Raw genomic sequence first — 71,699 nt, 5'->3', positions numbered from 1 at the left:
TGTTGACACAGTCTGGGGGCACAGGGAAGGTGGAGAGAAAGAAAATTAGAAATGGTAGAAACAATGGCCTTGGTTTAGCGAGAATATTAAAAATTTAAAAAGAGGGGGAAAATAACCAATCCAACAAAAACTACCAAATCTCACTTTTATTACAAGAGATATGCAGAAATTGGCAATCAGTTTAATGTTTTCTAAATTTTCCAGTCATCAGTCTCCACACTGCAGCCTTGAGCTCCTGGTTCCTCAGGCTGTAGATGAGGGGGTTCAGGGCTGGAGGCACCACCGAGTACAGAAGTGACACTGCCAGATCCAGGGATGGGGAGGAGATGGAGGGCGGCTTCAGGTAGGAAAATGTGCCAGTGTTGAGGAACAGGGAGACCACGGCCAGGTGAGGCAGGCAGGTGGAAAAGGCTTTGTGCCGTCCCTGCTCAGAGGGGATCCTCAGCACAGCCCGGAAGATCTGCACATAGGAGAAAACCATGAACACAAAACAGCCAAAAGCTAAAGAGGCACCAAGCAATGAAATCCAAATTTTTCTGAAGGTGGAGTGTGAGCAGGAGAGCTTGAGTATCTGGGGAACCTCACAGAAGAACTGGCCCAGGGCATTGCCGTGGCACAGGGGCAGGGAAAATGTATTGGCTGTTTGCAGCAGAGCATTGAGAAAGGCACTGTCCCAGGCAGCTGCTGCCATGTGGGCACAAGCTCTGCTGCCCAGGAGGATCCCGTAGTGCAGGGGTTTGCAGATGGACACGTAGCAGTCGTAGCACATGACGGTCAGGAGGGAAAGCTCTGCTGAGATGAAGAAGAGAAAGAAAAAGAGCTGTGCAGCACATCCTTTGTAGAAGATGTCCCTGGTGTCCCAGAGGGAATTGTGCATGGCTTTGGGGACAGTGGTGCAGATGGAGCCCAGGTCGCTGAGGGCCAGGTTGAGCAGGAAGAAGAACATGGGCGTGTGCAGGTGGTGGCCGCAGACTACAGCGCTGATGATGAGGCCGTTGCCCAGGAGGGCAGCCAGGGAGATGCCCAGCAAGAGGCAGAAGTGCAGGAGCTGCAGCTGCCGCGTGTCTGCCAATGCCAGCAGGAGGAAGTGCCTGATGGAGCTGCTGTTGGACATTTGCTGTGTCTGCACATTTCAATGTACAGAAGGAGGAAAGACAGGGCAATGGAGGGGAAATTTTTCACAGAAAAATCAAAACTCTTTGTCGTAGCCTCTTTCTTTCCACTAAGCACCTCCCCCCTATGTATGTCTAGGAGATCTTCCTTCACCATTGTTGCTGGAGCCCTGATTGCTGCTGGCCAATGTTGTGTGAGGAGCTGGACCTTGGCCTGCAGGACACCTGCTAGTCAGCCCTGACCCCCAGTCAGTGCAGGGGAACAGTGAGGACAGGGCCCAGTCCTGGTGTTCAGGCTTGGATAAAGAATCTTCCTGTAAGGCTGCAGAACTGCCTGGGTGAAGGGATGGGGATAACAGAAGGCAGAGCGAGGGATTCTGCTGCACCTGGGGAGAACAGAGAGTCCAGGGAGGCAGGAGGGTTGTCTGAGGCTTAGTGCAGACTGAGGGGAGCTGCTCTGTCCCTCTCTCCTGTTCCAGCTGCCCTGCCCTTGCACCTTTCTGAAATCCCCTCCTGTGTTACCCTGGACAGCCAGGAGACACTGCTGAGAGCAGAGGATCCCTGGCACACAAAGTGGCTCCTGCCTTTCCCAGAGTCAGGACAGTGGGCTCAGTGCCAGCCTCCCAGGCTGCCCTGCCCAGAGCTGCCCGGGCACAGGGAGCTGGGACACCCCATTGCTGTGCTCAGCCTGCACAGGAGGAGCCCAAGGGCTGGGCCTGGCCCTGCAGCTGGAACTGCCATTGCAGAGAGCCCCTCAGCAATGCCAGCAGCACCTGGGCAAGGCAAGGAGAGAGAGAGAGCCGGGCCTGAGGAAAAGCCTTTCCCTGGCCAGCCCTGCCCAGCCCCTGCCAGGCAGCAGCAGGGCAGGACAGTGGCCCTCAGGCCCTGGTCAGCAGGGAATGGGCACATGGCTGCAGAGATGCCCTTCATCTCTGGGGCTGCTCTGCCGGCCCAGGAGGGACTGAGGCCCCCGAGCCCCCGGGCTGAGGGCTGTGCTGGCTGCGAGGGGACACAAGAGCTGTGCTGCTCAGGGCAGTGTCTGCCCTGCAGGGCAGGCCCGGCAGGTGCCACATCTGCCCTGCAGCAGGGCTTCCCTCAGCACTGCCTCCCTCCCTGCCTGCCCACGGCTCTGCTGCTGGAGCTGTCCCAGCCCCAGCTGCTCCTGTGGCCCCGGGCTCCTTCCCTGCCAGAGCTGCCAGAGCCCAGCCCAGCCCCTGGGCCAGCCCTGCCCTGCAGCTGCTGGGCCCTGCCGGGATTAAAGAACAGCTCCCCCAGCCTGGGCACCATGGAAAGGTGATGCTGCATGGATCTGGAGGCTGGGCAGGTGCAGGCACTTGCTGAGGTGCCCAGGAATCCTCAGAGTGATGGTTTAAGTGTCTCAGCCCCTGCTCTACCCTGCACAGTTAATTTTCTATTGCCACCAAGCTGAGCTAGGGAAAAGTGGGAGCACAGATTCAGAAAAGCAGAGACCCAAGCATGAAACTCCTGCCCTGAATGAGCTCATGAAAAGTCACCTTGGGCATGAGCTGGAGCTCTGGGCAGCCCTGGCTGCAGCCCCAGCTTCACCCCCTGCAGCCGTCCCTGGCAGCTGGAGCCGTCCTGCCCTGTCCCTCTGACAGTGCCCAGGGCAGCCCCGCTCTGCAGCACATCCTCCAGAGCAGAAAGAGCAGCAGAGCATCCTTACAGTCACATCAGTCCTGTCCTGGGTCATCTTCAGGAGATCCCCCCAGGAGCACATGGGACATTGCCCTGCACCCACACACTCACCATGCACAGGGCTGTGAAGATCTTTCCCCAAGTGAAGTCTCAGCTCAATGTCTTCCCAATCCTGACTGCCTTCAGCCTGTCTCTGCCTGGCTCCTGTCCCCTGAGTGCCTGCAGGCAGAGCCCTCAGCCCGGCTGGGCTGGGAGAGGAGCTGGTCCTGGGAAGAGCTGTTCCTTTAAAGCTCAGCAGCACAGAGACAGCACAAGGATTTTAATGAGCCCCTCAGGGATTTGGTGTTGTTTACATCAGACTCAGTCCCTGAGAGAGTGCTCAAAAAACTACTCAAGAACTCAATTTTAAAATGAAACTGAAATTTCTTGAAGCTTTAATGAGTCCCACTGATGGACACGACTGAGAAAGTGTCCCCAGGTTCCAGTTAGAGCAGAACACTGGAGGCAGTGATGACAGCTGGGGACAAACAAGGCCAAGGTGTCTCTGGTGCTGAGCAAAGCTGGGTGTGTTTGAGGAATGCCAAGGGCCAAGGCCTGAGCCCCAGCCCCTGGCCAGGCAGATGCTGTCCCTCCCTCCTTGCTCAGGGCTCTTGCCGGGATGGGCACTGGCATGTGGGGATGTGCAATGGCAAGGGCAGGAGCATGGGGCGGCCCCTGCCAGGCTGCTGAGCAGGGACAAGGAGGCAATGAGGCCCCATGCCTGCAAGGGTCACTTGTCTCCTGCTCCTGCCTCAGGCCCAGGCCCAGCAGCCGTGGCCAAAGTGCTGCCCAAGTTGGCTCTGGCAGGGCTGTCTTGCAGCTGCTGCACACGCCTCTGCCCTGTGCAGCCCAGGCTGTCCCACGGTGTCCCTGCCCTGCGCCTCTGTCCCTGCAGGCTGTCGGCATCCCCCGGCTGCCCCACCTGGCTGGCCCCTTCCTTTGCTGACAGCTCTGCCTCCTGCCTGCCTCTGCCTGCCCACACAAAGCCTGGGGCTGATACCAAAAGGGTTCATTCCATGTTTACCCTGCCTGTGAACTTTGAGACCAGGAACAAGGCATGCAGGGGCTGCTTTCCCAGCAAGGATGGTTGGAAGAGAAGAAGAAGACATCTGGCTCAAGGGTGCAGGGATAGAGAAAACAAGGAGTGAATCTGGGAACTTGGGGTGGGTTTTATGGAAGTGGGTACGTTGTAATTCTCATTTTGCATCTGTGTATATGCAACTCACTGGTATAATTACATGTCCACATAAGGTTAGGAGTTATCCCATGTAGGACCTTAGGCCTGGATAAATGACACCCTCTGAAATACCAAATTAGATTTCAGGAGCCTTATTCTGATATTTCAGAGATTTGGTGACAGTGGTTCCTCACAGAACCAAGGAGTCATCTGTGACACTGTGCAAACTTATGGAACCAAGGGTCCATGGTGACACTGCAGAACCAAGGAGACTGCTGCTGGCAGTGTGAGAGCTCATGGAATCACAAGTCCATTGTGACACAGCAAGGCCTGATGGAACCAAGGGTCCCTTTTTAAACTCTGTGGCCTCATGGAACCATGAGCCATTGTGATACAGTAGAGTGTCATGGAACCATGGAGGCCATTTTTACACTTGGTGGCCTTGAGAAACCAAAGGGCCATTGTGGCGCTTGAGAGCCTTGTGGAGCCAAGGGGACCATAGTGACACTGTGGGGCTGCATGAAACCAATGGTCTGTTATGACACTGCAAGGCCTTCTGGGATCATGGAGACCATTGTGACACTACAAGACCTTATGGAAACAAGCAACCATTGTGACACTCTGCAGTCCTGGCAGGCCAAGGGGCAGTTGTGACCCTGTGTTGCACCATGGAACCAAGGAGACCATTGTGACACTACAGGGCACCATGGAGCTAAGAAACCATGGAACAGTGCAGGACCCCATGGAACCAAAAGTCCATTGTGACACTGTGGGGGCTCATGGAATTCTGGAGGCCATGATGACACTTGGAGGCCTCATTAAATCAAGGGGCTCTGCAGGGCCTGATGGAACCAAGGAGACTCTTCTGACACTGTGAGTCCCCATGGAACCAAGGGTCCATAGTGACACTGCAGCCCCAAGGAGACCCCTGTGACACTGCAAGGCCTCATGGAAGCCAGGGACCATTGTGACACTGGAGCCTCATGGAAACAAGAAGCCAGTGTGACACATCTGGGCCTCATGGAACCAAGGATCCAATATGACACCACCACTGTGACACTGCAGGGCCCCATGGAAACAAGAAAATAGGGAACAGGTCTGGTTGGCTTGGCCTGACTGGTGCAACTGCCCTTGGCATCTCGAGGGTCTCTTCTCGTGTACCCCTGTAACACTGGGGCTCTGGGCTTTCCTTCAAATGGAAAAGAACTGCTCTTCTCAGTCAAGCATCCGTGGCCAAAATGGGATTCCCCCTCCAAAATTCCCAATATCCAGGGATTTCTCCCACATAAAAGCTGCCATTACAACCCGTCTGGCTGACCTTGTCTTCTTGAGAGCTGGGTCTCACCTGCCTTCAGACACTGTGGCTCTGTGCTTTCCTTCCTGTGGAAAAAAAGAAACATCCCTCCTGCACAGGCATCCATGGCCAAAACCTGTACTTGTCCTCCAAAATTCCTGCATTCAAGGGTTTTTTCTCCCAGACAAGGTCTCCCAGTACAGATAGGTCTGGCTGGCCTTGGCTTCTGGTGGTTGCCTGAATTCTGCCCTGAAACACTGGGGCTCTGTCCTTTCCATCCTAAAGGAAAAGAACCATCCTTCACCAGGTGCCCATTGTTGAAATTGTGTTTCTACCACCAGAAGTCTGATATCCAATTATTGCCCCTACACAAAAGCTGCCATTACAGACAGGTCTGGCTGGCCTTGGTCTCTGCTGCCTGCAGTTCATCAGCCCCTGAAGCACTGGGGTTCTGTACTTTCCTTCCTTTGGAAAAGAATCTTCTTATTCCTCCATGGCCAAAATTGCTACTCCTCCTAAAATATTCACTACATGAAGGGTTTCTCCCAGACAAAACCTGCCAGCTCTCGCTGGCATTGTGGGCTCTGATGGCCACCTGTCATCTACCCCTGAAACACTGGGGCTCTCTGCCTTCCTTCCCATGGAAATAGAACAGTCACCTCGTCCAGGAGCCGTGGCCAAATTTGAGATTTGGTCCCTAAATTTCATATATACAAGGATAGCTCCCAAGCAAAAGCTGCCAGGAGAGACGAGTTTGGCTGCCTTGGCCTCCCAGGGACTGCTTCTCATCTACCATCAAACCCTGGGGCTCTCTGCTTTCCTCCAAATGGAAAAGAAACAGCCTTTTCATCAAGGGACCAGTGGCCAAAACTTGTATTCTACATCCCAAATTATGTGTATCCAAGGATTTCTCTCAGGCACAAGCTGCAATTCCAGAAAGGTCTGGCTCACCTTGGCCCTTGGTGGCTGCTGCTCATCTGCCCCTGAAACACTGGGCCTCTGTTTTCCTTCCAATGGAAGAGAATAGTTGTTCACAACAAAGTGCCCATGGGCAAAACTGAAATTCGGCCTAAAATATTCCATTATTCCAGGATTGCTGCAAGGCAAAAGTAGCCAGGAGACACAGGTCTGACTGGTCTTGTCCTGAGGTGATTTTCTTAGACTATGAGCAGAATGTTTTCATTAGCCAATACCTTGGAGAGGGCTGAGAGATCTCCCAAGAAGGGGTTTGGAGGCCTTAAGCACATGAGCACAATGTAGGGACAGTGGGGCTCTGTGCTCAGTGGGGTGGAGACTGAGGACAGCAGAGAAGAATCCTCGGAGGGACTGAACAGTGGTTTCAGAGATGGTGGCTCCTTTTGACATAGTAGAGAACACACAGAGAAAGAATTAATGCAAAGGGCAGGTAGGGAGGGCCAGACAGGACCCAAAGAGAAAGGAATTTCCCTCCCAGGGCAGGGCTGGGGTGCAACATGGCCTCCAGAAGGAGCCTGGGTAAGCCCCAGGCTTTGTGTGGGCAGGCAGAGGCAGGCAGGAGGCAGAGCTGTCAGCAAAGGAAGGGCCCAGCCAGGTGGGGCAGCCGGGGGATGCCGACAGCCTGCAGGGACAGAGGCGCAGGGCAGGGACACCGTGGGACACCCTGGGCTGCACAGGGCACAGGGATGGGCAGCAGCTGCAAGACAGCCCTGCCAGAGCCAACTTGGGCAGCACTTTGGCCATGGCTGCTGGGCCTGGGCCTGAGGCAGGAGCAGGAGACAAGTGACCCTTGCAGGCCTGGGGCCTCATTGCCTCCTTGTCCCTGCTCAGCAGCCTGGCAGGGGCCGCCCCATGCTCCTGCCCTTGCTATTGCACATCCCCACATGCCAGTGCCCATCCCGGCAAGAGCCCTGAGCAAGGAGGGAGGGACAGCATCTGCCTGGCCAGGGGCTGGGGCTCAGGCCTTGGCCCTTTGCATTCCTCAAACATACCCAGTTTTGCTCAGAATCAGAGACACCTTGGCCTTGTTTGTCCCCAGCTGTGATCCCTGCCTCCAGTGTTCTGCTCTAACTGGAACCTGGGGACACTTGCTCAGTTGTGTCCCTCAGTGGGACCCATAAAAACTTCAAGAAACTTCACACGTTCAATTTAAGTTTGAGTTCTTGAGAAGTTTTTTGAAGACTCTCTCAGGGACTGAGTCTGATGTAAACAACACCAAAGCCCCAGAGGCTCATTAATGTCCTTGTGCTGTGTCTGTGCTGCTGAGTTGGGCTGAGTTCCTGGCACAGAGGCAGCTCCTGGCAAACCAAGAAGAGCTTCAAAAAGACATTTCTCCTGAGGAGCAGCTCCTCTCCCAGCCTAGCAGGGCTGGGGCACTGCCTGCAGCCACCCTGGGCACTGCACAGAGGCACAGAGAGCTTCAATCAGTCAGGACTGGGAAGGTGCTGAGAAGTGCTGAGGCACAATCACTGCCAGCCCTTGGCACATGAACCTCTGGCTGCAGGACAATGCAGCTGCAGCTCCTGGAGCCATCTCCTAAAGCTGGAACATCCCAATGCCTCCAGACTCTGTGAGTAAATCTCTGAATATTTCTGGGGCTGGGGAGGTGATATGCTCATGAAGCTTTGACATGCTGAGGAATGCTGGTCAGTCATAAAATATTTCCAATACAAGGATTTCATTGAAAATAAAGACATTTCCAAAGACTTTGTATTCCGTTTCCTAATATTGGAGAATGGCAGAGAGCAGGGGGATTAGTATTAAAGATTGGTTCTGAATTATTATTTATGAAATTTTAAAAGTTCCTGAGACATTAGAACTTTTATTTTAGTGTTCCATAGATTCACAGGAGTTCCCTAATGTGCTTGCAGCCACTCTGCCCATGGACAGAGTGCACCAGCATCCCCTTTGCTGGAGCCATCAGGCTCAGTCTGAGCTGTCCTTTGTCCCATCTGCAAACAGAACCTGCCCCAGCCAGTGCCCTGCAAACAGGCAGGGTTCTGTAGGGCCAAGGAGAGGGCACAGAGATTTGGGTGTGTGAGTGGTGGCACAGAGAGATCAGGCACAGGGAAACACCTGCAGGAGGGAAATCTCCAGGAAGCAGAGAGAAGATTGGGCAATGAGAGAAAACAAAACCCAGCAATGCTGTGGCAGGGAGAGTTTAGAGATGCCCACAGGATCCCCTCCAGTGCAGCCCCTCCCTCTGAACAAGCCCCCTCCCTCCTGTGCCCCAGCCCAGCCTCTGCCCTCAGGGCCGGGGCTCCAAGGCGTGCAGCCCCTCCTGTGCAGGCAGAGCTGCAGCAGAGCCGTGGGGCAGCTCTGCAGACCCGGGCCCAGTTCCCCCTGCAGAGCACAGTGCTGGGAGCAGCTGCCTGGCCCTGGGGGCTCTGGAGGGGGCACAGCTGGCTCCGGGTGACGCTGTCCCCAGTGTCCAGCTCTGGGCAATGCTGTCAGGGCAGCCAGGGAAGGAGCTGCATCTCCCTCAATCCAATGCCATCAGAAGGACACTTGGAAGTCTCTGAGATTTCAGTCCAAGCTGGAAGTTCCAATCCAGGATGCAAACCTGTCCTAGAGCATCTCTGAGTTATAAGATTGATGGGGAGAGGCAGAGGTGTTGTGACACTGAAAATGCTGCTGGGTTGGTGAAATAAGCAATGTGAGTCCTTGGCTACAAATGTGGAGCTGGGCTGTGGAGCATCCATCTCTTCTCAGCAGTACCTGGTGACATTTAAGGGAAAACATGGGAAGATGATCACTGTCCACATGAGAAAGGTTAAAGCCCAGAGAAACTGAATAGGTCAGAATGAGAGACAATCTGCCCTCACTCTCCTCTCATTACTTTGTCTCACAGAACTTGCTCTGGTCTCCCTGAGTGCAGAAACAATGTAGAGGGTTTCTGATATCCAAGAATACCAGGACACAAATGGGAAGAGCTCAATCAGAAAACCTCAGAACTCATAAACACAGAATTAATTGACAATTAAAATAATCCATGTGTGTTACAGAGGAGGGTGTACGGGAAATGGCTTTGATTTTGGTTACAAATATCTCCTCTAACACTTCACTGTCCTTTTTTCCATGAACAGGTCCTCATGGCCATCCACAGCAAATGTCCAACAGCAGCTCCATCAGGCACTTCCTCCTGCTGGCATTGGCAGACACGCGGCAGCTGCAGCTCCTGCACTTCTGCCTCTTGCTGGGCATCTCCCTGGCTGCCCTCCTGGGCAACGGCCTCATCATCAGCGCCATAGCCTGCGGCCACAACCTGCACACGCTCATGTTCTTCTTCCTGCTCAACCTGGCCCTCAGCGACCTGGGCTCCATCTGCACCACTGTCCCCAAAGCCATGCACAATTCCCTCTGGGACACCAGCACCATCTCCTACTCAGGATGTGCTGTTCAGCTATTTATGCTTGTCTTCTTCATTGGGACAGAGGTTTCCCTCCTGACCGTCATGTGCTACGACTGCTACGTGTCCATCTGCAAACCCCTGCACTACGGGACCCTCCTGGGCAGCAGAGCTTGTGCCCACATGGCAGCAGCTGCCTGGGCCAGTGCCTTTCTCATTGCTCTGCTGCACACAGCGAATACATTTTCCCTGCCCCTGTGCTATGACAATGTCCTGGGCCAGTTCTTCTGTGAGGTGCCCCAGATCCTCAAGCTCTCCTGCTCACACTCCACCTTCAGAAAAATTTGGATTTCATTGCTTGGTGTCTGTTTAGTTTTTGGTTGTTTTGTGTTCATTGTTTTCTCCTATGTGCAGATCTTCAGGGCTGTGCTGAGGATCCCCTCTGAGCAGGGACGGCACAAAGCCTTTTCCACCTGCCTCCCTCACCTGGCCGTGGTGTTCCTCTTTGTCACCACTGGCACATTTTCCTACCTGAAGCCCCCCTCTATTTCTTCCCTATCCCTGGATCTCGCCCTGTCAGATCTGTACTCAGTGGTGCCTCCAGCCCTGAACCCCCTCATCTACAGCCTGAGGAACCAGGAGCTCAAGGCTGCAGTGGGGAGACTGATGACTGGAAAATTTAGAAAACATTAAACTGATTGCCAATTTCTGCATATCTCATGTAATAAAAGTGAGATTTGGTAGTTTTTGTTGGATTGGTTATTTTCCCTCTCTGTTTTTATATTTAATATTCTCCCTAAACCAAGGCCATTGTTTCTACCATTTCTAATTTTCTTTCTCTCCACCTTCCCTGTGCCCCCAGACTGTGTCAACATGAGCTATGTTCTCAGTGGCTTTAAATGAAATAAAGGATCTCTCAGCAGAATTTTCACCAGAGATGCCCCTTTTGTTCCCTTCTCTGTAGCTGCAGCAGCAATGTCTGTGTGCAGAGCTGGGGCAGATCAGGGCTGGCACAGCAGCTGTGCCCAGCAGCAGCAGCACTTGGTGTTGCCAGTGCTGCTGCCGTGGCCCTGCCCCACTGCCCTGGTGGCCCTGGTGTTGCTGCAGGGCCTGAGTGCTCTCGGGGCCGGGCACAGCCCTGGGGGTGGCAGTGCCGGGGCTGCAGCAGGGACAGGCCATGGGCACTGCTGGGGCAGCGCTGAGGCCTCAGCCCAGGGCCTGGGGGCTCCAGGCTCCTTGCCCAGGCTCTCTCAAGAACACGCCCAGGCCAATGCTCAGCACAGAAAAGCCCCGAGAGCAGCCCCAGGCTGGCCGTGGGCAGGCTGGGGGCAAACAGCATGGCTGGGGCTCTGCAAGGGCCCTGGGGCAGACGGGAAGGAGCAGCAGAGCAGGGGCTGATCCATCCCCAGTGCGCTGCACAGCCCAGGGCAGCGTCCCAGAGCGTCCTCATGGAGCTGCCAACAACATCCCCCCTCTGCAGCCCTGGCCTCTGCCCCAGCTCACACAGGTGCCCCATCCTTGCAGGCACAGACACGGCAGCACTGGCTCAGCAGCCCCTGTTTGCATTGCACAGAGCAGAGGGAGAACACCCATGCTGTTGGTGTGAGGACATGAACCTGAGGGAGCACAAATGCCATCAGCCCCTGGGGCCAGCAAGGGCTGGGGGACACCAGGGAAACCACTCAGCTTTGCCCTGGCCTCTGCAGTCACCCAGAAAGTTTGTACCCATGAGCTGGGAGTTTCTTGTCCCTCTGCAGACGCTGTTGCTCAGAGCCAGGGCTGGTGTTTGGCAGCCATCCCCAAACAGCCCTGAGCATTTTCTTGGCTTCAACTTGCTTTCTCTCCTCTTTCCTGATCCAGACTTCTTCCTATTGCCCATCGCTGTTCCCTCCCCTTCAAACAGCCCATCCCTGTTTGCCCTGTCCTCTCTGGCCCCACTCCCCATTGCAGTTCCTGACCTGGCACGATGGGAATGTCCCTTGGGCAGCAGGATCATCCTACAAGTGCTGCAGGAATTGTCTGCAGGCTCCTGCAGTGCCTGGTGCTGCTCCCTTGCCAGAGGCACCCCAGGCCAGGGGGGCACATCTGGGCTGCTGTGTCTGGCTCTGGGGCTCCCTGTTCTGGGCAGTGAGGAGGGGCTGCAGAGGCTCTGCAGGACTGACAGGATGGGCTTTGGGGCTGGCAGGAGAAGCTGAGGGACCTGGGCTGCTGGAGCTGCTGAAGAGGAGGCCCAGGGCTCCTCCTGCAACTGCTCCAAGGGTGGTTCCAGAGAATCACAGAATCAGCAAGGCTGGAAAAGACCTTGGAGATCATCAAGTCCAACCTGTCCATGATATTGCCTTGTCTCCCTGAGACTCCTCTTCTCCAGTATAAACAACCCCAGCTCCCTCAGCTGCTCCTTATTGGACTTGTGTCCCAGACCCCTCCCCAGCCCTGTTGCCCTTCTCTGGACATGCCCAGCCCCTCCATGGCCTTCCTAAATTGGGGGCCCAGAACTGGACACAGCACTCGAGGTCTGGCCACACCAGTGCTGAGTGCAGGGGAAGAATCTCTGCCCTGCTCCTGCTGGCCACACCATTCCTGATCCAGGCCAGCAGCCATTGGCCTTCTTGCCCACCTGGGCACACTGCTGCCTCAGGGTCAGCCTGCTGTCCATCAGTGCCCTTAGGTCACTTTCTGCCTGGCCGCTGTCCAGCCACTCTGTCCCCAGCATGTAGCACTGCAGGAGTTGTTGTGGCCAAAGTGCAGGATCCAGCTCTTGGTCTTGTTCAACCTCACCTTGTTGGATTTGGGCCCTGGATCCAGCCTTTCCAGGTCCCTCTGCAGAGCCCTCCTACCCTCCAGGAGATCCACACTAACACCCACCTTGGTGTCATCTGCAGATTTGCTGATGCTGGACTCAATCCCCTCATGCAGATCATCAGTGCAGATATTGAAATCCACGCTGGCTGGATCTGATCCCTCGGCCATCCTGTGGGTGCCCTGTGATGGCACTCAAGGTGATCTGTTCCATAGCCTTGCCAGGCACCCAGGTCAGGCTGACAGGCCTGGAGTTGCCCAGCTCCTCCTTCCAGCCCTTCTCAGGGATGGGCTCACATTGGCACCTCCAGTCCTTTGGGACCTGCCTGCTGAGCCAGCACTGATGGTGAATGATGGAGAGCAGCTTGAGGAGCTCATCCACCAGCTCCCTTATCCCCCTGTGATGGATCCCATCTACTCCCAGAGACACCTGTGTGCATCGGAGTGGCTCAGCAGGTCGTCCCCAGCTGCTTCCTCCTTGATTACAGCGAGCTGTTCTGCTCCCTGTGCTGAACTACCAGCTCAGGAGAACACTTGTCCTGAGGACAACCTGTCTTTTTCTTGAAAATTGGGGCAAAAAAGCTGTTAAGCAGGCTCAGCTTTTCCTTATCTTACCTATTGTATTCCCCACTGCCTCCAATAAAGAGTAGATGTTCTACTTATCCCTCCTTTTGCTATTAGGTTAGTTTTAAAACATTGTTTAGTATTTTTCACACAAGCGGCTGGGTTATGTTTTTATTGACCTTTTACCACTCTTCTTTCTGCATGACCTAACAACATCCTTAAACACTACCTGAGATGCCTGATCTTCTTTCCAATGGTGACACTCTCTTTTTTTCCCCTCAGTTCCCACAAAAGCTCCACGCCAAGCCAGGACAATAATTAGCTGGCTCAACTTTAGCGCAGATGCTGCTCCTTCTCCCTCACGTTTTCTTTCCTGAGGTGTGTCCATCATTCCTGGATACCTTTGTTTTTAAGGACTGTTTCCCCTGAAAAGTCAGTATCTGATTTGGTACTCTCCAAATCTGCACCCCGAATAAGCCAACGTCTACCCTCTGTAATTCCAGTGATGAAGTTTTGTTGCAGCCCCTCTTTCTTTCATAGAATATTGGAAACTCTGTTATTTCATGGTGACTTTGCCCAAGGCAGCCTCCAACCACCACATCTCCCCCCAGCCCTTCTCTGTATGTGACCAGCAAGAGACCGAGTTTTCCTTGGGATTGGGACTGTACCAAAAATTTGGCAAAATAATAAAACTCCATTACCCCAATGTAGCGTTACGAAGCAGCATTCTTTATTTGGCCAGATGCACAGGGGGAGAGCTCCTCCCAAAGCCGTGCATCCTGAGTACAGGAAAATTTCTGTTTATATTCTGTATTTTCCATACATATTCATTGATTGTGCTGGACTAAACACACATATGATAATCATTTCCCCAAAATCATTAACATATTTCCCCTCCCCTTTACCCATGCATTCGCCTGTCCAAGGGGTCTCTCTGGTGGTTCCTGGTGCTCGCGGACCCCAATGTTCCAGTGGGCCTGGCTGAGCTGGCAGGACACTGAGGCTGGTGAATTTCCGTTCCCCTGCTCACACAATGGGCATTTTATGGTTTCCACATGCCTGGGGTTTTGGAGAACCAGCATTGTGTGTGCTCACCTGGTGTAGACAATTTATCATCTGGTGACATGAGGTCACAGAGGGGGCTATGACATAACAGAGTGGGTTATGTGAGGTCAGTGAGTAACTACAGCATCATAGGCTGTCTCTGTGACACCACAGAGCCAGGTGTGATATCACATTGAAGAGGACCGACATCCCAGAGCAGACTATGACATCACACAGCAGACTATGACATTGCAGATTTGGCTGCGACATCACAGGAGGGCTGTGTGAGGTCACTGGGTTGGTCACTTTGCCCCAGCCAGCCCTCACAGTTTCCCCCCAGAAGTCCAGAGCAGCTCATGCCCAGCAGGGTCCCCTATCCCCTGGTATCCCCCTGGCCCACCTGGAGCCATAGCCTCCACCAAGGATGTTGCACAAGATCAACCCCAAAACCTGACACAGGGACAAGGGGCTGGGCTGTGTGACCAGCACATCAAGGACGTGGATTATGCAGGTCATTGGGACCTGGTTTGGGGTCCCCAGGGCAGGAAAGATGTCTGGCAGCTGGAGCAGGGCCTGGGAAGGCCTCCAAGGTGCGGCTGGAGCCCTTGGGCTGTAAGCAGGGGCTGAGGGAGCTGGGCTGGTCCAGCCCAGAGCAGGGAAGGCTGAGGGGCTCCTCATCCCAGCCTGGCAGTGCCAGCCAGGAGGGGATGGAGAACACAGAGCCAGGCTCTTCACCGGGGGGCCTGGGGGGAGACAAAAGCCAATGGGTGGAAGGGGAAAGAGGGGAGATCAGCCAGGACAGGAGGAGATGAAATGATTCAGGCTGGTTTCAGCATTTTCTCAACACCAAAAGCAGACTGACCCCATTCTCCATCCACCACTGACAGCTTTGCAAATCGGGAATTGTTCAGGCCATTTTATCCCCACTTCAGGATGAGCATCCTGACACAAAAACTTAATTCTATTTATATCTATCACAGACCCACATTTTTCTAAAGCTAATTTTAGTATGGAAATTACTTGTGGATGGTGGACATGTCAGATGCTGCTGGGACATCACACATGGTTCAGGGAAGAGCATGATTATATTGAATTGTGTCCTCTTCAACCATGGTCTGTTGGCCATGAAGAGAAACTTCCTGTGCCTCTGAGTCCCAGCAGTTACTGACCCCCTAAAGGACACAAACCTGATGAGTTGTGGTTCCCACTCCAGTGGTGGCACCTGCACCTCCCTCCATCCCCAGAGCAGAGTTCCCTTGTCCCAGAGAGTCCCTGGCAATGCAGGGATGAAGGAAACAAGACAGGCTGTGGGGATCAGGGGCAGGGCACAGCCAGGGATTTGGAGCCTGGTTGTGAGCCCAGGGCAGGACGTGGCCCTTGGCCTTGGTGAACCTCATCCCATTGTCCTGGGCCCATGGCTCCAGCCTGGCCAGATCCCTCTGCAGAGCTTCCTGCCCTCCAGCACAGCCACACTGCCACCCAGCTTGGGCTCACCTGGGAACTGACTGAGGGTGCCCTCGATGGCCTCATCCAGATCAGCAATAAAGAGATTTCACTGCCCTGGCCCCAATCCTGAGCCCTGGGGACACCCCTGGATATGACTCCATTCCTCAGCTGCTCTGAGTGCCAGGGGTTGGATGAGGGAAATGGTGGGGAGGGGGTAGGGACAAAGTGTGATTGATTGTCAGCCATGAAGGGTCTTGATTTTCATATCTCTTCAGACTGCATGAGGAGGTCCTGGGGATCAATATCAACTGGGGATTGCGGATAGCAACCTAAAAACAGGAAAAGGCACCTAAAAGGACAAAACAATTCTCTTCATTGTTTTTGATATAGTAGATTCAGTTTCAATACACTTCTGAAATCTGTCTAATTAACCACAGAAGAACTGAAGATCTGAATTATTCCCATGGGCTTGTCTTGTTTGGGTGTTTTGAACACATGTTTATGAGCATTTGTCACTGAATTCCTGAACTGAAGAGCTCAACAAAGAAGAGGCCTCTGGAAAAGTAAAATTCATCACCAACCTCCAAGGTGCTGAGGATCCATCCTGATCAGAGCAGGAATGAACAGAAATGGGCACAGCTTTTTGGCTGCCCCAGCTTTGGGATGGGCCCTGGGCCTGGAGCAGGAGCAGCTCTTGAGGGCCCCAAGGCCGGGGCTCTTGTGCTGCCCTGGGCAGATGGGATGGCAGCAGGGGCTGCAGAGCTCTCAGCATGTCCTGCAGAGGAGAGCAGGGCACCCAGGGAGCCTCCTTTCCCTTGGCCAGGCATGTTCCCCCATGCTGGGGCTGAGTCCTGTGGCAGCTGCAGCTGCTGCTGTGCCCTTGCCAGGGGCTGAGGTCGTGGGGCAGTGCCCAGAGCAGCCTGACCTGAGCAGAGCGGTGGGGCCAGAGCCGGCTGGGCTGGGCTGGGGAGAGGCCCTTGGTGCTGCTCAGAGCTCAGGGCAGCTGGCAGAGCTTGCATGGAGCTGGGCCGGGCTCAGAGAGCCTGGCCCAGAAACCATCAGTGTCCATCTCAGCCTGGCTGAGCGTGCAGGGGCCAAGAAGAGCAGCCCAGGGTCTGCAAGTTCTCTGGGTGGGAGCTGAGCTTGGGAGCCCTTGAGCCCTGACAAGTGCTGGGGCTGCACCTCCAGCTCCAGAGGAGATGGGGCAGATGGGAGCAGGGACAAATCATTCCTGCTGCATTCTTTCTTGTATCTGCTTATACAGGTGACCTGAATCCATACATAGAGGAGGTGTTTTGTGTCAGATAACAGTGCAGAGTGTTAGGTAGAGTGAGAAGAATAATATTATTAAGTGAAAATAATGTTTCATGCAAAATACACAATGGGAAAAAAAAGACACATATGATCAGAAGATCATGTCAGTTTTTCAGGAGGAGAGACATTTATTGATGTTCCAGTAGTTAAACATGTTCAAATTCTTTCCTCAGGGCTTCCTTGAGATTAGAGGTGACCACCAGAGGCCAAGGCCAACCAGAGCTCTCTTTCCTGGCAGCTTCTGCCTGGGAGAACCCTTGCAGATAGGGAATATTTTAAGGGGATTATCAGTTTTGTCCTTGGGCGCCTGGATAGACAGATGGATCTTTTCCATAGGAAGGAAAGCACAGAGCCCCAGTTCTTCAAGAACTGATGAGAATCAGCCCCCAGTGTTTCAAGATCAGCTGGACCTGTCCAGTGGCCCCTGGGAGGCCAAACCAGCCAGACCTGTTCCATGTCCCCTTGGTTCCATGAGTGTCACAATGTTCTCCTTGCTTCTGCAGTGTCACAATGGCCCTGTGCTTCCATGAGGCCCTGCAGGGTCACAGTGGCCCTTTGGTTCTGTGGGGCCCCACAGTGTCACAATGCTCTCCATGATTCCATGGGGCCTTGTAATTCCACAATGGTCTCCATGGATTCTTGGGGCCCTGCAGGATCACAACGGCCCTTTGGTTCCACGAGGCCCTGGAATGCAGCAATGGCCTCTTGGTTCCTCAAAGCCCTGCTGCTTCACACTGGGCCCTTGGGACCATGTGGCCCAGCAGAGCCTCAGTAAAGGCCTTTGTTCCACAGGGTCCTCACAGTGCCACAAGGATCTCTTCATTTCAGAAGGCCCCACAATGTCACAATGGTCCTCATGGGCCCCACAGTGTCACCAGGGTCTCAACAGGAAGGAAACCAGGGAGCCCCAGTGGTTCAGGGGCTGATGAACTACAAGTACCAGAGGCCAAGGTCAGGCCTGTCTGTCTGTCCTGGCAAGTTTGTCTGGGAGCAACTCTTAGATATATGAAAATTTGAATGTGAAATCCTATTTTTGGCCCATTCTTATCCACAGAAAGGAAAGCACAGAGCACCTGCTTTTGGAAGGCAGATGAGAGCCAGCCCTCAGGAGGGCAAGGCCAGCCAGACCTGTCTGTAATGGCAGCTTTTGTGTAGAAGCAATCATTGGATATAGGACTTTTGGAGGTGGATTCCTAATTTCAGCCACAGGCGCCTGAAGAAGAAGGATGTTTCTTTTCCATAAGAAGTAAAGGGTGGAACCCCAGTGTTTCAGGGCAGAATAAAAGCAACCACCAGAGGCCAAGGTCAGCCAGAGCTGTCTGTCCTGGCAGCTTCTCTCTGGGAGAAACCCGGGCATATAGGGAATTTTGCAGCAGAAATACTACTTTTGGAATCGGTGCCTGTGCAGGAGGGACGGTTCTTTTCCATAAGAAGGAAAGCGCCCCGTGTCTGAAGGCAGGTGAGACCTAGCTCTCAGGAAGTCAAGGTCAGTCAGACTCATTGGCAATGGCAGCTTTTGACTGGGAGCAATCCCAGGATATTGGGAATTTTGGAGAGGGAATCCCATTTTGGCCACGGATGCTTGAATGAGAAGGGCAGTTCTTTTCTTTTCCATTTGAAGGAAAGCCCAGAGCCCCAGGGTTTCAGGGGTACATGAGAAGAGACCCTCGAGATGCCAAGGGCAGTTGCACCAGTCAGGCCAAGCCAACCAGACCTGTTCCCTGTTCTCTTGGATCCATGGGGCCCTGCAGTGTCACAGTGGTGGTGTCATATTGGATCCTTGGTTCCATCAGGCCCAGATGTGTCACACTGGCCTCTTGTTTCCATGGGGCTCCAGAGTGTCAAAATGGTCCCTGGCTTCCATGATGCCTTGCAGTGTCACAGGTGTTTCCTTGGTGCTGCAGTGTCACAATGGACCCTTGGTTCCATGGGGACTCACAATGTCAGAAGGGTCTCCTTGGTTCCATGAGGCCCTGCAGAGCCCCTTGATTCAACGCGGCCTCCAAGTGTCATCATGGCCTCCAGAATTCCATGAGGCCCCGCAATGTCCCAATTGAACTTTGGTTCCATGGGGCCCTGTAGTGTCACAATGGCCTCCTTGGTTCCATGGTGCCACACAGTGTGACAACTGCCCCTTGGCCTGCCAGGACTGCAGAGTGTCACAATGGTTCCTTGTTTCCATAAGGTCTTGCAGTGTCACAATGGTCTCCATGATCCCATAAGGCCTTGCAGTGTCACAACAGACCATGGAGACCCACAGTGTCACTATGGTCCCCTTGGCTCCAAAACGCTCTGAAGTGCCACAATGGCTCTTTGGTTTCACAAGGCCTCAGAGTCTATAAATGGCCTCCATGGTTCCATGAGGCCCTGCTGTGTCACAATGGACCTTTGGTTCCATGATGCCCAGAGTGTCACAATGGTATCCTTGGTCCCAGGGTGTCAGAATGGACTCTTCATCCATGGACACCCAGAGTGTTCCCTGCAGTCCCCTTGATTCCACCAGGCCCTGCCATGCTCTAATGGCCCCTCGGTTCCAGTGGGTCCCAAAGTGTCAAAACAGTTTCCATTGTTCCATGAGGCCCCGCAATGTCACAGTGCTCCCCTTGGTTCCACAGGGCCCCCAGTGCAACAATGGACTGTTGGTTCCATGACGTTCCTCAGTCCCAAAGGTCTCCTTGCATCCGCAGTGTCACAGTGGCCCCTTGGCTCCGTGTGGCCACACTGTGTCACAATGGCTCATGGTTCCATGAGGCTGCACCGTTTAAAAAGGGACCCTTGGTTCCCTCAGGCCTTGCTGTGTCACAATGGGCTTCTGGTTCCATGAGCTCTCACACTGCCAGCAGCAGTCTCCTAGGTTCTGCAGTGTCACCATCGACCCTTTGTTCCATGAGATTCCGCAGTAGAACACGGTCACCTTGGTTCCGTGAGGTTCTGCAGTGTCACAATGAACCCATGGTTTCACCAGGCCTTGCTGTGTCACAATGGCCCCTTGGTTCCAAGAGGTTTCTCAGGGTCACAATGGTCTCCTGGGATCCACACCATCACAATGGACCATTGGTTCATTGTGGCCCCTATGTGCCAAAACGGATTTTGGTTCCATGGGGTTCTGCTGTGTCACAATGGACCCGTTGTTCCATGAGTTTGCACAGAGTCACAGCTGACTCCTTGGGTCTGTGAGGCTCTGCTGTCACCAAATCTCTGAAATATCAGAATAAGGCTCCTCAAGACTCATTTGCTATTTCACAGGGTATCATTTATTCAGGCCTGAGGTCCAACATGGGATAACTCCTAAAAATGTGGACATGGAGTTCTACCAGTGTGTTTCTTACATGCAGTCCCTAAATGTGAATTACATTTTACCCATTTCCATAAAACCCACCTGAAATTCAAAGATTCAATCCTTGTTTTCTCTATTCCCTGCAAACCTGAGCCAAAAGTTTTCTTCTTCTCTTCCAACCATCCTTGCTGGGAAAGAAGCCCCTGCATGCCTTGTTCCTGTGCTGAAAGTTCACAGACAGGGTAAAAATGGAATGAAGCCTTTTGGTATCAGCCCCAGGCTTTGTGTGGGCAGGCAGAGGCAGGCAGGAGGCAGAGCTGTCAGCAAAGGAAGGGGCCAGCCAGGTGGGGCAGCCGGGGGATGCCGACAGCCTGCAGGGACAGAGGCGCAGGGCAGGGACACCGTGGGACAGCCCGGGCAGCACAGGGCACAGGCATGGGCAGCAGCTGCAAGACAGCCCTGCCAGAGCCAACTTGGGCAGCACTTTGGCCATGGCTGCTGGGCCTGGGCCTGAGGCAGGAGCAGGAGACAAGTGACCCTTGCAGGCCTGGGGCCTCATTGCCTCCTTGTCCCTGCTCAGCAGCCTGGCAGGGGCCGCCCCATGCTCCTGCCCTTGCCATTGCACATCCCCACATGCCAGTGCCCATCCCGGCAAGAGCCCTGAGCAAGGAGGGAGGGACAGCATCTGCCTGGCCAGGGGCTGGGGCTCAGGCCTTGGCCCTTGGCATTCCTCAAACACATCCAGCTTTGCTCAGCGCCAGAGACACCTTGGCCTTGTTTGTCCCCAGCTGTCATCACTGCCTCCAGTGTTCTGCTCTAACTGGAACCTGGGGAAACTTTCTCAGTCGTGTTCCTCAGTGGGACCCATTAAAACTTCAAGAAAGTTCAGAGTTTCAATTTAATTTTGAGTTCTTGAAAAGTTTATTGAAGACACTCTCAGGGACTGAGTCTGATGTAAACAACACAAAAGCCATGAGAGGGTCATTAAAGTTTTCCGAGTCCACTTACAGAAAAAGATTTCAAACAACTTGTAAAAAATACGCATTCCTATTTTAAAGGATGTATTTTATTTTATTTCTCTTTACATCAGAGGTGATTGCAGCATTCTGTGATTGATATTGACCCAGGGTCTCTCCTCAGCAGCTCTGGCCTGCTCACAGAAGCTGTGCCTTGAGCTCTGACCCAGTGTGGACAACCTTGCTCCACATTGCCCAGCCCCATCCTGTCTGTCCTCACTCCCCTGGGCCCTGCTGTGCTTGCAGAGCTGGCTGCACTCAGCCTAAGAGGGGTTTTCACTTTTTGGGGATTTTTTGAAGCAATCTGAACCTCCCGACTTTCCCCACTGCAAACAGACACACTGCTCAGGTGTGTGCCAGCCCCAGGTGCCACCAAAGCCACTGCAGATCTGCCCTGGGCCAGCTTTGAGGGTGGATCATCAGCCCAGGCTTCACTGGGCCACTGCAAGGGGCTGTGGCCATGGGCACTGCACTGACCCCACTGCTGAGTTTGGCTGCCACGGCCACCGAGAGAAATTAAACTGTCCTTGGAAACACTGGGGAGGACTGGGACATACTGGGGAACACTGGGAACGCTGTGGGAGACACTGGAACATACTGGGAGTGACACTGGGAGATACTGGGAGAAACTGGGGACACTGGGGCAATTGCAGAGAAGACTGGGGACACTGGGACATCCTGTGGATGACACTGGGAGGAACTGTGAACGACTGGGAATGAACTCGGGTGTATTGGGATGGACTGGGCTGTACTGGGAGGGACTGGAGCGGTACTGGATTGTACTGGGTTACTGGGGAATAATTGGGCTTCACTGGGGTTATACTGGTCTGTACTGGGGATGAACTGGGCTTTACTGGGAGGGACTGGAGGAGGGTGAATTGGCTGTTCCCACCTCCACTGCACCCCATTTGCTGAAGCTCCCGCCCATCTCCAGCCGCAGCCAATCAGCGTCAGGGATCCAGGCCTGGGGGCGGTGCTTACACGGGCAGCAAATTTTCTTTTTGCCTACAACTCCCGTCATGCCCCGCGGCCAAACTGAGCCCATTGCAGCGGGGAGAACAACTCCCGTCATGCCCCGCGCTCCACAGAACTCCAGGATCCGCCCCCACCTGTCACATAAGTGTCCCTCAAACACTCGAGGGTCCCTCAGTGCCCCCTCAGCGCCCATTCGGGACTCCCATGAGCACCCACGAACCCCTGAGTGCTCCCACCCCCACAGATGGCCGGTACAGCCACTTCTGGGAATTCATCTCCTCTCGTCCCCCGTGGCCCCAGAGCCCCTCAGAACACAGTCCCGCGCCAAAAACTCCAACCGCGACCCGCGCCCTAAAGAGCCCGGTTGGAGCTCTCCGAGCTCCTCCCAAGGGCTCCCGTGCCGTTTACGTTTCCCCAGAGGATCTCAAGTCGGGGCTTGGACGCAAAGGTGTTCCCCAAGAGCCGTCCCGGACTCCCAAACATTTCGTTCCATCCACTTTCGGGACTACAGCTCCCAATCATGCTCCACGGCGCACGACCAGCGCCATTTCAGGCGGGACTTCATCTCCCGTCATGCCCGGCGCCCCACCGAGAGCCATTGCAGCTGCCCCAACAACTCCCGTGATGCTCCACGGCCCCGTTAAACCGTACGATACCCCCGCCTACAACTCCCATCACGCCCCGCGCCCCAGAGAGCCTCGTTCGAGCCCGCCACAAGGGCCCGCCTGGACCCCGAAGGGCCCCAAATTCCCCTCCCTCACCTCCAAGGGCCCCCCTGGACCCCTAAGTGCTGCCACGGACCCCGAACTGTCCCTCAGAATCCCTGAGTGCCCCTCCAAGTGCCCACCCGGCTCCCCCAGTTGTCCTCCAGACCCTCAAGTTCTCTCTGAATTCCCTCCCCAGGCCCAAAACTGCCCCCAATGTGCCCCAGAACTGTCTCCAAAGACCCCAAAGTGCAGGCCCCCCTTCCCCCTGTCTGAGAAAAAGATGATAAAAAAGATGACTAAAAGACTACAAATATAACTAATTAACATAAAGAGAAAGAAATAAATAGCCAATAGAAATTATTTAATTAATTCATGAAGAAATTGTGTTACTTAGAACCAATGATGAATAATTTTCTTGGTTGCTACAAATGTATCCAATTTTAATATAAATCTACAAATTAGGTAATAAAAATATTGTATTAGACTATCCTAAATTGAAATAATATAAATATAATTTTGTTATTAATAAATTTTATTAATAAGGAAAAATGATAAAATTTTTCATTTTGTTTGGGATGTCAGTCCCAGGTGGGCGTTGTCAGACATGGTGAGGCTGGGGGTGAGGACCAGCTTGTCCAAACAGGCTCAGCCTGCAAGGGGCTCATTCTTATCCATGCCCAGACTTCCTAAGGAGACATTCAGCATCCAGATCACTTGGGGAATGCTTCTATCCCCTCTTCTCATAACTAAAAAATTAAAAAATATTGAAGTGATTAAAAAAACAAAAATCATGAGGTGCATTTTGACATCTTCCTCCTGAAGACAACTCCAAACTGACTCCAATCACAGCACAAGCCCTGGAGACTCAAAGACAATGGAAGGGAGACAAAGAGCTCCTGAGGCCTTTCTATATTTTAATCAGACCCACGCTGGATTTGGGGCTGGGTCCAGGAGCCTCAGGCACACAGAGAAGGATGAAGAAGCTGCTCAAGGGGTCAGCAGCAAAACTCCAAGTGCCTTGGAGCATGGCTGGGCCCCAGGGAGGGCAGGGAGTGCCCAAGGCTGCCCAGGGCCTGGTGAGAGCAGATCCTTGAGGGCAGGATTGCAGGGAGCCCAAGGCTCTGAGCCGGGAACTGCAATGCTGAGCAAGGCCTGGCTTGGCTGCAGGAAGCAGAAAGGCCAAGCCCTGAGCCCAGCCTGGGCCAGCAGGGCCTGTCCCTCACGGCTGCCTCGGGGCTCTTGGTGGGCCAGGGGGATGTGAGGGGCAGCAAGGACAAATGGCATCAACCTGCAGCCCCTGCCAGCCTCCCCAGGGAGGCCGAGGGAGAAGCAAAGTGCAGCCCCTGCCAGGAAAGTTCCTCCTGTGGGGCCTCCAGAGGCGCTGCCCGAGCCCAGGGCACAAAGGCCTGGGTGCCTGTGGCCCTGCCAGCCCTGCCCAGCCCTTGGCCATCTGTCCTGCAGGCTGTGCCCCCTGGGCGTGCTGCTCCTCTGCCCTGGCCGGCTGCACTCGCCCATCTCGCTGTGCCCCAGCATTTCTCACCCAGCGTTGCTGTGCCCTCCCTGAGGTCCCTGCACCCAGCGCTGCCGGCTCCTGGCACACAGAGCCCGGCCATGGCCCAGCCTCACGCTGCCACACCTCCAGCACCAACATTCTGCCCTGCGAGGGACTTTGCTTTCTCCTCAGCTCCAGCCTGAACCTTCCAAGGTGCACTTGGGGGAGGTTTCCTGCAATTCTCACTGCCAAAGAAAGCTCTGTCTCCTGCTGGTCACAAACAGAGAAGGGCTGGTGGCAGATCAGAGGTGGTCAGAGGCTGTTTGGGGCACAGCGACCATTGTAGCCATGATATTTTCTGAAAAATCCCTTTGCCAGGATTTAGCTCCTGAGAAGCTGAGGCCTCAGGTAGAAAATATAAACAATAATTATCTGCTGCTGTGGAATGCAACAGGTGGATCTGTGATTGGCTTCATGTCATTGCTTCTAATTAATGGCCAGTCACAGTCCAGCTGTGTCTCTCTCTGGTCAGACACAGGATTTGGTTATCATTCCATTTTTTCTCCTTTGCTTGCAAGCCTTCTGATGAAATCTTTTCTTCTATTCTTTTTATATAGTTTTAATAGAATATCTATCATAAAATAATAAATTAGTCTTCTGAAACATGGAGTCAGATCCTTTTCTCTTCCCTCTTCTAGGACCTCTGTGAACACCACTACTGACCATGAAATTATTAAGTTTTTTAATATTCTCTGAAAGAACAAGGGGCATCAACTAAACACCTACAACTGGCTGGATGGCCAGTTGAGTGGCCGTGAATGTTACACCAGAGAGTGGTGGTGAATGCTGTTGCATCCAGCTGGCAGCCAGTCACCTGTGGTGTCCCTCAGGGGTCTCTGCTGGAGCCAGTTCTGTTCAATATTGTTACTGAAAACATGGATGAGAGTGTTGAGACTTTCAGTAGTAAATCTGCAGACAAAACTAAGCTGGGAGCGTGTGTCCATCTGCTGGAAGGTAGGAGGCCTCTGCAGAGAGAGCGGGAACAGTTGGATGGATGGGCAGAGTCCAATAAGATGAAGTTTAATAAGTCCAAGTGCCGGGTCCTGCACTTTGGTCACAACACCCCCTTCAGTGCTACAGGCTGGGGACAGAGTGGCTGGACAGCGGCCAGGCAGAAAGGGACCTGGGGCACTGATGGACAGCAGGCTGGACATGAGGCAGCAGTGTGCCCAGGTGGGCAAGAAGGCCAATGGCTGCTGGCCTGGATCAGGAATGGTGTGGCCAGCAGGAGCAGGGCAGTGATTCTTCCCCTGCACTCAGCACTTGTGAGGCCACACCTCGAGTGCTGTGTCCAGTTCTGGGCCCCAATTTAGGAAGGCCATGGAGGGGCTGGAGCATGTCCAGAGAAGGGCAACAAGGCTGGGGAGGGGTCTGGAACACAAGTCCTATGAGGAGAGTTTTAGGGAGCTGGGGTTGTTTATCCTGGAGAAGAGGAGGCCCAGGGAGACAAGGCAGTGTCAGGGCACATGTTGGACTTGATGATCTCCAAGGTCTTTTCCAACCTTGCTGATTCTGTGATTCTCTGGAACCACCCTTGGAGCAGAAGCAGGAGGAGCCCTGGGCCTCCTCTTCAGCAGCTCCAGCAGCCCAGGTCCCTCAGCTTCTCCTGCCAGCCCCAAAGCCCATCCTGTCAGTGCTGCAGAGCCTCTGCAGCTCCTCCTCAGTGCCCAGAACAGGGAGCCCCAGAGCCAGACACAGCAGCCCAGATGTGCCCCCCTGGCCTGGGGTGCCTCTGGCAAGGGAGCAGCACCAGGCACTGCAGGAGCCTGCAGACAATTCCTGCAGCACTTGTAGGATGATCCTGCTGCCCAAGGGACGTTCCCATGGTGCCAGGTCAGGAACTGCATTGGGGAGTGGGGCCAGAGTGGACAGGGCAAACAGGGATGGGCTGTTTTCAGGGGAGGGGACGGGGATGGGTAATAGGAAGAAATCTGGACCAGGAAAGAAGAAACAAAGCAAAGGAAAAAGCCAAGGAAATGCTCAGGGCAGTTTAGGGATGGCTGCCAGGCAGCCCTGGCTCTGAGCAACAGCGTCTGCAGTGGCACAGGAAACTCCCAGCTGATGGGAACAAACATTTTGGCTGACTGCAGAGGCCAGGACAAAGCTGAGTGGTTTCCCTGGTGTCGCCCAGCCCTTGCTGGCCCCAGTGGCTGATGGCATTTGTGCTCCCTCAGGTTCATATCCCCACACCAACAGCATGGGGCTGCTCCCTCTGCTCTGTGCAATGCAAACAGGGGCTGCTGAGCCAGTGCTGCCGTGTCTGTGCCTGCAAGGATGGGGCACCTGTGTGAGCTGGGGGAGAGGCCAGGGCTGCAGAGGGGGGATGTTGTTGGCAGCTCCATGAGGACGCTCTGGGACGCTGCCCTGGGCTGTGCAGCGCACTGGGGATGGATCAGCCCCTGCTCTGCTGCTCCTTCCCGTCTGCCCCAGGGCCCTTGCAGAGCCCCAGCCATGCTGTTTGCCCCCAGCCTGCCCACGGCCAGCCTGGGGCTGCTCACAGGGCTTTTCTGTGCTGAGCATTGGCCTGGGCGTGTTCTTGAGAGAGCCTGGGCAAGGAGCCTGGAGCCCCCAGGCCCTGGACTGAGGCGTCAGCGCTGCCCCAGCAGTGCCCATGGCCTGTCCCTGCTGCAGCCCCGGCACGGCCACCCCCAGGGCTGTGCCCGGCCCCGAGAGCACTCAGGCCCTGCAGCAACCCCAGGGCCACCAGGGCAGCGGGGCAGGGCCACGGCAGCAGCACTGGCAACACCAAGTGCTGCTGCTGCTGCTGGGCACAGCTGCTGTGCCAGCCCTGATCTGCCCCCAGCTCTGCACACAGACATTGCTGCTGCAGCTCCAGGGAAGGAACAAAGGGAGATCTCTGGTGAAAATTCTGCTGAGAGATCCTTTATTTCATTTAAAGACACTGAGAACACAGCTCATGTTGACACTGTCTGGGGGCACTGGGAAGGTGGAGAGAAAGAAAATTAGAAATGGAAGAAACAATAGGGAGAATATTAAAAATTAAAACAGAGGGGGAAAATAACCAATCCAACAACAACTTTCAAATCTCACTTTTATTACAAGAGATATGCAGAGATTGGCAAAAAGTTTAATGTTTTCTAAATTTTCCAGTCATCAGTCTCCACACCGCAGCCTTGAGCTCCTGGTTCCTCAGGCTGTAGATGAGGGGGTTCAGGGCTGGAGGCACCACCGAGTACAGAACTGACAGGGCCAGATCCAGGGATGGGGAAGAGAAGGAGGGGGGCTTCAGGTAGGCAAATGTGCCAGTGCTGAGGAACAGGGAGAGCACGGCCAGGTGAGGGAGGCAGGTGGAAAAGGCTTTGTGCCGTCCCTGCTCAGAGGGGATCCTCAGCACAGCCCTGAAGATCTGCACATAGGAGAAAACAATGAACACAAAACAGCCAAAAGCTAAAGGGGCAACAAACAATGAAATCCAAATTTTTCTGAAGGTGGAGTGGGAGCAGGAGAGCTTGACGACCTGGGGAACCTCACAGAAGAACTGGCCCAGGGCATTGCCATGGCACAGGGGCAGGGAAAATGTATTGGCTGTGTGCAGCAGAGCATAGAGAAAGGCACTGGCCCAGGCAGCTGCTGCCATGTGGGCACAAGCTCTGCTGCCCAGGAGGGTCCCGTAGTGCAGGGCTTTTCAGATGGACACGTAGCGGTCGTAGCACATGATGGTCAGGAGGGAAAATTCTGCAGAAATGAAAAATAGAAACAGAAATAGCTGAGCAGCACATCCTTTGTAGGAGATGTCCCTGGTGTCCCAGAGGGTATTGTGCATGGCTTTGGGGACAGTGGTGCAGATGGAGCCCAGGTCGCTGAGGGCCAGGTTGAGCAGGAAGAAGAACATGGGCGTGTGCAGGTGGTGGCCGCAGGCTACGGCGCTGATGATGAGGCCGTTGCCCAGGAGGGCAGCCAGGGAGATGCCCAGCAAGAGGCAGAAGTGCAGGAGCTGCAGCTGCCGCGTGTCTGCCAATGCCAGCAGGAGGAAGTGCCTGATGGAGCTGCTGTTGGACATTTGCTGTGTCTGCACATTTCAACGTACAGAAGGAGGAAAGACACGGCAATGAAGGGGAAATTTCTCACAGAAAAATCAAAACTCTTTGTCGTAGCCTCTTTTTTTCCACTAAGCACCTCCTCCTTGTGTATGTCTAGGAGATCTTCCTTCACCATTGTTGCTGGAGCCCTGATTGCTGCTGGCCAATGCTGTGTGAGGAGCTGGACCTTGGCCTGCAGGACACCTGGGAGTCAGCCCTGACCCCCAGTCAGTGCAGGGGAACAGTGAGAGCAGGGCCCTGTCCTGGTGTTCAGGCTTGGATAAAGAATCTTCCTGTAAGGCTGCAGAACTGCCTGGGTGAAGGGATGGGGATAACAGAAGGCAGAGCGAGGGATTCTGCTGCACCTGGGGAGAACAGAGAGTCCAGAGAGGCAGGAGGATTGTCTGAGGCTTAGTGCAGACTGAGGGGAGCTGCTCTGTCCCTCTCTCCTGTTCCAGCTGCCCTGCCCTTGCACCTTCTGAAATCCACTCCCGTGTTACCCTGGACAGCCAGGAGACACTGCTGAGAGCAGAGGGATCCCTGGCACACAAAGTGGCTCCTGCCTTTCCCAGAGTCAGCAGAGTGGGCTCAGTGCCAGCCTCCCAGGCTGCCCTGCGCAGAGCTCCCTGGGCACAGGGAGCTGGGACACCCCATTGCTGTGCTCAGCCTGCACAGGAGGAGCCCAAGGGCTGGGCCTGGCCCTGCAGCTGGAACTGCCATTGCAGAGAGCCCCTCAGCAATGCCAGCAGCACCTGGGCAAGGCAAGGAGAGAGAGAGAGCCGGGCCTGAGGAAAATCCTTTCCCTGGCCAGCCCTGCCCAGCCCCTGCCAGGCAGCAGCAGGGCAGGACAGCGGCCCTCAGGCCCTGGTCAGCAGGGAATGGGCACATGGCTGCTGAGATGCCCTTCATCTCTGGGGCTGCTCTGCCGGCCCAGGAGGGACTGAGGGCCCCGAGCCCCCCGGGCTGAGGGCTGTGCTGGCTGCGAGGGGACACAAGAGCTGTGCTGCTCAGGGCAGTGTCTGCCCTGCAGGGCAGGCCCGGCAGGTGCCACATCTGCCCTGCAGCAGGGCTGCCCTCCGCACTCCTCCCTCCCTGCCTGCCCACGGCTCTGCTGCTGGAGCTGTCCCAGCCCCAGCTGCTCCTGTGGCCCCGGGCTCCTTCCTTGCCAGAGCTGCCAGAGCCGAGCCCAGCCCCTGGGCCAGCCCTGCCCTGCAGCTGCTGGGCCCTGCAGGGATTTAAGAACAGCTTCCCCAGCCTGAGCACCATGGAAAGGTGATGCTGCATGGATGTGGAGGCTGGGCAGGGGCTGGCACTTGCTGAGGTGCCCAGGAATCCTCAGGGTGATGGTTTAAGTGTCTCAGCCCCTGATCTACCCTGCATAGTTTATTTTCTATTGCCACCAAGCTGAGCCAGGGAAAAGTGGGAGCACAGATTCAGGAAAGCAGAGACCCAAGCAGGAAACTCCTGTCCTGAATGAGCTCATAAAAAGTCACCCTGGGCATGAGCTGGAGCTCTGGGCAGCCCTGGCTGCAGCCCCAGCTTCCCCCCTGCAGCCGTCCCTGACAGCCGGAGCCGTCCTGCCCTGTCCCTCTGACCGTGCCCAGGGCAGCCCCGCTCTGCAGCACATCCTCCCCCAAAGCAGAAAGAGCAGCAGAGCATCCTTACAGTCACATCCGTCCTGTCCTGGGTCAGCTTCAGGAGATCCCTCCAGCAGCACAGGGGACATTGCCCTGCGCCCACACACTCACCATGCACAGGGCTGTGAAGATCTTTCCCCAAGTGAAGTCTCGGCTCAATGTCTTCCCAATCCTGACTGCCTTCAGCCTGTCTCTGCCTGGCTCCTGTCCCCTCAGTGCCTGCAGGCAGAGCCCTCAGCCCTGCTGGGCTGGGAGAGGAGCTGGCCCTGGGAAGAGCTGTTCCTTTAAAGCTCAGCAGCACAGACACAGCACAAGAAATTTAATGAGCCTCTTGGGGATTTGGTGCTGTTTACATCCGACTCAGTCCCTGAGAGAGTGCTCAAACGACTTCTCAAGAACTCAAAATTAAAACCAAACTCTGAAGTTTCTTGAAGTTTAAATGAGTCCCACCGATAGACACAACTGAGAAAGTGTCTCCAGGTTCCAGTTAGAGCAGAACACTGGAGGCAGTGATGACAGCTGGGGACAAACAAGGCCAAGGTGTCTCTGGTTCTGAGCAAAGCTGGATGTGTTTGAGGAATGCCAAGGGCCAAGGCCTGAGCCCCAGCCCCTGGCCAGGCAGATGCTGTCCCTCCCTCCTTGCTCAGGGCTCTTGCCGGGATGGGCACTGGCATGTGGGGATGTGCAATGCCCAGGGCAGGAGCATGGGGCGGCCCCTGCCAGGCTGCTGAGCAGGGACAAGGAGGCAATGAGCCCCCAGGCCTGCAAGGGTCACTTGTCTCCTGCTCCTGCCTCAGGCCCAGGCCCAGCAGCCATGGCCAAAGTGCTGCCCAAGTTGGCTCTGGCAGGGCTGTCTTGCAGATGCTGCCAATGCCTGTGCCCTGTGCAGCCCAGGCTGTCCCACGGTGTCCCTGCCCTGCGCCTCTGTCCCTGCAGGCTGTTGGCATCCCCCGGCTGCCCCACCTGGCTGGCCCCTTCCTTTGCTGACAGCTCTGCCTCCTGCCTGCCTCTGCCCTCCCGCACAAAGCCCGGGGCTGGCCCAGGCTCCTTCTGGCGGATGTGTTGCACCCCAGCCCTGCCCTGGGAGAGAAACTCCATTGTCTTTGTGAGACAGAATAAAGATTTATTCTGAATTAGGTGAAGTGTCTGGAAGAGGTGAGGAGTCTGTGGAGCCAAAGCTGAAAGAAAAGCCACATTTTAGAGACAACAAGGAGACAGAGAAAGAAAAACAGAAATGACCACAAGGTCAATCTGCCCCAGACATAGAAATTCTTTTGATAAAGAAGAACTGGTGCTAAATGTCACACCGAATGAATATGTATGAACTTATTGTGAAACTGTATGCATATGCATTTGGAAGGGGGATAAAGGAAGACCCGAGGTCTTCAGAGGCACGCTTGCCTTTTTGGGGGCTTGCGTCCGGCGCGCGTCGTAATAAAAGCATACCGGGCTTTACAACTTTTACAAAGTTGTGAGGTTTCTTCTTTTCTCCACAAAACATTTGTTCTGAATCTGGGCCTCCCCAGGTGCCCTTGGCATTAATTTGGGCTTTTTCTGGCTTTTCTCTACTATGTCAAAAGGCTTCACCCTCTCTGACACCACCCTTCAGTCCCTCCCAGGGTTCTCCTCTGCTGTCCTCAGTCCCCACCTGTTGGGAATTTCACTGACTAGAGACTGGAAAAGAACAAGGCCGTGGCTAATTCCGAGTCCTGCACCTGCAAGACAGCGCGTCCTTGGGCCCAGCTGGGTATGCTAGGCCCAAGGAATTCTTTGGGTGGGCTGAGGGGGGAATTGGGACGGGAGTTGTGAGGCGAAAAGGGGAAATTTGATAGAAAAAAGGGGAATTTGGGTATAAAAAATGGGAATTTGGGAATAAAAAATGGGAATTTGGGACTTGAAATGGGGAAATAGGGACTAAAAAGGGAGAATTTGGGACTAAAAAAGGGAAATTTGGGAATAAAAAAGGGAAATTTGTGACTAAAAACGCGGAATTTGGGACTAAACAGGGGGGATTTGGGTCCATAAATGGGGAATTTGGGGCTAAAAAGGGAAAATTTGGTTTAAAAATTGAGAATTTGGGGCAAAAATGAGAAATTTGTACCAGAAAAGGAATATTTGGAACTAAAAAAGGGAAATTTGGGACTAAAAAAGGGGGAATTTAGGACTAACAAAGGAGAATTTGGGTCCAAAAAAGGGAAATTTGTACCAGAAAAGGAGAATTTGGGTCCAAAAAGAGAGAATTTGGGTATAAAAAAGGGAAATTTGGGTCCAAAAATGGAGAATTTGGGCTGAAAATGGGAGAATTTGGGTCCAAAAAAGGCAAATTTTTACCAAAAAAGGGAATTTGGGTGCTCAGGTGAGAAGTATAGATCTAAAAAAGGTGACATTTGGTCTACAAAAGGGGAAAATTGGACTAAAAAGGGAAACTTGGGTCCAAAGGGGGATTTTGGCACCAAAAAGGGAGAATTTGGGTCCAAAAATGGGAATTTGAGTGCCCAGATGGAGAGATTGGACCCAAAAAATGAATTTTGGTTCTAAAACAGGGAAATTTGTGCCCACAAAAAGGAGACGTTGGGTTCAAAAACTGGAATTTGGGACTAAAAATGGGAATTTGGGTGCAGGAAGGGAAAGTTTTGGGTGAAAAAAGGGAAAATTTGGGACTAAAAATGGGGAATTTTGGCCTAAAAGGGAGAAATTGGGGCCAAAAATGAAAATTCTGGGGGCACAAATTTCCCGTTTTTAGTCCAAAATTCCTTTTTTGGCTCCAATCTCCCCATCGGGACACGCAAATTCCCATTTTTGGACCCAAATTCTCCATTTTAGGACCCAAATTTCTCTTTTTTCATCCCAAATTCCCCCTTTTTTTTTATTTGGGGCTGAAAAAAGGGAAATTTGGGACTAAAAAAGGGGAATTTTGGTCCAAAAAGGGAGAGATTGGAACTAAAAATGGGAATTTGGGCACTCAGGTGGGAAGATTGGAGCCAAAAATGGGAAATTTGTACCAAAAAAGGGAATTTGGGTGCTCATGTGGGAAGATAAAACTCCAAAAGTGGAATTTGAGCTGAAAAAAGGGAAAATTTGGCTCCAAAAGAGAAAATTGCAAAGTAAAAAAGGAGATTTTGTGTCAAGGAATGGAAAGTTTGGGTCCAAGAAAAGGAATTTTGGGGTGAAAAAGGGGAGAATTTGGGACTAAAAGTGGAGAATTTTGATCCCGGAAAGGAAAATTCGGGATGAAAAATGGGAATTTGGGGGATTTTGGTGTCCCAAGGAGGGAATATGGGGGAGTTTTGGAGGAATTTGGGGGATTTTGAGGGAATTTGAGGATTTTAGGTATCCTTAGAGGGAATTTTGTGGGAATTTGGGGAATTTTGGTGGATTTTTGTGGATTTTTGGTGTCCTGAGGGGGAAATTTTGGAGGAATTTGGGGAGAATCTGGGGAATTTTGGAGGATTTTTGATGTCTTGAGGGGTAATTTGAGGGAATTTGGGAGGAATTTGGGGGATCCTGAGGGGGGAATTTTGTAGATTTTGGGGAAATTGGGGCATTTGGGGAAAATTTGGGGATTTTGGGTGTCCTGAGGGGGAATTTGGGGGATTTTGAGAGAATTTGAGGATTTTAGGTGTCCTTAGAGGGGATTTTGTGGAATTTTTGGGGATTTTTGTGGATTTTGGGTGTCCTGAGGGGAAATTTGGGGAATTTCACAGGAATTTGGGGCATTTTTGTTGTCTTGAGGGGGAATTTGGGGGATTTTGGAGAATTTTGGGGGATTTTGAGAGAATTTGAGGGATTTTAGGTGTTGTGAGAGGGGAATTTGGGAATTTTTGTAGGATTTTGGGTGTCCTGGGAGGAAATTTTTGGGAATTTTTTTTATTTTGGGGGAATTTGGGTGTCCTGAGGTGGCAGTTTTGGGATTTTGGAGGAATTTTGGGGTGTCCTGAGGGGGGAATTTGGCGGGAAATTTTGGGTGTCCTGAGGAGAGGTATCTGGGGGGAATTCTAAGGATTCTGAAGGGAATTTGGGGGGATATCGGGGGATTTTGGCTGTCCTGAGGGGGGATTTCGGGTAATTTATATGATTTTGTACAATATTTTGGGATTTTGTGTAATTTTCCCCTCAGAAAGTGTCCCCGGCCGGGCTCCCCACACGCTCGGCCCACCCCGCCCGCTTCTCCCCCGATGACAAATTCTCACGGCACCGCCTGGCCCTGAAACGGAGATTCGGGGTCCTGCTCACCCAGCGGGGCCGGGCCCTGCTCTGAGGGACCCCAAAATCCCCTCAAAAACCCCCATGGAGCAGATGGGGCTCAGTCAAACCCGCTGAGCTGAACGGCGTGGGAGGAAGGGGTTAAACAGGAGGAAATTGTGAATATTAAAGGATTTGGGAGCTCGGAGGTGTCTGAGTGTTGGTGGTCAAATAAATTTGGGGTTTTTTCATTGTTTTGGGGGGTTTTTGGGGTGTGGGAGGGAATTAATGGCGATCTGAGGGGCGCGGGGGATGATGGCAGTTGGAGGTGCGGGTATAATAGGAGTCTATGGGGCGCGGGGGATGATGGGAGTTGGAGGCATTGGTATAATGGGGCTCTATGGGGCGCGATGGATGATGGGAGTTGTATGCGCGGGTATAGCGGGGCTCTATGGAGCGCAGGAGGTGATGGGAGTTGGAGGCGCTGGTATAATTGGGACCTATGGAGCGCAGGGGGTGATGGGAATTGTATGCGCGGGTATAACGGGAGTCTATGGAGCGCAGGGGATGATGGGAGTTGTGTGCGCGGGTATAACGAGGCTCTATGGGGCGTGGGGCATGATGGGAGTTAGAGGCGCGGCTATAACGGGGATCTATGGGGCACGGGGGATGATGGGAGATGTAGGCGCAGGTATAGAGAACTATGGAGGCCTGTGTATAATGGGTGACAACGGGGCGTGAGGGATGATGGGAGTTGTATGCACAGATATAATAGGGATCTATGGGGCGCGGAGGATGATGGAAGTTGTATGCGCTGCTTTATTAGAGGCGCGGTGCATCACAGGAGATGAAGGCTTTGCTTTAATGAGGCCGCGGGGCATCATGGGTGATAGAGGCGCTGCTTCTAAGGTGCTTAATACGGCCGCGGGGCACGATGGGAGCTGTAGTCCCGAAAGTAGCTGTGACGGAGCGTTTGGGAGTCCAGGAGGGCCCCTGGGAGGACCCTGTGGCCTTGGGGGGCACCTGGGGGGACCTTGTGGGCTCGGGGAGCCCTTGGGGGGCACCTGGAGGGCTCTGAGGGGTCTCCTTGGGGCGCGGGACGTGAACGGGACTGGCAGGGCCGGAACTCGGCCATGAGGGGGCTCTGTGGCCGCGGGGGAGGACGGGAGATGTAGGCCCGAAAGCGGCGCTCGGAGGCCTCTGTATGCCCTGGGGCGTTTGGGGGTCCCAGGTGGGCTCTGGGGTCGCAGCCGGGGGTCCCGCAGGGTCTGGGGGCGCCAATGGGGCTCGGGAAGGCGATAACGGGCGCTGTGGGGAGGGCGGGGCGTGACGGGAGCTGTAGGCCCGGCTCCATTAGGGTCTGTGGGGCCGCGGGGCATGATGGGAGTTGTAGGCTGAACGTATCTAAAATGGCGCCGACCCAAGGCCCCGCCCCCAAGTCCTAGTCCCAGGCGCTGATTGGTTGGAGGAAGTGACGGGCGGGAGCGTCAGCCAATGGGAGGCGGCGGGGGCGGGAACAGCCCCTTTAACCCCTCCAGTGACTCCCAGTCCCTCCCAGTTCATCCTAGTACAGACCAGTACAGCCCCAGTGTCCCTCCAGTCCCTCCCAGTCCATCCCAATGTTGTTCCCAGTCTGTCCCAGTTCATCCCGGTTCATCCCAGTATCGCTCCCAGTGAAATAAACAAGGGCCAGGAGACTTCTTCTCCTGTGTAATGCCTTTATTAAAAAGTGATCAGCTCAGGATTGGGCGGCTCGACGGTCTGCAGCGTCCGTCGTCTCTCCCAAGGCGACTCAGAGGAGGAGGATATGCGCAGCTTTGTCCACCAGGGGCAGAGCTGGGGATCAGATCCTCTTGGGAGCCTTTAGGGCCTCCTGATCCCATAAGATGTTGCCGTCAGATGTTGCCCCTCCCACTCAGTCGGCCTGGTCTCACCACCGGGGTCACCTCCCATGGTCAGGGCGAGAGGGTCCGAAGGTGTTCCGCGTCTCTGCAGGCTCAGCACTCGGCTCCTCACATCCAGACATCACTCCAGTCTCTCAACTCTTAGGTGGCTCGTTGTTTTTGGGGTTTCTCCATGAGTTTAGAGTCGGGGGTCCCACAAAGCATTCTGGTCTTGCGAGTCACTTTGCATAACCCCCCCCACCTTCTCAGGTGTCTTCCCTATTCTGAGAAAGGTAAAACTTAGCTTTGGGCAAGGTCCCCACCCAGGAGAAGGGCCATTACCTCGCCCCAGCCAGGGCTTTTACTAATACAAAAACAACCATTAACGACAACGACCCGTGATTACAATAACAAAACACACAGAACTTGGGCAGGGCCAGTGGTCTGGCTGCCTTTTTGAAACTTTTTCTCATAAAAAAATATTAACCGAGTTTTTCTTCATAACAGTCCCCCCTCTTTTTCTTTGATCGAGCTTAAAATCTAAGCTCGCATCAACTCCCGATTTTTGTTTTGAATCTACTATAAATCTCTTGTGCACTTTGGTAATCACGGTTACTTAACCTTGTTGCTTTCCTTGGTTTCTTCAGGTTTGTCTTCACGGCAAACACTATTTTACTGAAACAGATAAATAAGCATAGTAAAAATAGCAATCCTCCAAGTGCACACACAGCGAGAAAAACTACCTTTTCCCACACATCCTTTTTGAAAATCTCCAGGTTCTCCCACCCACTGGGATCAAGTGTAGGAGTTTGATCTTCATTATTTACACATGCTAACCTTTTTATTTCGTTTGAAATGTTCCTAATCATTGAATTCTTTATTTTTAATACTGCCTGGAGCCGAATAATTTTGTTTAACATAGATATTGGGATCCGAATTTGGCTTTTACAATTTTGGATTTTCTCAATTTCTATTTCACTGTGCCTGTTCTGTTTAATTTCTCCCAAATTCTATATAGGAACTCCCAAACTTGATCCAGTTTCTTTGGGTAATAAGAAAATTGGTTTTATCACTCCAGCGGTGCAGCTGCCAGACGAGATCAAATCTAGGGGTTTAAGGCTCTCCTGAAATGTGTTCCTAAAGGGGTTTATCTCTTTTCCAGTACACTCATATAAATACTTGTAACAAACAATTTTTCTTACAATTTTCACCATTTCTTTGCTTTTTACTAGATCTGCTGAGCTTGTTTCAGCAGCATCCCATTTAAAGCACAACCAGGCTTCCCCTATAGGGCACTCTCCTAGGAGTGGCTGCCTAAAAGTGGCAGTATTGTATATTATCCAATACACTCTCTTATTTTTTTGATAAAAGACCATTTGGGAGAGGTTAACACAATCAGGGTTAGAACTGATGTGGACTCTCGACAGGAGCTCACTTCCTCCTCACAGCGGGCTTGGTAGCACTCACTGCATGGATCAGCTGGGCTCCCCTGAGCACCACCAGCAATCAGAGCCATCAGCACTACCCTTCCCAAGAGTCCGGTATGGGTCATCTCACACAGCCTGCCCACCCGGCCTTGCCTCTTGGGGAACTTTACTGAGGAAAAGCTTCCAAGCTCTTTAGAGTCCCTTCTACCCGTTTCTCTGGTTAAACCTCTCTTGGTCTGTTCCCTACCAATTTTGGTTTCCCCTCCCAGGGGAGTGTTCTGTAGAGGATTAACCTGGAGTCTTTAGAAATAAATTGGGGAACTTAACCAGAATTACTTATTTACAGTCCTAAACTTTTTACCAACATAATTTACACAGAACAGTCTTAAAACATTCTAAGCAATATTAGAACTCTTAACAAACAATTTTTTCCCCACACAGTTCAGTCTTTTTGACTCTTCCTTCTGAGAGTCAACTTTAAATCCTTTGGTCCTTTTACCACAGTGTACTCAGGTGATTTAGCTTGTGAAGCAGATGAATCTCGTCCAGCGCCGGGGGGTGAGAGTGGTGTAGACTCTGGTCCAATGCCAGAGGGGGAAGATGATGTTGGATCCAGTCCCGTACCTGGGGGTGAGACTGGCCCTTTTATTCTTGTGATATGAGTCCAACCTTTTTCTTTGGTCCGCACAGCTGAATTTGTGATCAGGAGCACCTGGAAGGGGCCTTCAAATTTAGGCATTAATGTCCCCGTAGTCCATGATTTTATCAAAACCCAATCTCCTGGACTAATGTTGTGAACTTTTGTGTCGAGAGGGGAAGTTTGAGGAAGGTATCCTTTCTTTCTAAGTCCCTCCAGAGTTCTTCCAATTATTTCTAAATACTTTCTGGTAGCTTCTTCCCCTTCCAGATAGTCTCCTGTGCTATAAGGTGTTAACAAGAATGGCAGCCCAAACATCATTTCATAAGGTGAAATTCTTATGTCAGCCCGAGGTCTTGTTCTGATGCGCAATAGCGCTAGGGGCAAACACTTCAGCCAATTCATCTTTGTTTCCTCAATCAATTTAGTTAATACATTTTTGAGAGTTTTGTTCATTCGCTCTACCCTCCCAGAACTCTGGGGGTGCCACGGAATATGCAACCTCCATTTCATTCCTAAAGCCTCAATTATATTTTGTAATGTTTGGGACACAAAATGTGGACCTCGGTCTGAGTCTATGGTGTTCACAATACCATATCTGGGGATAATATTCTCTAGGATTGCTTTTGCAACGACTTGAGCTGTTTCCCTCCTGGTTGGGAAGGCTTCTACCCAGTGTGTGAGATGATCAACTATAACCAGTAAATATCTGTATCCTTGCACTGGGGGCATTTCAGTGAAATCTATCTGTATGCTTTGGAAGGGTCTCAAGGCTAATTCCCTTCCTCCAGGTGCTACTTTTCTCATAACTTTCTGGTTCACTTTTTGACAAATGATACACCCTCTGGTAACAGCTTTAGCCAGGCTATATACCCCGATGCATAGGTTATTTCTTAGGAAATGATCACATAGTCCTTGGACTCCCCAGTGAGTTAATTTATGTAGTTCTGTTATCACTGTCCGAGCCAGTGCTTTATTCAAAAACACCCGTCCATCTGAGGTTAACCACTCTCCCTGTTGTCCTTGATGTAACTTTAAATCTTTTATTGCTTCTAATTCTTCTTCACTAAATATAGGTTCCTCCCCTTTTTCAGGTGTCATTTTTGTCTTCAAAATTTTTACTGGGTCCCCTGGTTCTAGAGCTGCTTCTTTGGCTATCTGATCAGCCAGTCGGTTTCCTTTAACTTCTAAACTGTCTCCTCTTTGGTGCCCCTTTATATGGACCACTGCTATTTCTATAGGTTTTTGTAGGGCCTCTAGTACTGATCGGACTAGGTTCTCATGGGCTAAGCTCTTTCCCTTTGAACTTAAATACCCACATTCCTCCCATATTTTCCCAAATGTATGAACTGTCCCATATGCATATTGGGAGTCTGTATAAATGGTTCCCCGGTCCCCCTTCAGTAAGTCGAGTCCCCTTTTCAGGGCATATATTTCACAACTTTGGGCTGACCAGCTTGGGGATAGTTTCCCTTTTTCTGCAATTTGTAATGTTTCTCCATCTATAATGGCATAACCTGAAGCTCTTTTTCCATTTACTACCCCCGAAGAGCCATCTATGAATAAGCTTCTTCCAGTTGCTAGAGGCTGATCTTCCAAATCTTCTCTTACTTTTGTTTGGAGATAAACCAATTCTAGACAATCATGTTCTAAATTCTCTATAGGCTCTCCCATTAGGAATTGTGCTGGATTGAGGGCATTTGATGTGATAAATTCTAAGTCCTCTGTATTCATTAGTATTATCTCATATTTTAAAATTCTAGCATCGGTTAACCACTGCGGAGCTCTCTGTCTCAGTACTGCCTTAAGATCCTGAGGAGTATGCACTTTAATTTTTCCCTGTAAGGTCAATTTTTGAGTCTCCTCTATCAGGATTGCAGTTGCTGCTACTGCCTGTATACAAACTGGCCAGCCTCTAGCCACTGGATCTAACAATTTGGATATGTAAGCCACGGGTTTCCTGCACCCTCCCCACTCTTGAGTTAATACTCCATAGGCTATACCTCCTTCTGCACTCACAAACAGGTCAAAGCCCTTCCTGAGGTCTGGTAAGCTTAGGACCGGGGCAGAAGACAAATTGTTTTTTAAGTTTTCCAATTGTTGATCATCTTCAGCTGTCCAAATTAGGGGTTCTGGATCTACTAGTTTATTATACAGAAATTTCACATTCTGTGTGTATTGATCCAACCATAACTTACAATACCCGAACAAGCCCAGGAGTTTTCTCACATCTCTTTTCGTTTTTGGGGCCGGGAGAGCTAAAATACCTGAAATCCTGTCAGGGCTTAGTTTCTTATACCCCCCCCCCCTATTATGTGCCCCAAGTATGTTACTTCTGATTGCACAAATTGTAGTTTCCCTTGGGAAACTTTTAGTCCTTTCTCCCCCAGAAAATTCAAAAGTTTAATACTAGTTTGTCTGACCTGATCTTTTTCCTTTCCTGATACCATCAGGTCATCAACATACTGCAAGATCTGCACTTCTTGTTCAGGGACAAATTGTTCCAACAAACTCTCTAAAGCTTGTCCAAAGAGATTGGGGGATTCAGTGAACCCCTGTGGTAATCGGGTCCACCTTAGCTGTTGCCTCCTTTTCGTACTCGGGTCCTCCCATTCAAAGGCAAACTAATCCCTACATTCTGTTGCCAGAGGACACGCCCAGAAAGCATCCTTCAAATCTATGACAGTGAACCAAGCATGTTCTCTTGGAATTCTGCTTAGGAGACTATATGGGTTGGGCACAACTGGATGTCTGGCAATGGTTCTTTTGTTGACTTCCCTCAAATCTTGTACCAGCCTATATTTCCCTTCAGCCTTTTTAACTGCCAGTATAGGGGTATTATGTGGTGACATGCAGGGTTCTAAAATTCCCTCCTGCAACAGTTGCTCGATGACTATAGCAAGCCCCTTCTTTCCTTCTAGGGAAATCGGATACTGTTTAACCCGTATGGGTGAGGTATCATCCTGCATTTTTATTGTTATCGGTGGAATGTCTAATAAGCCTCTCTTTCCCCCCTCAGCCCATACCTCAGGATTTATTTCTGCAACATCTCCTTGAGACAGCTTCATCACTTGTACTACCATTCTCCCTTCCCTTGGAACAATCCCAACCCCCAAATGGACTTGCAGATCCCTTCCTAACAAACTTTATTCTAAGTTAGGCAGATAAAGAAAACTAGCTTTACATTACCTTGAGTTTCCAATTATTTTCACTTCTTCAATCACCGATGCTCTAAATGGTCTCCCCTCTGCACCCAATACTTCACAAAATTGTCTCCCAATTTCCATACCTTGTGGTATTTTGTTGAGACAGGACTTATCTGCCCCTGTATCAACCAAAAATTCAAATTCCTCTTTTAGGGGTCCCACTTCAAAATTTACCAAGGGCTCTTCTAGATGTTTCATCGGGTCCCCTATAGTAAAAAGCCCTTGACACCCCTAGTCCTCCCCCTTAAGAATCCTTCCTAAATTGTCCTGTTCCTTGGCTATTGCCTCATCGAGACTGAGCTTTTTACAAAACCTCCTGATGTGTCCTGCCTCCCCACAGTAATATGTGGAGAGTATTATTAATAATTGGTTAGCTGAGAAAGGCCACACTGATATAATGCCACTGGTTAAGCTGAAGGAGAAAAGTCAGCAGTCAGCAAGCTGAAAGGAAGAGTCAGCAGTGACCTTGCTGCAACATGAGGATAGGGAGTTGAGATTAGTCCTGAATATATCCTAAGAATATGAAGAAAGTATCAAAAGTAGAACCATAGGAATGTAGAAGTAGGCGTAGGTGCTGATATGTAAGCTGACCAATCCTGAGCTCAACTTTTGCAATATGTATGAAGCTTATTATTAACTGTATTTAACCCGCCGTACTGATCAATAAAATTGAGCCTGTGATGATCAAACTGATGTCCTGGTTCCCTTTCATCGACAAATGGTGGAGAATGCGGGCATAACCGAATCTCTGCCCTTTTTCTCGGATTAAAAGAAAAAGGGATTACGCCACGGTCGAGGAAGTTGGGTTTGGATCCTTGCAGCTGGGATGGTGCCGGAATTTGAAGCACCCTTAAGGTTCACAACGGTGACTTAAGCCAATACGTGTCGCAGGAGCCTGGAGAACTGCAACAGCGCGCGCTGATTAATAGGTATGGATAGGCAAGCGGCATATGATTTATTTACCGCCTATTTAGAGCAGTGTGGGATAAAAGGGATAGATTTAAAAAAGGAGTTACCAGGGTTATTAGCTTATGGCCATGCTAAGGGTATCTTTTCTAATCCTCATAGAGTTCATGAGTTATCAGAGTGGAGAAAGTTTGGGGAAATATTGTGGGATACAGTGCTAGATGATGATAAGTCAGCAAAGAAATTCGGGAAGTTATGGCGGGTGGTGTATAACACGTTACTTCAGCAGGTCTCTGAGAGAAAGGCAGCAGAAAGGGCGACAGAAGCTCATAAGAGGAATATAGGGTATGGTCGTGAAGATGATCCCCTGGCACCTTCTGTAACTAAGGTACTTATGCCTAAGAGTCCCCAGCAAAGTGGTGTGGAGGATTTCTCTATAGGCGCAGTGGAACCGTCTGCACCTTTCCTGTCAGAGGGGGAGGGCGAGTCGGATGGTGGGGGTAAGAGCAAGCCAGCTTTGCCTCCGCCGCCAGCCTTGCCTCCGCCGCTTCCCCTCAATGAGCCGGCTCCGGTTACAGCTTCGGCGGGGGAAGGGCCCATTTCCCCGCCCGAGCTGGCTCCAGCGGAGGGGCGGGCTCCCCCCCGCAGGCTGGCTCCGCGTGAGTCGGCTCCGGTTTCACTGTCAGCTCCAGCGGGGGAGGGGGGGCAGCTTCCCCTGCTTCCCCCGCACGAGCCAGCCTCTGCTCCACTGCCCCCCCCGCGCGAAAACTCGGTGTCTGCACAGAAGCGCCAGCAGCATAGCACCCTTAAAGGGCCAGATCCCATCCCAGGGGCACACCGTGATCCATGGGGGAAGATGGCTAAACAGAGGAGGGAAGCTTGGGCTGCTTTGGCGAAAGAAGTACTGCAAATGGGGGATGGTGAGGCGGTGGGAATAGCTTCTAGTCTTGCATGTCCAGTTACATACACACCACAGTATGATGCACAGGGGAACCTTACGCATAATATAGCAGAATATACTCCCTTAGATTGGAAGCTGTTAACTCAGCTACGTTCTACGGTTAGTCAGTTTGGAGTAAAAAGTGAACCTGTTAAGCAAATGTTAGATTATCTTTTTAATACTCAGGTTTTATGTCCTAATGATTTAAGAGGAATAGTTCGGTTGATATTTACTCAGCATCAGCACTTATTGTGTAATGCACATGACCCATTACATGGAGTAACAGTAAAGGAGCTGATGGGCTTAGAGGCATTTTTACGTACAGAGGCACAGATGATATCGGGAGAAGATAAACTTAGAGAGTCTATGTGGTTAGTGCGTGCTGCAATAGACATGGTTAAAGAGCCAGGAGGGCTACTGGCTTATATGGGCATTAAACAAGGTAGAGAAGAATAATTTGGAAATTTTATCGATAGAACAGCTACGTCTATAGATCGGGCTGGTGTTGCAGGGCGCTATTGAAGCAGTGTGCCTTGCAAAATAGCAATCCAGCAACCCAGAGAGTGTTAGCTACTTTAGGGGCAAATTGGACTATTGAGGAAGCATTAGAGCGAATGGCATTAATGCCAACAGCTTCACAGGCATTTATAGCAGAAGCCTTAAAGGAATTAGGATTAGGGTTACAAAAGCAAGCAGAGTCCACTCAAAATCAGGTGCTAGCTGCTCTTGCTCCTCTCCGAAATGGCTCCCTGGCATTCACTCAAGGAGGTTTGAAGCCATTCCTCAAGTGTTACCGATGCGGCAACGAAGGACATACACGCCGAACGTGCCGAGCAACTGGCGTATGGTGTCAACACTGCCGATCCAGCTCCCACAACACTACGGCTTGTAGGCGCCGGTCGGGAAACCATCCGCAGAGCGCGCATCTCGGGGGCCATGCCCAGACACAAGTTGCCGCCGTGACATCGGAGACACCAGCAGCTGCCGTGACATCGCTGCCACCTCCTGTCTGCAACCCGCAACAACCGGGAGCCTCGGCTTGGACTTATCAGCAGCAGTAGACGTCACACTAATGACGAACCGGCCTGAGAGGATACCCACTGGAGTAAAGGGTCCTCTTATATTAAATGGACAAACATGTGGAGCATTATTGCTGGGACGTTCCTCTATAACTATGTTGGGATTATTTGTTTTGCCTGGTGTTATCGATGCAGACTTTACAGGGGAAATACAAATTATGGCTTACACCCTTTATCCTCTGATTAAAATTACAAAAGGACAACGCATTGCACAATTGATACCACTGTCACAAATGACATCAGGAATACAATCATTTACTGGACAAACACGGGATGAAAAAGGTTTTGGCTCTACTGGTGTTACACTTTTAAATGTAGATTTACAAAATAGACCAAAACAAAAGGTTGAAATTATCTATGGGCATCAAAGCATAACCCTTTATGGATTATTGGATACAGGAGCAGATACTAGCATCATTTCTCCAGAAGCATGGCCACAACATTGGCCTCTATTTCCTTCATCAAACATGCTCACAGGAGTGGGAGGATTTACATTGGCAAGCAGGTCGCCGTCTTTGTCTGTGTGCATTGAGAATCAACAAATATCTGCTGTGTTTTCAATTGTTCAACTGCCTCCTACAGTTTCCTGCTTAATTGGAAGGGACATTTTAACACAATTGGGAGTGGTGATAACTAATCAGCACCCTTTGGGGTAATTGCCATTGCTTGGACTTTCCCCATTCCACTCACCTGGAAAACGGATACACCGGTGGTGGTTAAGCAATGGCCATTAAAAGGGGAGAGTCTTATGCATGCCCATGAATTGGTACAGGAACAATATACAAAAGGGCACCTACGACTGTCCACAAGCCCTTGGAATACACCTATTTTTGTAATCAAAAAGAAATCAGGGAAATATCGTTTGATACATGATTTGAGGGCTGTAAATGACCAAATGGAACCAATGGGGGCCTTACAGCCTGGTCTTCCAAATCCAGCTATGATTCCAGAACACTGGCCACTTTCAATTATTGACCTAAAGGATTGTTTTTTCACTATTGGCCTGCATCCTGATGACATGAAGAGATTTGCTTTTACTTTACCAGCAATAAATCGTGGGGAACCAGATAAAAGATTTGAATGGACGTCTCTTCCGCAGGGCATGCGCAACTCCCCCACTTTATGTCAGCTTTATGTTGATGCAGCATTACAGCCTCTACGTCGTAAATGGCCAGCAACTATAATATGTCATTACATGGACGATATTTTGTTTGCACAGCAACAGCCACTCTCCTCTTTGCAGATTAACACCATTATAAATACTCTTGCTGCATATTCACTTGTTATTGCTGCAGAGAAAATTCAGACTACAAAGCCCTGGAAATATTTGGGATGGACTTTGACGGATCAAAAAGTGATACCACAAAAATTGGAATTACAATTGGACATTAAAACTCTACATGATGCACAGACGTTGCTGGGAGACTTACAGTGGCTGAAGCCTATTGTGGGAATACCAAATCATTTATTAGAAGCCCTACGGCCTTTGTTAAAAGGCGTGGACCCTACTACTCCTGTACACCTGACAAAGGAGCATCGTCTTGCCTTGCAGCAAATTAGTAACTGTGTACAGCAAGGGTATGTGTCTCGTCGACAACTCGAGCACCCCATTGATCTTACTATTTGGAATAGCCCTTGCCACTTGCTTGGTGCTCTCTCTCAGTTGCAAAAGAAAACAGGGGAGATACGGGTGTTGGAATGGTTATCACCACCACTACAGCACAAGAAAACAATATCTTCAAAAATTGAACAATTGGCTGCATTAATCAAAAAGGGGCGTCTCAGAATTCTTGAAGTGGATGGTAGAGAACCCGCTACTATTAGATTGCCTATGGAAAAAGAAACCTTGGACTGGTACTTGATAAATTCAAAGAATTTACAAGAAGCATTATTGATGTCACCTGCTAAAGTAGAGACTAGTAAATTAGTGCCTAGAGTTTTGCAATGGATGACAGAATGGAACTGGATTACTCGACCTTTGAGAGAAGAAAACCCCATAGAAGGAGCTATTACAGTTTTTACAGATGCAGGAAAGAAATCAAGGCGTGCTGCTGTTACCTGGCAAGAAAAAGGACAATGGAAGCATCAACTCCTCACAGCAGACACTGCAGATAGCTTACAAACTTTGGAATTGTTAGCAGTAGTATGGGCGGTGTCCAACTTACAGGAGCCTTGAAATGTGGTCACAGACTCTATGTATGTTGCAGGAGTAGTCAAACGAATAGAGGAAGCAGCAATTAAGGAAGTGAATAATAAACGATTGTATGAGTTACTGATACAGTTAAGGAAGGCTTTACGAGAGAGAAATGCAGAATATTCTGTGATTCATATTAGGAGCCATAAGTGGTCCGAAGGTTTAGGAGAAGGGAATGAACGTGCAGATAAATTGGTTACCCTACCCATTGATAATTCTTGTCCTATTGACAAGCACACATTGGCCAGAGAAGCACATAGTAGATATCATCAAAATGCAAGAGGTTTAGCAAAACACTTTGAGCTGAGTTTGTCAGAAGCCAAGGCCATTGTCAGAGCATGTCCAACATGTAGTTATCATAATGGTGGGATAGGTCTAGGCATCGGGGTTAATCCTCGAGGTTTAAAAATAAATGAGATACAGCAAATGGATGTTACACACATAGCTAGATTCGGTAAAGTCAAGCATGTGCACGTCACCATAGATACATATAGTCATTACATATGGGCTACGGCTCAGGCAGGACAGAAAGCTATACAGGTTATCAGACACCTGTTAAGTTGTTTCGCTGTTATGGGAGTTCCAAAGAGTATCAAAACGGATAATGGTCCAGCTTATGTAAGTGCTAGGGTCCGGAAATTTTTGCATCAGTGGTCTGTTAAGCATGTGACAGGTATTCCACACTCTTCTACTGGACAGGCAATAGTGGAAAGAGCAAACGGTACCCTTAAGCAGTATATTGAAAAACATCAAGATTTGACAGACCCACAAGCATGTTTGGCTAAGGTTTTGTATGTGATTAATCATTTATGCATTTTTGGGGAAGACGATACCCCTCCTGCAATGAAACATCATCCGAGGTCAGGTCAGGAAAATACTAAGGAAACAGAGGTCTGGGTTAAGTATAAGAACCCAAGTACAGGATTATGGGAAAAACCTGCAAAAGTATTATATTGGGGTCGGGGGTATCTTTGTGTTTCCTCACCTACAGGGCCTTTGTGGGTGCCTGCTAAGTGGACTAAACCTGTTTTTGATGCAGCCTCTGGTGAGTCGCCTTACGGAGGAGGACAAGGAGCGACTGGGGAAGAAACTGCTTCTACTCCTACAACCACTACTGTTACAATTGAAGGGGTACTCAGAAGCGGTGGACAGAGCACTGACACGTCACTATCGGACGGCCCAGGAGTTGATTGGTTTTATTGACTCATTATCAACTTTTCACTTAACAGATCCAGTGAAACTACATTGCCTTGACTGTCACAATCCACACTGTGCTGCCTGGATAGCTCTACGTTGTGGGGGTTATAAAAGAATTTTTTGGATAGAACAATCATTATTACGGGATTTGTGGTGTCATACTTGTGAACACGAGCATACGTGGGGAAAAAGCTGGCAAGATGAATTGTGGAAACAAACGGGGCAAAACGCATATATAGCTTTAAATCTTTATGAGTCTCCTGAACAGAAGGTTCTTGCTTATTATCGATGGGAAATACAATGTATTGTGAATAGAATTAAGGTTCAAAGTAAATCACATATAGTTTCTATAAGGTGTAGGAAATTAGTGCCTTTAACACAGCATTCAGTTGTAGGACCCTTCCAAGGGGATCCTGATAGAGCATTAGATTGCTGCATTGATAAGTTGCAAAAATTAAGTTTGAAAGTGGCAGGACCAGTGAAATTAGGAGCAGCAAGATTGAAGACAGATAAGAAAAAGAAGGCAAAAAGGGAACGGTCTCATTTGAATAGGGGTATCAGTGATTGCTAATTAATTTTCTATGATTAGAACACTTTTACAATTGTGGGACCCTCAGGAGGATATAGTTGTTGAGGAGGATAATGAACAAGAACTACGATTACGAAATAAGATACGCCTTGTGTTAAAGAAAGACCTTGAGCTGTTAGCCTCATATAGTAAAAAGGCTGAAGAGGCTTTGCGATCACCACCATTGAATTGGTTGCTTTGGGTTGAAGAACCACAATTTTATACTGGTCCTTTCTCATATTCACTTCCTTGTTATGTTTGCAAAAGGGATAATGATAAGTGCTATGCATGGGTAGCTTTGCATTGTGCAGATTGTAATCAGGTTTATTGGTATTCACAGAGGTCAGTAGATTATTTATGGTGTGCCCCTTGTTCTGGATGGTGGATTCGAAATTATTTCTGGGTTAGAGCTCTTGAACAAAGTACTGACCTGCCAGGATGGACAGGATTACAATTCTTTGAGAGTGCAGAACAAGTGATTATAGCATATCTTAGGTGGAAGTTGCAGGAAGAACTTAGAATATTTGAAATTACTAAAGCCTCATGCATCATAGCAGCTCGCTGTAAAGCTGATTTGCCTTCAAACTTACCTCATGCTATACCTGTGAGCAAAGATGCTGATTTAGAATTAGATCAGTATATTCAAAAATTGACTCAGCCTTACAATAGACAATCTAGCAAACCAGGGAAAAGACAGCGAAGAAAGGAAAAACAACGCAAACAGAAGGAAGAAAAGGAGAGCAAAGCAAGCAGAAAGAAAAATGAGGTTTGTTTTTGTTATACTGCTCAATGCTGTAGCAAGTGAAGCAGTAGGAGTAACACACTTCAGTCAACCAAGGGAAAATTTATGGGTAACACTTGCTAATCAAACTAACCAATCATCACTTTGTCTTAATCTTGGAGGAGTCACTAACCCATTTCGAACATGCCTGGTGGGACTTCCGGTGTGGTCTCCTGGAGAATTTTGCAGTTTGATAAACAATCAAACCTTATGCATGTCTAACATGTCAAACATCACATTGCCGGTGCAACAAGGGTATACTGCAAGTCAGAGTGATGGCTATCGTCAATGCTTACTAATCCAATCACTTAACACCTCTTTGCATTCTCCTCCTGAAGAATTGGATCTTTTTGGAAGTACAAATGCCAGCATATCTAACACTACAGCTGGTGGATGGTTTAGCTTCAAACTTTTGGGTGCTCAGAATTTAAACCAACCTAAAGAAACATGGGCCACCCTAGATTCATCCCTGAATGTGAGTGAATTCTCTCCACAGCATTACAGTCAATGTAATGGCAAAAATATCACAGCACCAATGAAATTACCCACAGGAATATTTTTGATTTGTGGAGACAGGGCATGGAATGGTATACCAGCTAAACCACAGGGTGGTTTTGTGGGAAAATTGTCACTGTTTCATCCTAATGTGTCCTTGCTAATGCAGCTGAGTCAAAATTCAAACAGGAGAAAACGTAGCATACATGACTTAGACTGCAGCAAGATAGGAGATCCACGGTTTTGGGGCACATTCAAACAGGTGGTGGTTTCAACTATCTTGCCAGGAGGATCTGCCAATAAAGCTATGAATTTAGCAAAACAATTAGGATGCTGGGCAAGGAGTGAGCTGAACAAGACATCACAAATTCTAGACATGTTAACTGCAGATGTGCAAAGTGTTAACCATGCTGTTTTGCAAAATAGAGCTGCTGTAGATTTTTTGCTCTTAGCACAAGGGCATGGATGTGAAGAGTTCGAGGGAATGTGTTGCATGAATCTGTCTGATCATTCGGTGTCCATTCACACTAAGATAAAAGAACTGCAACAGGGACTTCACAAACTTAAGGAAGAAGACGGTTTAGGAATTGACGAATGGCTTAAAGGCTTAAGACTTGGACCGTGGCTGAGGAACCTTGTGATCTATGCTATAGGAATTCTGGGTGTAATTTTAATTTTTTTGCTTATTTTGCCTTGTATCTTTAACTGTATTCAAAACATGGTCTTCCGTACAATAGCAAAAACATGGCAAACTAATCTCCTTGCACAAGAAGAAAACGGGGGAAATGTGGAGAGTATTATTAATAATTGGTTAGTTGAGAAAGGCCATACTGACATAATGCCACTGGTTAAGCGTAAGGAGAAAAGTCAGCAGTCAGCAAGCTGATAGGAAAAGTCAGCAGTGACCTTGCTGCAACATGAGGAAAGGGAGTTGAGATTAGTCCTGAATATATCCTAAGAATATGTAGAAAGTATCCAAAGTAGAACCATAGGAATGCAGAAGTAGGCGTAGGTGCTGATATGTAACTGACCAATCCTGAGCTCAACTTTTGCAATATGTATGAAGCTCATTATTAACTGTATTTAACCCGCCGTACTGATCAATAAAATTGGGCTTGTGATGATCAAATTGATGTCATGGTTCCCTTCCGTCGACAGGCAGGAGCATGGGGCGGCCCCTGCCAGGCTGCTGAGCAGGGACAAGGAGGCAATGAGGCCCCAGGCCTGCAAGGGTCACTTGTCTCCTGCTCCTGCCTCAGGCCCAGGCCCAGCTGCCATGGCCAAAGTGCTGCCCAAGTTGGCTCTGGCAGGGCTGTCTTGCAGCTGCTGCCCATGCCTGTGCCCTGTGCAGCCCAGGCTGTCCCACGGTGTCCCTGCCCTGCGCCTCTGTCCCTGCAGGCTGTCGGCATCCCCCGGCTGCCCCACCTGGCTTGCCCCTTCCTTTGCTGACAGCTCTGCCTCCTGCCTGCCTCTGCCTGCCCACACAGAACCTTGGGCTGACAAAGGCTCCTTCTGGGAGATGTTCTGCACCATAGCTCAGCCCTGGGAGGGAAATTCCTTTCTCTTTGTGTCCTGTCTTGGCCTCCCCAGCTGCATTTGTGGTATAATTTCTCTATCTGGCTGTTTCCCACTATGGAGAAAAAGCTTCACCATTTTTGAATCCACCTTTAAACCCTGCCAGTCCACTCCTTTTCTGTCTGCAGTGTCCTCACAACTCAGACCAAGCACATTAGCCTCCATATATTGGTTATTTTCTTTAGGCCTGCAAACCCCAGTCTGGGAGATCTTTGAGCCCTCTCCATGGTGTTTTCAGATGAAAACATTCTGCTCATAGTCTAACAATATATCACAAGTGCCCAAGGCAAGGCTGAGATTTCTGTCAATGGCAGGTTTTGTCTGGGAGCAATCCTGGGATAGATGGAATTTTGTCAGTCAAATTCCAGTTTCTGCAATGGCCCCTGGACAAAGCCAGGTTTTTTGGGTTTTTTTTGCATAGGAAGGAAGGCACAGATCCCTGGATCTTCTGAGGTGGATGAGATGTGATCACCAGAGGCCAAGGCTAGGCAGAGCTGGCAGGTTTTTTTCTGGGTATCTTTTCCTTGCATACAGGAATTTTTCAGGGGGGACTACCAATTTTATCCTTGGGTGTCAGAAAAGAGAGACAGTTCTTTCCATAGGAAAGAAAGCATGGAGCCTCAGTGATCCCGGAGCTGATAAGAGGCAGCCCTCAACATTCCAGGATCAGCTGGACCTGTCAGGTGGCCCCTGGGAGGCCAAACCAGCCAAATCTGTTCCAGCTTGCCTTGGTTCCACAAGGCCTTGCAGTGTCACAATGTTCTCCTTGCTTCTGCAGTGTCACAATCGCCCCGTGCTTCCATGAGGCCCTGCAGGGTCACATTGGCCCTTTGGTTGCCCGGGGCCCCACAGTGTCACAATGGTCTCCATGATTCCATGGGGCCTTGCAATGCCACAATGCTCTCCATGGATCCACGGTGCCCCACAGGATCACAACGGCCCTTTGGTTCTATGAATTCCCACAGTGTCACAATGGTCTCCTTGGGAAGGAAGCAACTGAGTCCCAGTGTTGCAGGCACAGATGAGAGGCAGTCACCAAAGGCCAGCCAGACTTGATTGTGTTGGCACATTTTTTTCTGGGAGCAATCCCCGGATACACAGAATTTTAGAAGTAGGATCTCATCTTTGGACATGGACAACTGGACAAGAAGGATGATTCTTTTCCATAGCAAGGAAATAATGGAACACCATTGTTTCAGGGGCAGAAGCAGAGGCTGTCTGAGCCACAGGCCAGACACACCTGTTCATCCTGGCAGCTTTTGTCACAGAGGAATCCTTGTATATACTGAATTTTGTGGGGCTGAATCTCACTTTGGACCATGGACACCATGACAAGAATGACAGTTCCTTTCCATTGGAAGGAAAGCACCAAGCCCCAGTGTTTCAAAAGCAGGTGAGAGGCAGCTGCCAAGAGGCCAAGGGCAGCCAGACCTGTCTGTCCTGGCATCTTTCACTTGGGATCAGTCCTTGGATGGACAGAGTTTTGGAGGTGGAGTCACAGCTTCGACCATGGGCACCTGGTTGAAATGGACGTTTTTTCCATAGGAAAAAAAAGCACAAACTCCAAGTATTTTGGAAGAAGATGAAAGGCTGCCACCATAGGCCAAGCCAGCCAGACCTTTCTCTCCTGGCACCTTTCATTTCTGGGAAATCCTTGGACATAGGGAATTTTGGAGGTGGAATCTCAGTTTTGGCTGTGGGCACCTGGACAGCAAGAAGAGTTCTTTTCATTAGCAGGGAAAGCACAGAGCCCCAGGGCTTCAAAGGCAGCTCTTCAGAAACCAAGGCCAGCCAGACCTGTCTCTCCTGGAAGCTTTTGTCTGGGAGAAATCCTTGGATATAGGGAATTCTGGAGGTAGATTCCCAACTTTGCCCATGGGTGCCTGGATGTGAAAGGTGCTTTTTTCCAATAAGAAAGAAAAGCACATAGTCCCAGTGTTTCAAAGGCAGATGAGAGGTGGCCCCCGGGTGGCCAAGCCAGCCGGATCTGTTTGTCCTGGCAGATTTCATCTGGGAACAATCCTTGCATATATGGAAATCTGGAGGAGGAATCCTGATTTTGGCCATGGCCACCTGAAGGAGAAGGACAGTTCTTTCCACAGGAAGGAGAGCCTAGAGACCCAGTGCTCCAGGGGCTGATGAGCAGCAGCTCTCGGCATGCCAGGGTCAGCTGGAGCTGTCAGGTGGCCCCCAGGTGTCCCAGCCAGCCAGGCCTTGATGCCTTGAGGCTGCCTAGAACAGAAGCTGGACAGAGTTACAGGAATAAAGTAGGGATTTATTAAAAGGCCTTCAAAGGATATGCCTGGGGCAGTACAAGAGCCCGGCTGAGGGTGCACCCAAGATGGACAATGGGTCACACATTTTCACACTTTTATAAGTTTTGGTCCATTTCTATATTGGGGTTAATTGTCTAATTACAGCTTCAGGTTATGAAGTCCCATCCTCCCAGTCTACTCTGTTTAATTCACTGTTTTCACTTTTTGGGCCTGAAGCTGCAAAAGTGTCCTTGCCTCTCCTAGGTTTCTAGGTTTCCTACTTCAGTTATGGTGAAATATTTCAAACAGCTTCTAAACAATAGGCACTCCTATATTAATGGATATATTTTATTACTGCTGTTATTGGAGCAGAGACAATTACAGCATTCTGTGATTGATATTGACCCAGGGTCTCTCCCCAGCAGCTCTGGCCTGCCCACAGAAGCTGTGCCTTGAGCTCTGACCCAGTGTGGACAACCTTGCTCCACATTGCCCAGCCCCATCCTCTCTGTCCTCACTGCCCTGGGATCTGCTGTGCTTGGAGAGCTGGCTGCTCCCAGCCTAAGAGGCGTTTGCCCTTTTTGTAGTTTTTGAAGCAATCTGAAACTCCTGAGTTTCCCCAATGAAAACAGACACACTCCTCAGGTGTGTGCCAAGACCAAGCTGCCACCAACAACGTTCCCCTCACCCAAGGCATAACTGTGCAGGAAATGTTTTAGACCTTTGCACTCCATGGTTCCATGAGGCCTTGCTCTGTGGCAATGGACTTTTGGTTCCACGAGGTTCTGTACTCAACAGTGGTATCCTTAGTTCCAAGTGTCACCATGGCCCTTTGGTTCCACAGGTCCCCGCTGTGTCACGATGGGCTTCATGATTCCATGATTAATGCAAAAGCTTTCCATAAACAATGAGCAACACCATGGTCTCCTTGGATCTGCATTGTCATAATGAACAATGGGTTCCATGAGATCCCAAACTGTCACAATGGACATTTGTCTCCATGTGGCCCCTCTGTGTCACAAAGGACCCTTGGTTCCATCAGGCCCAACAGTGTCACAGGGGTTTCCTTGGTTCCATCTGCCCCAAAATGTCACATGGTTTTCCCTTTTCCTGCAGCAACCAGCAGCAAACCCCAGTGCCAGGGTCAAACGTCTGGCAAGAAGGAGCAAGGGGGGACATTTGGAGTGATGGATTTTGCCTTCCCAGGTCTCAGTGACGTGGGATGGGTCCCTGCTGTCCTGTAGATGGATGAACACCAGCCTGCCCATGGCAGGGGGTAAGAGAAAACTGCCTCTGTCCATGGAACTGCAAACGCAGAGATGTCAGGAGACCTGGGTTTAAAAGACTCTCACCAGCACAGGAAACATCAACCTAGGACATTTTCTTGAAAGCTGACATTTTAGAGCATTTTTTTATACAGACTTGGACTACCAAATACCAAGTTAAACAGTTTTGGCTTTCTCTGGGCCCTGAGACCAGTTGGAATCTTTTCAGCAGTCTGTGCTGTTACATCCTGTTTTAAATGATCAAATTGAGAGCCAAACTTATAAGAAAATTTAGCAAAGATTTATTAATTTGTCTGTGAGACCAAAGTTTGGTCATCAAAACCACCTCAGCCAAGGGTCAGCGTTGAGCCCGGGATCGGTGCTGGGTGAACACGGATCTGACCTCCAAATGTCACAGTCTCTCCCTGTTCATGAATGATGCATCGTGCAGCAGTTCTTATAGAATTTATTCTTCCTGAGGCAGAAATGACTGAATGTTCTTTGTGTCTCTTCACATGCAGAACCATGGCTTTACATGTGCAGAGGTAGACAAAGACTCAGTCCAGGTGTCTCGATGTTCTCAGTCGACTCTGGGGAAGTCAGCATTCACATGCATCAGGGTGGCGCTGTCGATCATCGTGGTAGATGTAATCATCAAGATGATAATCACTCTTAGGTGGACCCGGTGACCCAGGGAAGCCAGGATTATTGGCCTGGAAACTTCTATTCTTACATTAAAACCCCAATGTTTATCTCAACGAACGTCCACGAAGTAGATATGAATAAGACACTGCTCCCGGCCAAGATGGTCAAAAGAGAGTGTGGATTTGACAATATTTTATACATTAATAGCATGAATTATCTCTATCATATACTACAATCCCTCCCCATTTATATCACCAATTCAATTCATGTTCTCAAATTGCTAAATTTTTCGTTTTCTACTTCTACCCACCACCACTGAGGGTCTTTCACAAACAGAGTGCTCCCTTACACTATTCTGTACTCCCCTTGTGGAACACCCTGTTATCCCATATTATTCACATTCGCTTTTGCTTGTTTCTCGAACTTTGCCAATACTTCAGCAGCATTGCTGGCACACTGCCTTTCTTCCAATCACATGATTTTAGATGTGTAACCTCTGGAAGCTCCCTCCAGATCCGTGGGAATTATCGCTATCTGCATTCCCTGGACCATGGAGTGGATCAGTCTAAAAAAGCATGGAATTAGACAAGGCAGGAATAGGATTCCAGCTACTGAACAGAGCACAAAAAACATCACTTTGTTCCACCAGGCCCCATCAAACAATTTGTCCCACCATGAAGATTGTAAAGTCGAGTTCCATTTTTGAACAGGGACATGGGCCACCTTTTTGATCTCGGCCCCCAAAGCTCTTATGGTTTCCCCATAATCATCGATTTCAATACAACATTCTGATTCGTTGAACTTTCCACACATTCCCCCTTCTTCGGCCAGCAAATAGTCTAAAGCTATTCAATTTTGGTACACAAATGCCCGTACCTGGGTGTGCTGCCAACTAAGTAAATCCAGGGCCTCAGAGGTGTGATTCGAAGCAATTTCCACCACTGCCTGCAGCCGAACCAGCCAGTTCAGTAGGTAAATTGGAGTCCTATATTTGTAGCTTCCATCTTGAGCCCACGTGGCCGGTCCATAATAATCAATTATCCTTGCAGCTGGCCACTCTTCCTCTCCCATGGTTTGTTTACCACCTATTACATGTATCATTTTTTCAGGCTTCTTCTCTCCCTCCTCAGGGTCTCATACAGAGGAGCCCCTAGTAGGTTACTTTTCGTTCGAGGGAGAGTGAAGAAGACTTGCCGGATAATGCCCAGAGTGCATGATCATGATCCCTTCCACCTCGGGGGTAACACACTGTATGCCTTTTTCCCACAAATCCAATAAATGCTATCCGGGGCTTTCCATCTGATATTTGCCCTCCCTGGGTCTCCCCAGGACTCTCTCAGGCCTTCCAAGGATTGGAAAGTGTTGGCTCCAGGATTTTTGACCCAACACAGTCCTATCCTTTTGTTCCATTCACAATTTGTCTCATTCTTCCTGCTCCAGTACTCTGAAGGGGGTTCTGGCTGCTAGACCTTGCTTTTGGTGTTTGAGTTCACCATCAGGGTAGACACACATGGGGTGCATCCCACCATTTCGGTGTACTCCTTTCCTTCTCGACTGGTGCAGATGGTTTCAATCACCCTCTGGTCCAAAATCCATCCCTCAGGTGTCTGTGCCAATTTTGTGACCCTCAGATTGTCACATCTCAGAAGCTGTTCTGGAGCCAAACCTTCCCCTTTCCAAGGCCATTTTGCTGCTGACTTCAGCCCCCCACAAATCCAGCAATTTGACAATCCTAGTTCAATTGCAATTTCTTGCATCAGGTCAATGAACAGGTTCCTGTCCGGGGAAAGCAGTTCCCCATCAGCATACTGTTTCTCCAGCAATTCATACTGTTCTCCCAGAGTTTTTAATCCTTCCTGTTCAACTTGCTGTCTCCTCATTTCTGACTCCCTTCCCTTCAATTCCTGAGTTATTTCTCTCATTCTTCCCTCAGGATCCTCACCATCTTTATTTTTCATGAAACAGACAACCCTGTCATATTGCAGGCACACCCTATCATCATTTGCCTCTGCCAAACCCAGTATGATTGGTTCTCTGCTCAAGGTTAATCTGCTATCAAATTTAACATTTCTTTCCATCCAATACATTTTCCCGTTCATCATGCATATCCCCAGCCTCGCATTGTCATAACACAATGGATTCACCTGGTGATACGGGACAAAGATTGATTCCATTTTTCCCCCAACCCACATGGTTCGGTTACATTGGTTACAAATGGAGATTGACATTATTTCTGCATTTTGTTTTTGTATCTGGTGTTTGTGCTTGTCTGACTGCCTGTTCCTTAGCCCTGCCTCATGATTAATATACCAAATCCCTGTTACCAATTCACACAATTTGACCCTCATGCCATTCTTCCAACAGTACCTGCCAGGTTCCCTGAGACAATCTTCCAGGACTTGGTATGCTGAGGGTCTCTTGTTCCCTTTACAACTGGGACCACCTGAGTGCAATTTCCACACTCATATGCGGAGCTCTAGTTTCCGCCTCTCATTGTGACCTCAGTGTGCAGACTCTGCGTCCTGCACATGACTAGGCCCAGGACAATCAGGATTCCCACCAGGCGTACTCCTCTGCCTTTGCCTCCACCCCCTGGGGTGCCACCAGCAGCGAGGAAGACCATCTTCGTGGCAGCAGGAGTATTCTTCAGGGAACATGATCTCGGACCTAGCCGCATACCTCCTCTTAAAGGTGCCCCACCGTGACACTCTGATTGCATCAGAACTGCACGGTACCCTGATGGATTTCCAGCACTCCACATCCAAAATTTCTGCTTGTGATCTAAGCTTCCCATGCACCTTGTTTTGAAAAATGTGGAACCACTCCTGTGAGTCCAGTTCAATGATTCCCAAATTTGTGGCTAAGGTTAGGATACGGTCAGTCAGCTCAAGCTCTTCCTCCAAACATTGAGTACACAGTCCTTTTGGCCTCTGTCCCCTTCTACAATGAATAACAAAAACCCCTTTGACAATATTCACACTTAAAGTGTACAAACGGATAGCATACACAATCTGACAGTATACAACTTATCTACTTGCCGTTGGTCATTTACAAGGATGTTGGAGTCTGATCTTCAAGTTGCCTGGGGGAGAAGTGACCCTCCACTCGGGTGCTTCCTCCTGATGTTCGACTTTCTTCACCCTAGACGCGTTTGTCCAGCCTTTCTCCGCTGTCCAAATGGCCGTATCTGTGGTCAGGAGCACAAGAAAGGGACCTTCCCAGTGAGGAGAGAGCAGCATCTCCTTCCACACTTTCACAAGCACTCTGTCGCCCAGCCGGATTTTGTGGATAGCAAATCCCAGAGGAGCACTCTGGGCCACTATTCCTTGTTTTCTGAGTTCCTGCAAATTTTGTTGATCGCAACCAGATATGGTTGAATCTGACCATCCTCAAACCTGGGGTGTCCCACTGGCATCCCATGTCTATATGGCATCCCATAGGGCATTTCAAACGGTGAGAGCCCCATCTCTGAGTGAGGCAGGCTTCGGATATTAAGCAGTGCCAAAGGCAGGCATTTCAGCCAGGACATCCGTGTTTCTAAAATTAATTTAGATAACTGTGCTTTCAAGGTCTGATTCATCCTTTCCACTTGTTCTGAGCTCTAGGGTTGCCACAGAGTGTGGTATTCCCACCGAATGCCTAGTGCATCTGCCATCTGCTTAATAATCTTTGATGTAAAATGTGTTCCTTGGTCCGAATCAATGCAATTCATCACCCCATATAGGGGTACAGTTTCCTCCAGTAATTTTCTGGACACCGTATGAGTCGTGGTCCTGTACGTCTTTTGTTTTTTGTTTCTATTTCTGCATCTTTTATGATCAGAACCTCAAAGGGTTCCCCTTTTTCCCCGATTACCATCATGGAATCAGTGCTAAGAGAGCACCCTTGTGGCAGCTGCTGCACCGCTGTCCGTTCCGCCCCTGAGTCTACCATAAACCACATCTCCTGCCTGTGGGGTCCTACTTTTTATTTTATCAAGGGCTCCCTCAATGTTCTGGACTCCAAACTGAAAAGTCCCTGACACCCCTCATCTTCTTGCAACATTGCCTGGTCCTTGGCTTTGTTGGGGCAATTCCTTCAGATGTGTCCCTTTTGTTTGCAGTAATAGCACTCAAAATCTCTTTTCTGATTGTTTGATCCTTTTCCTTGGGAAGAGTTCTGCTTCTTTGCCGGCTCCTTCTTTGCTCTGTCTCTGCCCTGCTCCTGTTTGTGTGCTTCCCTTACTGCAGCCAGCAATACCTTAGCTTGGATCTTCTGTTTCTCTTCGTCTCATCTCATGTAGACTTTCTGAGCTTCCCGAAGCAGCTCTTGCAACCCTTTTTTCCTGCCACCCATCTATCTTTTCTAACTTTTTCCATCTGTCTTCCCAGGATTTTGCCACAGACTGAGTTTTTAGCAAAACCATCCCCAAATACATTCTCAAACCCTTGCAGAGCCTCTGCAACCATTCCATGGGAGTTTCATCTTTCCCCTGGCACTCCCTGAGTACCTTGCTCATGTTCTGTCCCTTGGGTACCGCTTCCCTGATACCCTGAATTATCATATTTCCTAAATTTATCCTTTTCTGCCTCCCCTCCTCCATCTGGGCATTCCAGGACGGTTTCTGGTTTGGCCAACTCTGGGCCCCGCTTTCCCCATTGGGGTTTCTCTTTTCCCAATCTTTGATCGCAGCTTGTCTGATCATGTCCCTCTCCTCATTGTTGAAGAGCGATTTCAGGATCGCGTTGAGATCCTCATAGGTGTAGGTGCTGGTCCGTAGAAATTCATCTAGCTTTTCTGCCACCCCCAAAGGATCATCTATCAATTTTCCCATCTCTTTCTTGAACGCTCTCATGTCACTGGTGTCGATTGGCGCGTGTACAAAGGCAATAACTCCAGGAGCTGTCAGCACCTCCACCAGTAAAGGGAAGATGCCGAGCTTCTCTTCCTCATCCCCACTGTCTCCCGTAGTCGCCCTCCTCGTTCGCCGCTCGTGCAATGGGCCAGGGGAGAGCTGGTTTTGGGGATGGTTACCTGTTTTTCTTCGGTTTTGGGAAGGGTCAGTGGCAGCGGCTGCTCACATGGGAGCGGAGTCGCCGCCGCCGCTTGGTCACGTGGAGGGGGAGGTACCGCAGCTGGCTCCGGTGGGAGTGGCAGTGCCGAGACCTCACCCAGCGGGATCGCCACCACGGGAGGCAACGTGGGCACCGGTGGTGCCTGAGCTGGTCTGGGCTGGGGCAGAGGAACAAGGTGGGGAGGTGGAAGATTGTCCAAGGGTTCCCATTCCTTTCCCATGTTTGCTGCATGTCGGAGGGGTCATAGTGGGTATAAACTCATACAAGCGTACCTCCACATCTCGGCATACTTGATTTCCTCAAAATCCTACAGGCAGCAATCAAATACGTAATCGTACAAAGACTTGCAAGTCCATGCTTTAAACGTGCCGAACACCAGCCAAACTACGTATTTTCCGATCTCCTTCCCTCCCCATTTTTCCATACAAAAATGTATCATTTTCTCCTTGGACCTGCCCGCTCTCCTTGGGCTCTCATCCCACTGTTCTAGCATCCACCCAAATGGACTATCTCTTGGGATTTCTGGCAGAACTTTCCCGGGACCCTGGGGAGATTTTTCCTCGGGTTTTCTCCAGAACTTGCTTTTTCCCAACCTCATTTTTCCCAAAATCCCTCCTGCGAATTTTCTCACCTTGTCTCCTCCAGCTGGGATGCTCGTCGCGAGTCCTGACTCTGTCTGATGTTGATTTCCTGAATCTGCAAAATGTCACCAGTCTTACTCAGTCAAACGGAGAACCGTTCCGCTGACTTTTTGACTGATCTCCGGTTTTCTTTCCTGTTTTCTCTGCATCCCCACTGCATCCATCAGGTAGATGGACTCCTGAAATTTTCCAGGACTGTCGTTTCCCCTTTCTGACCGAACCATGACCAATTTCCCCCCTTGAACTTTCTATGAGTCCCAGGTCCCACGTGTGTTAAGGAAAAGCGTCTGCTTCCCCCTTGATGACCATGTGCCTCACGGTATGGTGGAACTGCGACTGTGAGGTCCACACTTGCTTTGTGACAGAGTCACATCTCACAATAACTCGGTCACACCCCACTCAACCACGCGATACTCATGGTTTCTTTTCCCACGTGGATTCTTCATGCACGTTGATTTCTGAGGGGAAAAAAAAGCACCTCGGGCTTGGAGATCCCCTGGATCTTGCCGAGTTCCTGAGAGCAGGGCCCATTTTATCCCTCTTTAGCTGTGGCTCCAGTTTTGGTTCGGTGATTTTTAATTGCTATCGTAGACTCCAATCCCACTCAGACTGCTGAAATCACCAAGATGCCTTCAGGGCAGGAAGGGGTCCCGAACCCCAAATTCAAATCGCTTTGGGTTTCACCAGATTGTTATAAATGATCAAATCGTGACCCAAAATTTATCAAAAATTTAGTAAAGATTTCTTAATTTGTCTGCGCGACCAAATTTCAGTCTTCAAAACCACCACAGCCAAAGAGACAGCGTTGAGCCTGTGTTCGGCGCTGGGTGAACCTGGATCTGACCTCTCGAGTGTCAGAGTCTCCCCCGTTCATGCACGCTGCTTCTTGCAGTGAGGTTTTATACAGTTTATTCTGCCCGAGGCAAAGATGACCAAATTTTCTTTGTATCTCTTCACATGCATTGCTGTTTCCTTCCATGTGCAGAGGTGGACAAAAGCTGGGTCCTGGTGTGCCACTGGTGTCAATCGGCTCCGGCAAGTCGTGTATTCAGATGTATCAGTTTGGCGCCCCTGACTATCTTGATAGATGCAATTGGCAAGGCAATAATCGCTCTTGGGTGGCTCCCGATGACTCGGGATACCAGTTATCATCGCCCTGGAAGCATCTATTCTTACGTTAAAGCATCAGTCGTTATCTTAACTTGTGTCAGGGAACTTGTTGAACCTAAATAGACACCTGCTCCTGGCCGGGTGGTCAGACACATACATTTGGAGCATGAATTATCCCTACCATATATTACAACAGCATTTACCTCTCCAGCATTGCTTTCCAAAAGAAAAGAAAAAGCTGGGGAAGGCAAACTGTATAGCTCATGGTATTTTACAGTGTCTAAAACATGCCAAGTCATGTATCTTAGAAGTGAGATCCTTTTGGAATTAATGGGACAGAGAAGTAGTGCAAAGGGGAGCATAAAAATAAATAGAGTAATACATCTTGGTATGGTTTTTTCTGTTTTCATTTCATTTCCTAAAAACTGCTTCAGTTCTTCCAGAATCTTCTCCACAGTCCTGTTTGCTCTTTCCAAGAACCTTTCCTGGAGAACAAGGTGCAGCTTCTGTCACAAGATGCGCCACCAGCTGCAGCTTCTCTTGGCATTCCACACCGTGCGTGAAGCACAACTCTTGCAGCAAAGCAGGACAAATGTTTGAAGAAATTTACAGCCTGTTCTTTTCCTTGTGGTCTGGGCAGTTGTGCCATTGGTGAGGTTTTCATTGTTACTGTTCTACACTAAGGAAACATGATGGGCTACCAGGAATTGTTAGGGAATGCAAGCCTGACTGAATGCAGAGAAAGAATCTCCAGAGCCTGCAGCCAGAAATGGAGAGCTGTGGGATAATCATTCCAACATCGCCATGGAACTTGAAAGCAATGTAGAAGATGAAAATGGGCTGACAGAGGGAATTTGTTTCATTGTTCAGTTCAGATGCTGCTACATCTCATGCATTGATATAAATCAAGAGTTACTGTCAGTTCATGAAGGTCACCAAAACAAGCTGGATTTCTCAGGAGATGACTGAAAGAATCTGAAAAGGAGAAATGCAGGGAATGACTTAGTGAGCTTTGCCTGTACAAAGGATCATTTTTCCTATTAATTTCTAGTCCATTGCCTTGCTTTTGTCCTTACTAACAATGCCATTTTCATCCCAGATTCCCCATGAAATGGTAACCCTGAGCTTGGAAGTGCCTGAAAGATGCCCTGTTCCTCTGCAGGGACCCTGAGGCTGAAGCGGGAGCCTGAGCCCTCTCTGGGGCAGCCGCCACCGAGCTGGAATTTGTGTCGTGCTGGGAGAGGAGGAGGAGGGGGAGAGCGCTGGCGCTGTGTGGCAGGAGCAGGAGGTTTGGGCCGCAGGACATTCCGTCTGCGCCGCTGCCCCGCAATGGGCGGCCGTGCCCGGGGCTCTGGGCTTGGCCCCACGTGCGCTGAGCTCTCCACACTGCGGGAGCTCCCCAGGCTGGGCTCAGCTTCCCGCTGGGCCTGGGCAGCAGGCTGGGCTCCAGCTGGGATCAGCAGCAGCTGGTAATAGCTCTGCGCATCTCCATTTGCTGCTGCTGCTGCTCAGAAGAAACAATGCAGGGAGTCAAGAAGTTCTGGTTTCTCTTTCTCCTGGTAGATTTTTTCATTTGATTTGACTCTCAAGAGGCAATTTCTGTGATGGCCTCTGTCAGTTGATTCTATTTCAGCAGCAGCAGCAACAGGGCTATGTTTGAGCACTGCAAATGTGGCCGGTGTGGCTGCTTTAATTCTCCTTGACTTAGTGCTCAGGGACTTGAGAGCATTTCAAGATCTGCTGATCATGATACCTGTGTCCAAAAGCCTGAGTTCACCTATTGCCAGCTGGGGGCTATGTACAAATCACCAACAGGACAGGACTGCTGAGGAACGTGTGTCGAGCTTTTTATTTTCTAGCATCAGTCTCATTACATGGTTATGAGAATGGGAAGATGCCAGCAGCTTGTGTCCTCAGCAGCAGACAACTAAATGTTACAACTTACTTTAAAAGTTTTTTACTAATCACAGAAAGCAAAAGCATATTGACGGTAGTTCTATCCAACCACTATAAGCACAGGTACCTTTGGTTAAAACAATGCTTGCTTGTTTTGAATAGAATACCTCCTTGTGTGCCTTTATACACAATGAACAGAGCTCCATTATTCAGCTTAGAACTTCCTAATATCTCTGCGGCTTAGGGATTTGTTCTAGACAAGCATTAATACACCAACCATTTTTCTATTTGTCCTTACTTTCTACTTCTTATAGAACTTTTCTGCTGACAAATCTCATGGCTACTGCTTATCTCTAATCGTAGTTCTGCTGTCTTTGAGGCCTGCATTTTGCAGCTTTCCCAAAACCCTCTGATTTTAAGGATTCCCACATTCACCATCACGAAAGCACTATGGGTAGCACTGATCAAAAAAGGCAATTGCAGATAAATTTCAAGTGGCAAGCAGAAGAGGGCCAAGAGTAGCCATGATCTCCAATTCCCAAGGCAAAGGCAGCAGCAGCCTCCTGCTGTCACCTCAGGGTGAGTAAAACAGTGCTGATAACAGCGCTGGAACCTGATCCTTTCTTTCTCTGAGGGCTGGCTCAGGGCAGCACAGTCAGGCCCTGAGGAGTCAGGGCTGTGTGTGGGTGATTGCTGCTCTAGTCCAGAATTGAGCTGGAAAAAGCCCTTGGGAGCCGAGGCAGGAGCAGGCGGGAAGGGGCCGGCGCTGCTGCTGCTCCTGGCTGGGAGCCCCAGTAGAACCAAAGGGCCATTGTCAGACACTGCAAGGCCTCATGGAAGAAAGGGGCCATTGTGCCACTGCAGAGCCAAGAAGACCATTGTGGTATTGCTGGGCCTTGTGAAAAAAAAAGATCTCTTGTCATACTACAAGGCCTCATGGAACCAAGGCGCAGTTGTAATGCTGCAGGGCCCCAAGGATCCAAGAACATGGAAAAGTTCTGTTTGGCTTGGCTTGACTGGTCCAGCTTACCTTGGCATATTGAGGGTTGCTTCTCCGCTGCCCGTGAAGCCCTGGAGTTCTGTGCTTTCCTTCCTGTGGGAAAGAACTCTCCTCCTCCAGGGGTTCATGGCTGAAATTGGGATTCTACGTCTGAATTCACTTATATCAAAGGATGATTCCTGTATGTTTTGCGGAGAAAAGATGAAACTTCACAACTTCGTAAAAGTTGTAAAGTTCGGTATGCTTTATTGCGACACGTGCCGGACGCAAGCTTCTCTAATAGGCAAGTGTACTTCTGAAGACTTCGGGTCTTCTTTTATTTTCCTCTTAAATGCATATGCATACAGTTTCACAATAAGTTTATACATATTCATTCTGTGTGACATTTAGCACTAGTTGTTCTTTATCAGAGGAATTCTTAGGTCTGGGGCAGATCGACCTTGCGGTGATTTCTGTTTTCTTTTCTCTGTCTCTTTGCTGTCTCTGGAATGCGGCCTTTTCTTCAGCTTTGGCTCTACAGACCTCTCACTTCTTCTCGGCACTTCACCTAATTCAGAATGGATCCCCACTCCGTCTCATTCCCCCCTTTCCTAGGAAATAAGTAAATTCTTTTACTTACGGAAAACTCTCGCGACGATAAGTGTCTTTTAAAGCTTCACTATGCACGTTTGACAAAGATGTTAGTACAGTTATTCGTTGTAGCATCTTACAGTTCTAAATTAACAATGTAATAGATAGTCTTAAACTTATCTCAACTAATATTAGTAAAACTACAATGGGGTGACACAACTTATTAAAGATTCTATTCGCAGTTGGTGACCACTTATAGATCACATCTCACTAGTGATGATCTATATTTTGTTTTATTCTTTGTAGAACTCTGGTTATCTCTTTTGTATCGTGTTGGACAGTAATTAAGGTTTTCTTTCTACTTTTTTGGATTTCTTTCAGGATTTCTAATAAGTCTTGGTGCTCAATTAATTGTTTCACTAATGTAAGGTTCATCTTAATAGGGGTAGGTGGTAGTCTGTGATACATTGTGTAATTAGCTTTAATTAGCTGGTGGGATGTCACTGGGGCCAAGTACGAAAAATCACACTCAATAATCTTAACAAAATTACAAATACATAAGTTAGAATGATTTTTACTAGACAGAATTATAGTTATGATTACATACAGAAAAATTCTACAAACTAGAATATGAGCTATTCTTGACTGCAATATACTCATTTTGCCTGAGTAAGTTTTAGTCTCAGTTCATCGTCTCTTGGCGTCACTCTTCAAGAGGTTTCTGGGCTTTCTTCACTCGAGAGTGATGAATCTAGGCGTTCTGCTCTTTGATTTTGATTGCAGTGAAGGTGGTGAGAAGCACTTGGAATGGTCTTTCTCACTGTGGTTCTAAGGTCTTTTCTGTAAGAGACTTAACATATACATAATCTCTAGGTTGTATATTATGTACTGGCCCATCTAATTCCCTGCTCTGAGTTCTAGCTACATGTTTTTTAATTTCCTTGAGCTGTTTGTTTAAAGCCACCATGTAGGTGGCTAGTGTTACTTCTCTAATATGGGTGGACACTCCCTTTTGTATTCTATATGGTCTTCTATAGAGTATCTCAAAAGGGCTTAACTTTTCTTTAGCTCGAGGTTTTGTTCGGATTCGCAATAGTGCTATTGGAAGAGCTTGGGGCCAAGGTAGATTAGCTTCTTGCTCTAGTCTTATGATTTGCTGTTTAATCAAATGATTCATCTTCTCTACTTGGCCGCTTGATTGGGGGCGGTATGGGGTGTGGAGTTCCCAGTCTATGCCCAGGTGGCTACTAATTTGTTGTACTATTTTGGAAACGAAATGTGATCTTCTATCTGAGGATATTGTGGCTGGAACTCCGAAGCGTGGTATTATTTCTTGTAATAATACTCTGGTCACTTCTCGAGCTTTGACAGTTCTGGTCAGGAACGCTTCTGGCCACCCTGAAAATGTATCTGTCAATACTAGCAAATACCGATACCCCCCTTTCCTTGGGAGTTCTGAAAAGTCAATTTGCCACTGCTGTCCAGGCTCATGGCCTCTCTTAATCTGACCGAGTTTCGGTCTGGGGGTGTTTTTGGGGTTAGTCTGGAGGCAAAGATCACACTGTCAGGTCACTTGAGTAATAGTGGCATATAAATTTTTAGCAACAATTCTTTCAATCAGGTAGGTGTATAGGGCATCTATTCTCTAGTGCGTTTTCTGGTGTTCTTCTGTTACTAGTGACTACAATAGATGGGAAGGGATTACTAGCTTCTTTTCAATGGTAGCTCACTCTTCTTGGTTATATGTCCCTTTTTGATCTTCAATTAATCTCTTATCTCTCTTGTTGTATTCTGGCTTACTTTCAAGGGAGATTTATCTATCTGGGATAAGGGCTCTTTCAGTAGCTACTTCACTTTTTGCTGCTTCTTTTGCTTCTCTATCTGCTAGCTCATTTCTTTCTTCTAATTCTGAGCTCACTTTTTGGTGTGCTTTAATATGCATAATTGCTACTTTTTCGGGCAGCTGAACTGCTTCTAGCAGCTGGCCTATCTCTTGTGCATGTTTGATGTTTTTTCTCTGTGAGGTAAGCAGTCTTCTCTCTTTTTAGATGGCTCCGTGTGCATGTACAACTCTGAATGCGTACTTCAAGTCTGTGTAAATGTTTATCTTCCTCTCTTTTGCCCTTTCCAAGGCACGGGTCAGGGCAATTATCTCAGCCTTCTGCGCGGAGGTACCTGTTGGTAAGGGTCTAGACTCGATTACCTCTCTGTAGGTGGTCACTGCATACCCAGCATGTCGCTTCCCATTGGTAACATAGCTGCTCTCGTCAGTGAACCAGGTCTCTGCATCTTTTAGAGGGGTGTCTTTTAAGTCTGGGCGGCTGGAGTAGGTCGTTTCGATGGTCTCCAGGCAATCATGGTGTACTGCTTCTCTTTGGTTTCTACTGAGAAAGGAAGCTGGGTTGACAATATTAGTCACTACGATCTCTACATCATCTTGCTCTACCATGATGGCTTGGTATTTCAAAAATCTCTGTGGCGAAAGCCAGTGGCCACTCTTCACTTCTAGTACTGCAGATACTGTGTGGGACACTAGCACAGTCAATTTTTGTCTCAGGGTAAACTTGCGTGCCTCTTGAATGTTCAGCACAACTGCTGCTACAGCTCTGAGGCAACCTGGCCATCCTTTGGCTGTTGCATCTAGTTGTTTAGAGAGGTAGGCAACTGCCCTTCGGTATGGACTCAAGTCTTGAGCCAGTATTCTCAGGGCAATTCTCTGTTTCTCATGGGAAAATAGGAAGAATGGTTTACTCACATCTGGAAGTCTTAAAGCTGGAGCTGACATGAGAGCATTCTTCAGCTGTTGAAAGGCCCGTGTTGCTTCTTTTGTCTACTGGAGATCTCTGCTTCTATCAGCAATCAGGGCAGAGAGGGGTTTGACAAGCAGTCCATAGTTATAAACCCACAGCCGACACCATCTTGCTATGCCTAAGAAGGTTCGGAGCTCTTTTATGGTCTGGGGTTTCAGGGTCTGGCATATGGCTTCCTTGCAAGCCTGCCCTAAAGTCCGTTGCCCAGCACTCACCTCGTACCTCAGGTAGATAACTTTCTGTTCTACTATCTGCGCCTTTTTCTTTGATACTCTGTATCTTTGGAGTCTTAGGAAATTCAAAAGGCTTACCGTCTAGGCTACACATGCTTCCTTCGTCTGAGTGGCCACTAGAAGGTCGTCTACATACTGCAAAAGCTTTTTTTCTTCTTGTGGAGCTTCCCAGGACTCTAGATCTTTTGCAAGTTGCTCTCCGAACAAAGTAGGGGAATTTTTCTAGCTTTGGAGTAGTCTGGTCCATGTGAGCTGGGTTTTGCGCCCACTCTTAGGGCTTACTCATTCAAATGCAAAAATTTTTTGGCTGGCTTCATGGATGGGGAGGCAAAAGAAGGCATCCTTTAGATCTAAAACAGTAAACTAGGTTAGCTCAGGTGTTAGACAAGTTAATAAAGTGTATGGATTGGCTACTACTGGATACAGATCTTCTGTTATTTTATTGACAGCCCTCAAATCTTGTACTATCCGGTATGACCCATCAGGTTTCTGAACAGGTAAGATGGGAGTATTGAAATCAGATTGGCATTCTTTCAGTAATTTTAACTGCAGAAAATTTTCAATTATTGGGCTGATTCCTTCTCTATCTTCTTTCTTTAGGGGGTACTGCTTGATTCTCACTGGTTGCGCCCCCTCCTTGAGTTTGATTACTATGGGGGAGGCATTTTTCGCCTTCTCTGGCACATCAGAGGCCCACACCCCAGGAAATACCTGACTCAGTATTTCTTCATCAATTTCTTCTTTAATGCCAATAGCTGTCAGAGTTAAACTTAATAACTCTATGTATTTTTGATCACTTACTTCTAGAGTAATTTCTCTTTTTCTGAATGTAATGGTTGCTTGTAACTGTTCCAATAAATCTCTCCCTAAGAGTGCTCTTGGTGAGTTAGGCATGTACAAGAATTTATGAATACCCCATTGTTTTCCCAATTTATACTTCAAAGGTTTACAAAAATATGCCCTTTCAGACTGGCCAGTTGCCCTCTGCACTACAACATAATCATTTTCTACAGGTACTAAAGCTTTATTTAGAACTGAATATGTAGCCCCCGTGTCAACCAAAAATTCCACCCTTCTCTCTTCTTCTCCCAGCTTCATTGTTATAACCAGTGGATCTGCTGGGGTAGAATCTCCCGGTCATCTTCAGTTGTCTTGTACGTGTGCAGCTATCTGCTGGTTACTCCTTCTTCGTTCTGGGCATTGGCCTTTCTAGTGACCAATTCTTTTGCAGATTGCACACTGGTTCTTGTCTAGCCGAGGTGGTCTCTGTCTCGGCGGCCTCTGGTTGTATTTCTTCTGTCTTTCCTCCTGTACCACTGCCACTAACCTTTTTATTCCCTGTTTATATCCTTCCTCCCGGTTACTGAATACTCTTTAGGCTTCCTCTAACAAGGCTTCGAGATTCGTCTCATCTGGTCTCCGAATTTTCTGAAGTTTACGTCTGATATCTCCAGCAGACTGCCTCAAAAATGAATTAACTAGTTGATTTATCTCTATCTCAGATTCTGGATCTAATGATGTATGACGACGCATAGCATCCCTCAAACGCTCTAGGAATTCAGATGGAGTCTCAGAAGGCCCTTGCTTAAGGGAATATAAGGCAGACTAGTTTATGGTTTTTGGAATAGTTCTTTCTACCCCTGTCGCTATCTACTCTTGATACTCTGTTAATTTCTTTACTTCTGCAGACACATTAGGATCTCATTCTGGGTCTTGGAGGGGGAAATGTTCTTTTACATCTAGCTGTGTGGCCTTACAGTAATCTTCTGCCAAATTCCTTGCTGTCTTTAAGATCAGCTGTTTCTCAGTCTCAGTGAAAGCATCTAGTAGTAGCTGGATGTCAGCCCAGTCTGGATTGTGTTGTTTGATAACATATCGTAGGCGTTTGGCAGTGAGTATCGGGTCAACACGATAATTCCTTGCAATCCTTTCCCATGCTTCTAAATCAAGGGTGGTAAATGGCACTTTGATCATTAATTTGGCCCCTTCTGGTCTCACTGCCTGTCGCAGAGGGGCCTGTAGCACTACTTGTCTCCTAGTTCTAGATGCAATTGGACTCTCACGCGTAGGGTGGGTTCTAGTAGATGTGCTCTCTCTACCTGAGTCTTATTCCTTTTTGGGGAAGTTCTCTTCTTCCTCATCTTCGGTTTTAGCCTCAACTTCCTCCGCCTCCCCCCCTCGGGGAGGAGCTGGAGGACCTTTCACTCACTCAAATGAGTCTCGTTCTTGCTCTTCAGAACGATAGACCTTATCTGATCTCATACACCGTTGTCCTATACTGCATGCTGAGCAACAGTGTTTGATTTGCCCTCTCTTTGCCTTGTTATCTTTTTTGAGGGCCAAGACCAGTGGGTCTGAGGGTGATTTAATCCCACAGTCTTTTTGCCACTCTTGGTGATTCTTTAAAACAAAAAACATATCAGCATATGAAACTTCATCTTATTTACCTTCTCGTCTTAAAAACAACATTAACTGCAGTAAAGTATTATAGTCTAGGGTTCCAGTGGGTGGCTACTTTGCTCTGTCCCCTAACCTGTACAAGGGCCACCAGCGTGTGCAATACTGGATTAAATCTTTTTTATTCTCAGAGCTCTCCCGGCGAGTGATTTCCTTCTAGTGGGCCAAGATGTACCCTAAGGGGCTAGCCCGTGGAACTTCCTTGCTTTAGTTGGTTCCCATTATTTCCTTCTTGCCCTCTCTCGCTTCCACCCAAACCTCTTTTCACAGGACTTCACAGTAGCTTCCCAGTCCTCCTCCCACACTCTCCAAGTGGCAGGTACTAAATGCGATTTTCCACACAAAAGCTTTAAGATCTTAGACTCTGAATCAGTTCGATGAGAAACCTCTAACTTACACTTGGGGTAAGTGCTCTGTCGCCTGCTGGAACAGCAATACTAGCGTTTCTCACAAACTATGCACTCTAATAATACTCACGCAGCGTGCCAGCCCCTTGATGCACCAAAGGCTACTGGAAATTTCTCGCAAAGGCAAGCTATTCTATTTATTACAGGGAGCTCTAAATCCTCTACGGCAGGCTGTTCCCAGTCCAGACTTACGAGAGTGCCAGCTGAAGTCTGGTAGAGCCCCTCTAAATGAACTTGTTCGTCTCCCCTATCTATTCAATAATTCACCGAATTCACAAACTCCCAGGGGTCGAGTCCAAATCACTGAGGCAGA

The sequence above is a fragment of the Melospiza melodia genome, unplaced genomic scaffold (assembly GCF_035770615.1).
Source record: "Melospiza melodia melodia isolate bMelMel2 unplaced genomic scaffold, bMelMel2.pri scaffold_34, whole genome shotgun sequence".
In the NCBI taxonomy this organism is placed as follows: Eukaryota; Metazoa; Chordata; class Aves; order Passeriformes; family Passerellidae; genus Melospiza; species Melospiza melodia.
The sequence above is the reverse complement of the archived record's forward strand: the minus strand, read 5'-3'. Positions refer to the sequence as shown.